The 70,977-nt window shown below is 47.5% G+C and overlaps 3 protein-coding genes across 9 annotated transcripts in view; 2 read left to right on the top strand and 1 right to left on the bottom strand.

The window, feature by feature from the left end:
• LOC124948543 (annulin) overlaps positions 1 to 2,451 on the top strand; it is a 7,481-nt gene extending 5,030 nt beyond the window's left edge. For all 4 annotated transcript variants that reach the window (XM_047492307.1, XM_047492306.1, XM_047492308.1 and 1 more), the window contains 7 exons: positions 1 to 169; positions 349 to 662; positions 772 to 1,041; positions 1,122 to 1,201; positions 1,269 to 1,413; positions 1,503 to 1,809; positions 1,916 to 2,451. The exon at positions 1 to 169 is cut by the window's left edge and continues 61 nt beyond it. In XM_047492307.1, the coding sequence (XP_047348263.1) occupies positions 1 to 169; positions 349 to 662; positions 772 to 1,041; positions 1,122 to 1,201; positions 1,269 to 1,413; positions 1,503 to 1,809; positions 1,916 to 2,224 (1,594 nt within the window). In that variant the 3' untranslated portion in view covers positions 2,225 to 2,451. The remainder of the gene's footprint in view (positions 170 to 348; positions 663 to 771; positions 1,042 to 1,121; positions 1,202 to 1,268; positions 1,414 to 1,502; positions 1,810 to 1,915) is intronic.
• A 10,833-nt stretch (positions 2,452 to 13,284) lies between these two features.
• On the top strand, positions 13,285 to 40,255 carry LOC124948545 (T-box transcription factor TBX20-like). Its single transcript, XM_047492310.1, has 6 exons — positions 13,285 to 13,990; positions 20,059 to 20,485; positions 25,696 to 25,969; positions 30,801 to 30,968; positions 31,061 to 31,137; positions 39,211 to 40,255. Exons 1-6 carry the CDS (start codon positions 13,819 to 13,821, stop codon positions 39,755 to 39,757), a joined length of 1,665 nt encoding a protein of 554 aa, XP_047348266.1. The 5' UTR covers positions 13,285 to 13,818; the 3' UTR covers positions 39,758 to 40,255.
• Positions 40,256 to 64,348: 24,093 nt separating this feature from the next.
• The window catches only part of LOC124948578 (T-box protein H15-like), a 25,153-nt gene continuing 18,524 nt past the window's right edge, over positions 64,349 to 70,977 (bottom strand). For 2 of the 4 annotated variants that reach the window (XM_047492382.1, XM_047492384.1), the window contains 2 exons: positions 66,817 to 66,893; positions 64,349 to 66,734 (listed from right to left, as the gene is read on the bottom strand). In XM_047492382.1, the coding sequence (XP_047348338.1) occupies positions 66,032 to 66,734; positions 66,817 to 66,893 (780 nt within the window). In that variant the 3' untranslated portion in view covers positions 64,349 to 66,031. The remainder of the gene's footprint in view (positions 66,735 to 66,816; positions 66,894 to 70,977) is intronic. The other 2 variants (XM_047492383.1, XM_047492385.1) reach the window with 1 other exon arrangement.

The following is a 70,977-nucleotide window of genomic DNA, read 5'->3' as shown; positions in this document are numbered from 1 at the left end:
TTTGATTTGGCGCGGTAGTTACAATCGTTTGAGACCAACCGTATGGAAATACTCGCAATTCGAACGCGATATATTGGATTGCGCTTTGCATCTTGTGATAAACGTCGGAAAGGTTCGAATTAACGGACGAAACGATCCCGTCGTAATGTCTCGCATTCTATCGGCAGCTGTGAGTATGAACTATCATTAACGTTAATTTTTAATGCCTTCGTACGGGCAGGCACACAAAATTGCCTATATCGCAGGGGGCGATCCTATATTCGTTCGTTAAAAGGATAAAAGCGGTACGCGAGAATAGGAAGGAATTTTATAGGACGATTTTTTCATGCCATCTTATATTGGCCTTAGGTAAATTCGCCGGATGATAACGGAGCCGTGATGGGTAATTGGTCGGACGATTACGAGGGTGGAACGCCACCGACGAAATGGATGGGCTCGCAAAAGATCCTTCAGCAGTATTACAAGACGAAGAAGCCCGTTAAATATGGCCAGTGTTGGGTATTTTCCGGAGTATTAGCCACCGTTTGCCGTACTCTCGGTATACCCTGCCGAGTGGTAACCAATTATTCCAGCGCCCACGACACTCAGAGTAGCTTGACGGTCGATTATTTCGTCGACGCGGAGGGCAAAATTATGGAGGAACTTAACAGCGACTCGATATGGTAATGAGAACGTAAAACGCCATCGCGGCCTATACTTACCACCCAGTCCCCTATAATTAATCTCTCGAGGGATTCGCTGTTAAAAAGTGTGTGACGCCTCCTCGAACAGGAACTTTCACGTCTGGAACGAGGTATGGATGAAGCGTTTGGACTTATCTCCCGATTGCGATGGTTGGCAAGCTATCGACGCGACTCCTCAGGAATTGAGCGAGAACGGTTACCGTTGCGGTCCGGCATCCGTGGCTGCCGTAAAGAACGGCGAGGTCTTACGTCCTTACGACAATGCCTTCTTATTCGCCGAGGTCAATGCCGATAAAATATTTTGGCGATACAACGGTCCGACTCAGCCTTTGAAGTTGATACGAAAGGACATTTATGGGTGAGAGCTTGACCGGCTGAACGAATTTAATCGCATAACGTGGAATTTCTTTTCCTCATCTTATTCATTTGCTCGCATAGAATCGGTCAGCTGATAAGTACGAAGGCGGTTGGTCGGTGGTCCAGGGAAGATATCACGCACACCTACAAATATCCTGAAAGTAAGTCCACGTCTAACCGTTCATTGTTGTCTCCGAGGTATTCGCAACCGTCGATGTTTTTTTGCAGAATCGGACGAAGAACGGGCTGCCATGATCAAGGCGTTGCGCCAGAGCGAATCGCTCTTTAGTCGTTACTATCTCAACGAGGAGTTCAATGACATCATGTTCACTTTCGAACTTCGCGACGATATTATAATAGGACAACCGTTCAGGTAGATAAATAGGATCGATCATTCTATAGGGAGTTTTACAAGATCGTTATATTCGGTTCAAAGTTATTACCCGTATTATACTTTTTCAGCGTCGTTCTTTTGATCAAGAACCGAAGTCCTTACCAACAATACGAGGTGTCGATTTTATTGAGGGTCGAAACGGTACTTTATACCGGTCGCGTTGGTAATCCGGTAAAGAAAGCGCAGATCGAACGTTTGGTCAAACCTGGTGTCCTCGAAGACGTACGCATGGATGTCTCCTGGGAGGAATATGGTCCACGACTTTTGGATCAATGTGCCTTCAATATCGCTTGTCTGGCTACGGTAAAAGATACCAACTTTGAGTATTTTGCTCAGGATGATTTTCGCGTGAGAAAGCCAGACATAAAGATCGAGGTAATTATCAACGCGCACCCTATACCGTAACCGTATAAGTAAATAGCTAGCTATTTTTATACTCGTTGAATATTCGATTGAAAATAATTTTCTTTTAATGAAACAGTTGTTGGACGAACCGATAGTAGGTGAGACGCTCAATGCAACGGCAAGGTTCAAAAATCCATTGCCGATACAGCTGAGAAAGGGAAGATTTTTGATCGAGGGCCCTGGCTTGGAGCAGCAATTAAAAATAAAATTATCCGAGCCTGTAGAAATCGATGCCGATGCGGAATGTTCGTTCTCCATGACGCCAAAGCAGGAAGGAAGGGCAACGATCGCCGCTAAATTCTATTCTAAGGAGCTGGAGGACGTTGATGGATTCGTCAACTTCATGGTAAAGTCTACGAAGGAGCCTCTGGCCAACGACGATTGATGCCACTCGAAATCTTTAGGAAATGTTCTTAGGTCTTTGATTCGATTACGAAATAGTACAACCTATTTTGTGTTCGACATAAAAATACACGGTATATATTTAATTTTACAAGCCAAAATCACATATTTTTGAATACGTATTGATATTTACAAAACATTTATATATCTTCTTTACACGTATATGAAAAACTATATATGTATTATAGAAATATATTTTTGACAAATTTTTACACTTGTACACACAGAAATCACATTGTTGGGATCTAACTCATTCGTCGTTGTCCTCTATAAAAGAAAAAAAAAAAAAAAAACCTTTCGGAAAGTTACCTTTTTCCTCGTTCATCATCTTTCTTCGTTCGCAGAACGCAATGGAGGATCTCCTACCTAGGTAGGTAATAAAAATTTTAATAGGACAAATATATTAGAAAGACGAGTAGACGTGGGTGACTTTCGAGTGGAATGGTATGAATTGATAGTCGTCAATTAGGCTTCATTCACGAATGGAGAGTATAATTATTTGAAAGAGAAAGGAGGCCAAAAAAGGAAGGATGACGATACGCGCGATCCTGATGCAAACGATGTATCATCATCCGAGAAAATTAATGTTGAAATATGGCCGTTTATGAATGATAGGTGATGTAGGAGGCTAAGCGATATATCGGTTAGCTAGAAAGGGAGACGCATATATCAGTGTGCCCGAAGCGGGAAAGGGAAAACGAGTTATTGCGACATATCGATTAATGAATGCCGATGCAAAATCATAAGGTGGCGAAAATAGTGGGGCAAATTGGACAGAGAGTTGAAGGGAAGACTGATGAAAGACATCGAGAAGGGCGTTGTAGGTAGAATCGGAGGAACAAATATACCTCTAGCTTTTCTCTCTTCGAGTACCGATCGAGCGTACGTACGTTCGTTCGTTCGTTCGTTCGTTCGTTCGTTCGTTCGTTCGGCCTAATCTATTATCATCGATAGCAGCAATCCACGTCTCGCATATGCACGCGCTGGACAAACGCTGCTTTCTTTCGAGAGATTTCGTATTTTCATGAAATACCGTCTTATCTTCGGTCAGTATATCCGTCGAACGAATAGAATATCGCTGGGAGATTGGTGTAACGGACGAGAGAAAAAGAAAGAGACAAAGAGAAAGGAAACAGAAGGGCAAACAGTGAGATATGTCTACGAAGGTAAGCGTGACGTGTGATGGACGTGTAGCGGCCCCTGTCTGCGGGGTTCTCGAAGAAGAGGAGCCAATGGAGGAACTCGTGGAGGACCCATACGGGGGGGTTCATTTGGGTTCAACGTGATTCTGGACTCGGCACCATGCTACGCGCCATGCATCAACACCCAAGATCCATCCCATTATGTATATCTCATCAAAATAACAAACACGCCTTCCACTGTTAAACCAACATTCCTTTGTTGCCATCGAAAAGCCGGTATCCATCAGAATTGCCAGGGAAGATGCGTCAGTGACGTATGCCCCTTGGAAGTGAAAAAGAGAGAAAGAGAGACGCAACCCCAGCGGGATGTCGTGCGTGGTAGGGGGCAAGAATTCGAAATTTCTCGTGAAATGTTATTAATGCCAAGGATCAACGACGATACGCGCAATCAAAGAGCGTCCTCCTTTTTTAGATCTTTATCTAGCTCTTCCTTCTCGTCGTAATGAAAAATTGAGCGCAACAGCGACGATTATTCCAAACAATTACACACCTACTTGTTTCCAATAAACATTTTTAATATTATATTAATAAATATTTTATCTCAATGGCTAAAACTTTCGTTCGTTTCGGTAGCTAGTTTTATCGGAGCTCGGTAGATGGCACCGCGATTCCCTCTCGGAGAAGTGTCAGCGCCGTAAGTAAAATAGGGAGACATCATTTTGAAAAAGTTTCAATCGATCGAGGTTTTAATCGATCGATCCCATTTCTCGATTCGTACTTTCAAAGAATTATTATTCGCAAGAAATATTTGTCGAAAATAATTAACACGCTTTCTATGTCGACGCGGTAGACAGATTACCACCTGTCGAGTCAGCTTGCAACGAAGACCACCGAGAAAGACCTAATCGTTTCGACAAAGAAGAAAAAAGGACGAAAAAAAAAAAAAAAAAAAAAAAAAAGAAGAAGAAGAAAAAAAAAAGGAAAAAAACGAAAGAACGTTTAATTTTGCGGTTCGTCGGCGCTTCTTCCACCAATAAAGAAACAAATTACTTCCTTATTAGATGGCATACATTTTATGAAAATTATAGTCGGCACATAATGGTCTTCGTTCCCATAAAAATTGGCCCAATTTGGGTGACAAGCGATTAGGACACGCGAAGTTAAGCTAAAGGTATAGATATACCACGTAAGTAGTAGTTTTGTCTTTCCCTCCCTCCCTCTCCCGGTCGCTCTTTCTTTCTCTCTTTATCCCCTCTTCTTTTTTGGTCACGCCAAACGTTGTTTGTCGGCAATTTTCGAATGTTTATCTCGTCTCTTTCATCGTACCGCGAGAAAAGCGCTCGATCTTTCCTTTTCACCGATGCTTTCACCTTCTCTATTACTTTCTCAGCCAACTGTGGAATAGCGTCATATTTTCTTTTCTTCTCGTCGACTTTTGACGTACCGTTGCGGTTTGAAGCACAGTCGGTGTTCGTAAAAGAGATCACAGCAGCAGTCGAACGAGTACGGTAGCGACCGCGAGAGAGCCCATTGTTTCTCGAAGAAAGAGAGATCGGTTACCCCGGAGCTTTGAGAATATCATTCTTGTCTCGTTACACGAATGTTTGCGCGACAGCCTATTATTTTGACCGATCATAACCATAATCTCGGTCGGAATAATGGGGGAGCCGTTCGAGCAAAGAGGAGGAAGATGGCTGTGACACAATGCCCATAAAAGAGGAAGAGAAAAAAATTGTCGGTCTTTGAAAGTTGGAGCAGGAGATAAACGAGAGCGGAGCACCTTAATCCGTATCTGCTAAAATACGATCGGGTTTTGGTAGGGTACGATTTAGAGAGAGAGAGAGAGAGAGAGAAGGAGAGGTATCTGTCGAAGATCGAAACTTTGTGAAAACTCGAAATTCGATCGGTAGACTTTCGTCGAGGATGTCGATGTCGAAACGGCAGGAGGAAAAGGAAAGTCCATTCGTCCGGCTGTTGGCGCCGCCGCGCCGTAGAGAGGTTCGAGAGCGAACCCCATTACCGAGAAGATTATGGTAAAGCGAGTACCAGTGGCAGCGTCAGGGCAAGAAGGGCAGGGCCGCCGTAATTAGGGCGTCGCAAAGAGGGAGAAACGATGGCTCGCCCGAGGACACGCAAGTAGTAGTAGTAGAGCGATAGTGGTAGTATAGTAGTTGTTGTGGTGGTGGTGGTGGTGGTGGTGGTGGTGGCGGCGACGATGGTGGTGGTGGTAGAAGGAAGAGCGAGTTTACACAAGGGGAAAGAGAGAAAGGATTTTCCACGGGCGCGCCTCGTTCGGCAAGCCGGGAGAAAGCCGATATTTCGACGTGCGTTTGGGTAAACGTTGCTAGTATTACGTATATCTACCTACAACCTTTCATCTACATGCCTAGCCAGCTAACGCCTCTATATACACGAATCCATGGAGATAGGTACCTATAGAAGTATTGGCTACATAATAGAGGCGCATAAGTGGGAAGAAGGGAGGTGTACGCGTAGTCAGTCAGTCAGTCAGACCCTTTTTCGACCGGGGGTGCATGCGTAATGAGGAAGGCGCGCCATTCCAAGCTCCCCTTTTTCGCATATCATCCCTCTTTCTCCTCCTCTCCATCTCGAAATCCCTCCTAGGGAGAACCTTCGTGCACACCCCTCCGAAAAATACCGCTCCCTCTCTCTCTCTCTCTCTTTCTCCCCCCCCCCTTTCTCGCTGGATGGAAAGCTCGAATCGCGCTGTGCTTCTCGCAAACGTCCAACTTCGAGGATTACTCCTACGGAAAGTGCTACGTCTTGCCATCCTCGATTAGGCTCGCCGATAAGGGAGAAGAGGGAGAACTGAACGAATAACGAAAGCTGCCGCTCGTAAGTAGGTATATCGTTTCACTTGGAGGGCAACGATAGTTAAACCCCTCGTTGTTATGCGCCCGACATGCTGCCAAAGTCAATTTCTCGTTCGCTCGTTCGGTGCATCTCCCTTTGTTTGGACAAACTGTCAGCGAGTCGCTACCATCCCCGAGTAAATATAGAAGCGCAAATAACGAACGAAGCGTCGAAGCGGACGACGATCGTGACACGTTCGAAAAAACGATTTTGTTAGCTCGGCTTTTCGAGTTGGAATAACGAACGAGAAAGATTAGGGCCGATCTTTTGGGCCGAGCCTCGCGCTGCCCTCTTCTCTCTCTCTCTCTCTCTCTCTCTCTCTCTCTCTCTCTCTCTGGCACAGAGATAGAGAGGGGGAGCGAGTGAGTTTGTGGCTCACCCGAACAAATACCTAATTATCGATAAGATCTAATAGAGACGTAAGGAAGAGGATTTACAGGTCGGAGGATCGAAGCTCTTCTCTTATCTTTGGAAATTATAGATGAAGATACTTGGTTATTCGAAGTAATATAAAGAAGAATCGGATCGGTCGATGAGAAATAGGTAAGAAGAAAAATCGATCGATCGCGGCCACAAGGTCGGCCTTGTGCAGGTACGTTCGGTCGATAAAACAATTGCCGAGGGGATAATCGGCATTATTTACGCCGGATTCGCTCCGGAGATAGTACGACGGGGGCAGCAGCTGGGTGTTCGCGGCGCACGAAGAGAGAGGGTGGCGCGGATAGAGAAGATTCCTTCTCGGCAGTTATAAGCCTAGGGTGATCTCCTATAGTGGGTCCGTCGGCTTAAGCTTTATCCCATCCATTCTCTCTCTCTCTCTCCCTCGCTATACTCACCCCCTCTAAAGTGGCCTCAATTAGATACGTCAGTGGATTTCGATGTCAAGCAACTAGCCCGGATCTTGATCCCTCCCTTGGGAGAGACCCCTTCCCCCCCCCCCGCCTCCCCCGCGTCCCTTCATCTTTCGTTCGTTCCTTTGTTCTTTCTTACGAAAGCAGTCTCTTAATTAATAGCAACCACTCCTTTTATTATCGCAAGGCGAGTTGCGCGGAAGCACTTTCGAGGTTATTCATTTTTGGTACTACGTTTGATCGTGTTTCACTTTGATCGAGAAGCGAACAGCTTGCCTTCCACGAGCTTAATAGAACGCGCACCCGGTCGTTCTCCTCCCTTCCACTTCTCCGCTAATTATGCTATTACTTAGAAACACTCTCCCTCGTTTCTCGAAGCAATATTTGAGCGCGAATTATGCCGATCTTCTCTTCATCCTCCTCATTATCCCTTCACCTTTCTCCTTGTACATTTTGTCTCTTTCTTTCTCCAACGAATCTATTTAGAGTACGAAATATTCCGTTTACAAGAATTTTTATCAATATCCCGATACGCGCGATGGTTATGCCACGAGCGATCAGGCATAAGAAGAAAAAGGAGAAAAAGTGCGCCGTTATGTCCGCCATTACGACGTACCTTCCCCTTCTAACGACTAAATAAGACTCCACGGTTAAAAAATTAATTTCGACTAGAATCCACATGCGGTTACCCGAGCTAGGGTGTCGACGATCTAGGGTTGGTATAGGAGAAAGAATAGAATTTATTAACTTTGATACGCGTTTGAAAAAGAAAAGGTAGAAACGTAGAGGTATGGGTGGACGTAGAGACAGAGGTAGATGTAAAGAGAGAGAGAGAGAGAGAGAGGCGAACACGAATGGAATTCCAGAAGAAGCGTCGCCGTGCGCGTTACAACGTATTTCACACTTCGGGCAAGTCGCCCACGCCCAAACAAATATATAATGCGGCATTAGAATAACAAATAGTGGTTGAAGCATCCACGCCTGCGAACCGCGGGGCGCCCTGGGGCCCGCAGCACCCACGTAAAATACTAATACGCGCATAAATAATTGCATCTTCCGTGGCAGCGGCAGCTCCGAGATGGTGGCTCGTTTCTCTCGACTCTCGGATTCGTCGCAAAACCTTTCCCCGGATATCTACTTACGTGCTTACCTACCTACTTACTACTTACGTTTCCTCGCTCGGTCGAGGACGTCAACGGCAACGTACATCAAGGAGGAAGACGAGTTCCGTTTACGGAGTCCTTCGTTATCGTTCATAAGAGGAAATGGAAAATTTGTTGATAAAGGACCAAAAGGAGAAAGGGTAGAAGGAGGAAATTCCTTTCGAAGCGGTGGGTCCGTTAAGAAAACTCGTAGACAGAAGCTACAAAGTTTATTAACGTCTACTTCGCGCGCGCGAGATCACCTCTCTCTCTCTCTCTCTCGAGGGTCTCTCGAGAAGAAGAGTAAACGCGTACCTTCCTCTTGGCCGTTCCTAGTAACAACGGAAAAAGCAGCACCATCCGTGTTGTCGATAACGAGGAGACGATGCGAGACGGACGGGCGGACGGACGACTTTCGAGAGAGCGCTCGAGAGGACGACGGCCCGTCGATCGGCCTCTTTCCTCTTCGAAACTCTTTACAAAGAGGAAAGACAAACTTTTAACGCAAAGTCTGTCTATGTTTGCTCTCCTTCTTTATTTCTTTCCTTCTTTTCTTTCGTTCTTTCTTTTTTTTTTTTTTTTTTCTTTTTTTTTCCCACGACTTTTCGACCAGAAGAGTTTTGCTAAATCTTTTTTTTTTTACTCGCTCTCCCTCTCTCTTCTTCGACGAGATTACGGAACGCGAGTTGAGATGCACGAGAGACAGAGAGACAGAGAGAGAGAGAGAGAGAGAGAGAGAGAGAGAGAGAGAGAGGATTGGAAGGAAAAGTAGGCGTGTGCGTGGCGTTAGAACACGTGTAGGGTGTAAGATCGAGGACTACGTGTCCCATGAATAACTCATACGAGGCGCGCACACGCACGATCGTGTTTCCAACGCGAGAAACGCCACCGCGCGTAATCGTTTTAATATATACATTATCGTTAATTATTTTCAAGCACAACGCGAGGTAGATAGCTCTTCGAAAACTCGAAAATTCTTCGATCGTAACGACGTTGAAGACGCGGAGGAACGATGGACGAGAGGAAGCGAAGGAGGATTACCAGGTAGAGATAGGATCGACAGGATGCTCCGCATAGGCTGAAAGAGAAAAGTGCTGAGCCGTCGTCTCTCCTGCATATCCGACGCGTATTTATCGATAGTCCCTGTCTCTCGAATCGTTGACGTTTTTCCAAGCTGCATTTCTATATTTTGTTTTGTGCTCTTGGAACACAGCTCGCCCGTGTCAAAAAGTGTCCTTTTTTTTGGATAATTCGAAATTGATTTATCTCCGTGAACGATAATCGATACGATAGATCCCCTAATTACGTTTCGAGCGCTGAGAAGAAAAAGAAAAAGAAAATCGTAAACGGATTCGTTCGCTCGTGGACTAGGTAAACTAATGCGTCACCAGACACCCTCGCCGCATGTGGTCAGCCATAGAGGAGATTCGCGTAGGTAGGTGGGCGCACAAGAGAGAGAGAGAGAGAGAGAGAGAGAGGTGAGTTAAAAGTGCGTTAAGCGGGATGCGCGTGGATCCCCGGCCCTTTCTCGAGCCTCCGGCTAAACGCGCGCCTCGTATATCCTACACCTACACCCGCTGCCGTCTTGCTACCGCCGCTGTTGCTGCCGTTCTTGCTGTTGCTAACGCGATACCAACGATAGCCGCCATACAAAGCTCTCTTGGTCTTTCTTCGGATTCGTCCCGTAGCCGTTGCCGACGACGACGACGACGACGACGACGACGACGACGCGCGCGCTCATAGGCGCGATGCGACTATACCGCGAAGAATCGGTCCGATATGTCGAGCGATTCGACGATACGAACACGATGATAATAGAATTTCGAAAGTATTTTGGCGATGGTAAATAGCTTCGTTATATACGAATGACGATATAAACGATAGTATCGAATAATTCGATAATAGTTTTTGGAAAAAGTTTTCGAAAAGATTGGAGAAGCGACGCCTATGTCACGATGGCACTCGTCGTCTACCTGTCTTAGGCAACTACATGGGATACTACTCGGTGGTATTAAGCGATACACGATGCTTATCTAGGTCCACACACGACGCGCATCGTTGAACCTATACGCGACTACCTCGCACTTATTACCGCACGTCTCTCTATGCTACTCTCCGCGTGCTACTTCGCTTCGTCGGTAGCCATAATGGACGAGCTAGCCACCTACCTCTCTCTACCTACCGCATTAACATCGTCTTTATAATCTCGGCATTAAGTATGAACTATAGCTCGAATTTGTATTTTTGAAGGTACGCTCGAGATGACACCGTCGAAGCGATACATCGAGAGAGGATTACGCGCGTATATTAATTCTTAACCGGTGACAAGAGGCCGGATCTCCTACAAGATTCGTATACTCATCGGATATAACGTCATTAGCTTTCGATCCCCTTCTCCTGCTCGTTAGTAGACAGATCGATATTTTTCCAAAAGCTCGAAAAGGTTCTCCTCGAGTAGTAGACTCGTCGGGATGCCGTTGCTAGCTCGTCAGCGATCTCGAACGTTCCGCGTGGGTGGCCTACCGCTTCCACCGAGCCTCCTCCGGCTCGTTCCACCAAACTTCCTCCGGCAGCGTTAACCGCTCTCTCTCTCTCTCTCTCTCTCTGTCTGTTCGTTTCGCGCGCGCGCGCGCGCGCGGGTGAGATGACGAACGACTTCGTTTCCTCCCCGCTGCTTCGTCGCATGCGTGCACCTCCTCCGTCGTCCAACTAGGAGGAGGACGGCAGCACGGAGGAGGACCGTCCGGCCTCTTCCTTCTCTTTCTCGATTCCATCTGTTCGCGTCCCTTTTCTCCGTTCCTCCTTTTTTTCTTCCTTTTCTTTTTTCACGGCACAATGGCGCGCAATTTCCATCCGAGCAGCCCCTGTCGATGCCACTGCCGTTGCCGCTGGCAACGCGGATGTATCGCGACTCGACGGAAGAGAGAGAGAGAGAGAGAGAGAATGAGAGTGAGAGAGCGGCTGGGGGGATGGGAAGAAGTGCGCACGCATCCCATCTCTCTATCTTGAAAGGAAACGCGTGCCGGATAATCGAGGTCGTTACGAGCCTCGAAAAGGGAGAGAGAGAGTGAGAGAGAGAGAGAGAGAGAGATGGTAGGAATCCGTTTCGCGTGAGCTCGGTCAAACACGAATTTCGCCTTTGGCAAAGTGGAATTCGAAAAAGCGACGTTGACACGGCGAAGCATCCTCGTTGGGTCTTAAAAGGCGCTCGAATACCAAGCGAAACGGGGGGTCTCGAGGCTTGGCTCGTTTTCTGCGGTCGAAATACTCAACGTGGAACTCGTCTTCCTCTCCTTTCTCTCTCTCTCTCTCTCTCTCTCTCTCTCTCTCTCTCTGTCTTCCTCCCTCTCGGTTACCGTGCTCTTGGCTACCTGAAACGACGCGATAGAGAAGGATCGCAGACGGGGAGGGGTGGGAGAGGAAGCTTCATATTTTCTCTACGAGAGACCCTTTATGCGCTCAACTACGGGGGCACCCAGCGTGTCGAATAGAATTCAGAAGGCCCACGGCTACGCGATAGCTATTTTGACATGCCCGAGAAATTAGTATAATAAAGAGGAAACGCCGAGCGAGAGAGAGAGAGAGAGAGAGAGAGAGAGAGAGAGAGAGGGTATAAGCGCTGCCTTAAGTGCCTAAACACACGCCGTAAATCTTCCTCCTCTCTCCTTCTCTCGCTCTCTCGAACATATATCCAACTTCCCTTGTAAACTAACCTCAAACGTTACGCGTTATCCGACTCCTTATTTTTTTTTTTTTCCTCGGGATCGATCGAGACGCCTAGATAGTAGCTACGTACTTACCTATTTAGAAACGCCGATCGATCACTTTCCTAACGGTCCTTATTTTATTTCCAAACAAACTTTATCGACACTCGAAAATTTCAACGCTCTTCTACGCGTCCCCCTTTGTTCGCTAATATTCGTAAAATTCAAATTGGAACGAAAATCAAAGTGGAAAGAAAATGTATAAATTCGAACTCATTTTATTTCTCTTTGAACGTAAAAAGATCGCGTCGGCTGCTACTCGAATAAAAGAATAATTTCGGTAAAGTCTAAGCAAGAGGATATGAAAGAGTCGTAGATGGTTTTAGTTCGGGTAGAGTCGCGGCTCGATTTTCTCTTCGACAGAAAAAAAGGGTTAAGACGATCGAGCGAGAGAGAGAGAGAGCGTAGCCGTAAGGCCGGGAGCATAGGCAATAGCCACCACGTCACATACTCGGTGACGGATATAATAGCGGATATAAAGGGAGCGAGCGAGTACTCGGGCATGGGAGGAGGAAAGAATAGTAAGGTAACGTCAACGATTCGAGCGTTGCTTTCGAAACGTCGATCCGTCGTCCGCGACGGCAACGTCGACGTGTGCTCCTCACAGTGGGGGAGTAAAAACGGGAGAAAGAGGAGAAGAGGGTAATAGGTAGAGTATAACCAACGCCGGCCATCCAACGAGAGAGGAGGTCGATCGATCTCCCTTTCGTCGTGCGCGCGGCCACCGTCCTCCTCCTCCTCCTCCTCCTCCTCCTCTTCCAGCCTCGGTCCGCATCGTCTCCGCTGCACACGTCTCCCGGTGTGCCGTGTATACCTATACATAGATGGTAAAGGACGCGTTACGTTCCTCGCATCTTTGCGCTGCCCCTCGGGCGAGTGCGCGCGAAGCCAAGGTGTAAGAGTGGTAGTAGCGGCGGGTGCGACACGATGACAAGGAGGAGGAAAGCCAGCTCGGCAATTCCGCCGGAGGTGGTTAGCCCGCGTCAGAGGTAGGCGTGCCATCGTAGAATCGGCTTTGTCGTCCGGCAGGAGGGGTTAGACGGGAGAGCGGTCGAGGCTCCGCCTTCCCTACTCGGTGGCCCGAAAGGCGAATCGGGCTAGTCGCTGGGCAGCGTCGTTCACCGCCACGAGACCGCCTCCTTGGCCAGACGCAGGCCCTCCCTCATGCCGCCGGGCCTCTAGCGAACGAGGACGGCGGGATGGGCGCGCGCGCCGCGGGGAGACCGATGCCGGTGCCTCCGGTGGTGGGGAGAGCCTGCCGCGTGGGAGGAGGAACGCCGAGCCAGTGGAGTCCGGGAAGTCGAGCAGCGCAGACGCGTTGTGTGGCTCTTCGCGCTTTACGTTTTCTTCCGACCATCTTCGTGCTGCGTATCATCTCTCTCGGTGAACCAGCAGAGACGTACATACGTACACACACACACACACACGCGCGCGCGCGCGTATATATATATATATATATATACACATATACGTTTCGGGAGTGAGAAGTAGCCGAGAAAGCAAAATAATTACGGGACAACGACGCGTCTAACCTCCTCTCGCGGTCTACGCTTTCGTCGATCGTTGCCGCGCGAGCGCGCCCGCCCGTCATGTCGTCGAGCAAACGACTCGCGTCTCGTTGAGAGAACGCTTTTCCGAGAGATAAAATAGAACGCGGACGGGAACGAGGACGTAGTGGTGGTGCTGGTGGAGGAGGTGGCGGCAACGGAGGTGGTGGTGTTGGCCGGAGGAGGAAAAAAAGAAGAAGAGAAACGCAAAGACGTTATAGAAAGAAAGGAGCGAGCGAGGTGTCGCGCGAGAAGGGATGCCTGCGAAGGGGGAGAGGGGTAAGGCGACGGACTTTAGTATCGCGGCCATCATGGCGCCCAGGGGTCCGTCCTTCGGGCATTACCACCTGCAGGGCATCGGCAACGCCGCCACCGGCCTCGAGTGTCCTACAGCTAAAGGATTCGTCGCTGGATCGACCCTCGATCATCGTGAGTTTTCCTCGATATTCCCTAATCCGTCGTCGTCGTTCGACGGCCTGCCTCGTGTCGTCCGACGGCTACCGCGTCCGCGATAGGAGTCCCCTTTCGCGTTACGACCGAGCTCCTCTCCTCCGTTCTCCGCGATATCGTTCTCCGATATCCTCTCCGTTTCTTCCATAAAATAATCCATAATTGGAGCTTTACTTACGTTCTCGCTTTTAATCCGATAGTAACTATCAGTAATGGGGCGTAGAATGTGCGTGTGTGTGTGTGCGTGTGCGTGTGCGTGTGCGTGTGCGTGTGTGTGTGTGTGTGTAGTCTCGTCACGGATTCGCTCGCGACGCGTACGAACGGTATCGTCGTGATCTAACCGTTCGTTCTTCCGACGGTAATTCGCTTTTATCTCGCGGGACTACGAGTTCTCTTTAAGAGCTACTAGATGAATATGTAAACGTTTACGGCGTCTCGAATCGCGTAAGTTGTTTCGTGCCTTTCGTGCCTTTGCATTACGTGTTTATTCGGATCTTGCGATAGGAAATAATTAAGTCGAACGTTCTCGGAAGCAAATTGAACGATATTATAATGGCGTCGTTGGGTAAAAGACCGATCGAAAACTGGTTTTTCTTGGTGCCAGCCGACGATCCGCCGTCCCATATCTCTCTATTACGCGTCCCTACCTTTGTCTATTACTACACCACCACCACCACCACCATATACACATGTACGAGTATTGGAAAGAGGGACAGTTTATACTTTTTACCCTTTTCCCTGCTCCCGTTATTCTTCGGTGATGTCCGCGATAGGGGGGACGACATATCGGAAAGTACATGGAACGACGCAAACACCCTCCGTGCTTGTACACGATCGCTGTCGTACGGATATCGATATAACGATTTGCCTATGTTCTCTCTCTCTCTCCCTCTCTCTCTCTCTCTCTCTCTCTCTCTTTCTCTCTCCGTTTCCGTGGAAAAACGTCGCGTAAAATGTCCTCGCGTCTATAATTGATGTATAGGTAGGTAAGAGGTATCGTCGTGCACGCTTCACGATAGAGAGAAGAGTTCGATCGCGAAAAAGTCGTCGACGATAAAATCGACTGGATGGACGTTGCTTGGTAATACATCTACGTCGAGGGGAAAATAGGGGCAGTCGGGGCAGGAAAAGAAAAAGGAAAAAGATATAGGCGGACGTATAATTTTCTGCGAGTCGGCGATATTTTTCCGTTGGCGCGCGGTGTACCACTGGCAAGCGAGCGAGCGAGCGAGCGAGCGAGCAGCAGTAGATCTCGCTCGTGTTTTTGTCCTCGGGAACTTGTCCGCTGCTTTCAGCCAGTAATCACATTAACGCAGTTAACGACGCCATTACGAGCTCTCTCGTAGCAATCTAGAGATTCTTAATCGTTCCGCGGAACGAGTTCTCTCTCCTCGTCTCAGGCCCTTCCCTCTCCCCCTCCCCCTACCCCTCCCGCGTCTTCTCGAGAAGACCGAAGAGATAGGCAAGGAGTGGGCGAGAGGAGTGGAAAACATTAAATACCAACTGCAATTAAATTCATAGGGGTCTCTCTCTCGCAATTACCGCGCTACGTCGCTTCTAATCATTGTCTCGCGAATACATTATTCCATCGGGCTACCGGTTAATAGCCAAGAATCGCATTAATGATCGCAACTGTTGTTCGAGACTGATGAGGTGGACGAGCCTAGGAGGTTGCATTTCGAGCCTAGAACGAAATTAATCCCCTCTCTCACCTCCCGTATTGTCCCGAGACGACGATCGATGCTCGTCGAAAGAACGATATATCGGCGTCGTTCGTATTTCGTAGAAAATAAGACGAGGATAAAAAGATTATAAAAGGTATTTAGGATTATTATTGCCGCAACGATCCCGTGGTTAGGACCGTTCCGGAATACCTGTTGTATTCTTCGGCACGAGTTCGTTAAAGGTACGCTTTAGCGTAGAAAAGCGCGCGAGGTAGGAGAGCTCGTAAATGCGACAGTTTGCCGTTCCTTTTTCGATCCTTTTTTGAGCAACGTTCCTCGAACGTTGCTCGGGTGGTGGTGGTGACAGGATTCTGGGTGGTCGGTTGTGTCGGTGGTGGCAAAAGGAAGCTGACGTCAGTAGCTCGGTCATATTTCTTCTGGCTTTAAGATCGTGGGACCACCTTCTTGGCACACACGATGGACCGTACCGGAAAGATGGAACGAACCGGAGCAACAAAGTGTGCGCGCGCGTCGCGTCCGTGTTTGCGTGGGGAGAGAGAGAGAGAGAGAGAGAGAGAGAGAGAGAGAGAGAGAGAGAGAGAAAGGCAGTTTTAATTCCTACGCGCCCGGAAAGCTTCCGGTTTGAAACGTTGCAGTCTCCTTACAAAGTCCAGACACGCGATTGGACTTTGTCAAAGAAGAAGAAGAAGAAGAAGAAGAAAAAGAAGAAGAGAAGCCGCGGGTCTGGCCTAGAGCAGGATAAAGCTTTTTCCCGCGGGCGAGCGAGAGAGAGAGGGAGGAACGTATAGGTGTATTACTCTTCGTTGACCTCGATTCGCGAGTTTTAGTTGGTTAAACGGGCATGGATAATTGATCGGCACGTCGAAGGTAACCGGTTATCTTTAAGTATAGGCTGGGATCGAGGAAGAAGCGAGCGGGATCGTGGAGGAACGGAAGGAGGCCTGGCGCAGCCCGAGATAATCGCCGAGAGAAAGAATAGAGATTTCGTGTCCGCAACGAATTATCACGTTCTCGGCTCCATGAGTTTTGCGTGCTTGACGGACCTTTCGATGCCCGGCACCTACGTGTTAAGCGCGATGGAGGAAGCGATAAACGAATAGACCATATCAAATCGTCCTATCAATATTCGTCCCTGGCAAAGAGAAGCCAAAGAGAAAAGTGTGTCCGCATCGTTTCGTTCGGTTCGATCGATCGATCGATCGATCGATCGACCGATCGTTTATCCATTGAACGCGTTTTCCATTTTCGACGAGACACGAGAAAGAGTCGTGGATCGCTAGTACGCCTACCAACCACTACCTATATATCTACCTGTAATGGAAGGAAAATGGCGCCGAAGGGATGCGCCGGTAACGTGCACGCGTTCCGCGCATCGCGTGAGCCTTTCGCGCGTTGCGTGCGTTCTCGCATCTGCACGCACGTACGCGCACCAACACACGCGAGAGACTAATAACAACGCGCGCGTCCTTACATCCGCGTTCGAAGAAGACAACAAGCGTTCTCCCCACCCCACCTTCCTCTTTTTCTCCTTATTTCAGTCTCGAATTTGTCCATTTCCTTATTGAGCCATCGAAAATTATTCCTCCTTTCTGAAAGTACGCAGGTACTTTAGGTAGGTACCCGAGTAGAGATACGTATAGATACGTGCGTGCGTCGAAAGAACAGCCGGCGATCGGACGAGAGCAAGTGCGAGACCAGCAAGTACACGAGCAAGAACGAGAGCGGACGTACGTTTGCCTCGCGGACGATCCAGCGTTAAAATTAACACCTCAAACGTCGTTGCGTGAGTTCCCTCTCTCTCTCTCTCTCTCTCTCTCTCTCTCTCTCTCTCTCTCTCTCTCTCTTTTCTCCCCTTTTTCTTCTTTGTCCCATCCTCCTCGTACACCGCGTGTCACGCACTTGCGATCTCGCAAAGCAAGAGTTGCTTTGGCTGGAGCGGCAGCGCCGGTAGGAGCAGTCAGCAGCAGCAGGCTGCTGCTCTTGTAATGAGTCGCTCGAAGAAAGCGAAGAAAAAGAAATAAATAAAGGGACGTTGAAAATTGTTGTTGGCATGTAGGGGTACTTGCGTTCTCCTTTGTGTCGGACTCGTCGAAATTCCTTTAGAAAACAAAACCAAGGAACACGATTCCGCGGAAGAGAACGAAGAAGGTATTGACCCTTTGTCGATGAGACCGAACGGTATAATAATCTAGAGAAATAGAGTTGCTTTTGGCAAGGGGGTAGGGTCTTTTGGTCGGACCGCGGGTATCGTACGACGATCGAGGATAGATAAGATCGTATCTTGAACGAAAGCGCACTCGATACACCGCGTACGCCTGCACGTACGCGGAGAGGAGGGAGAAACAGTCAGAGAGAGAGAGAGAGAGAGAGAGAGAGAGAGAGGTAGAGCGAGTTTCCAAAGAGACGAGAGATAACCATAAGTTAGAGCTCGAAAACGTTACGAAACGGTAGTCGTCTCGAAACGATCGAACTCGAAGATAAAAGGCGTTCTTTGGTGTGTGCCAGTCTCGATCGCTCGAAATTTGACTACAGGAACCGGTTTCCTTTGGCTCATCGTCGTCGGCTGAGCACGCGCGCTTTCAAATATTTCTCGAAACGACGGCCGTGTACCGTGTCGAGGATAAGCGCGAAAAGAAGGATATGGAAGGAAGGAGAGAGAGAGAGAGAGAGAGAGAGAGAGAGAGGAGAGAGAGTGTCCGGGAACGGTAACCGACGTCGAATTATTAATAATAATACCTTTCTCGTTAGAATCGCGGCTCTCGTAGTTGGACGCGTCGCCATTAGACCTCACCGTCGGACTCTTCTTCTCACGCGATAAAAGCGAGTCTCCTGCTTTAACGGTTTCGAATTTTCCACGAGTCCAATGCCACGAGTCAAAATTTCCACGTCATAGAGAAATCTTTTACAAATACAGAGGTGGTGGTTGTTGATCGTGAAAAACGAGAAATAGAATCGAGGGAACTCGGTTTGCGCGTACGAGCGCGAGCACGTTTGACCGGCAGTCAGACGGTCAGCCGGCGGATGTAATCCGGATGTAAGGACTGGTTTCCCTCGGAGCCGAGATTAGATATTATAATACGATTATATATACGCGCGGTCCTCGATTCTCGCGCGTAACTACCAAAGTGTCGTGGCTTTAATCGAGTTTGGCGCACCCAAAGAGAATCTTCCGTCCACATTCGCCCCGCACCTCGCTTTATTCGCGGATTCCTAGCGACCGTAAATCGACTAATAATTCATTATTTTTTATTTTTCTTCCCTTATAAAAAGAAAAAGAAAAGAAAAAAAAAAAAAAAAAGAGAAAAAGAAGAAAAAAAAAAAAACGGGGAGAAGAAGAAAAAAGGAATAAAAGCATTGCGAGTCGGTCGATGACGGGCCAGCTCGTCGCGCTCGAGATACGCGCTCGCGCGTAATTAACGAGCTAATTATTCGACCGGAAATTATAAAGCCACGTTTCTACTCGTTAGTTCTCATACGTTTAGCGAATGATACGAGAAACGATACTAAATCTTCCCGCGTTACGAAGGGTCTATATACGAAGAAAAGTTTATATTTCCGATAGGATCTAACGCATGCGTCAACTCAGGCGGGCCTCATCGAGTAGAGAGAAGTCGTGTGTGTCCTATCTTCTTCTTCTCATCGATAAAGATGAGCAGCCGTTTCTCGGTTGCGCGCGCTTCGGTGGGAAGAAGAAGAAGAGAACGCGTGCGTGGAGTCCGCGTCGACGACGGTCAAAGTCCCGAATAATCCGGTACTCGTTTGATCGTCGACGACGTACGTCGTTACCTATATACCACCGCGCGTCCTCGTTTCTACGGTGGCTTATCGCGCCTGAAATAAATATTCTTAAGCGACGAAGAGGCGGCGTAAGATCGTCCTCGGTGTGCCGTTAAATAATTTCTCAATGTCGGTAGATCGGTAGAACGCCGCCAGAGTGTTTTACCTACAGGCTTCTATCGGTCGCGGATCCAATTTGAGATATCGCGTGGAAGGGAAGACACAGAGAGCGTCCGCGCGAAATAGTACGAATTAACAGATCGGTATCGAGAGACCGAAGCAATTAACGTTTGTGTACACAGTGGGTTCGCGACGGCGTCTCTTTCGCGAGCGCGCGTGCCTTTCTTCAAATCTGACGGTTTAATTAGGCGCCGACTATGCGGCAGATGCGCGCTCGTGTTTCTCGATTAATTATCCCCGACTTTACATATCTTTCGCCTTCATCTTTCTCTCTCTCTCTCTCTCTCTCTCTCTCTCTCTCTCTCTCTCTCTCTCTCTCTCTCTCTCTCACTCTGTGCCCGAATATGGCTGTACTTACGTATACACAGGGAGAGTAATTTTCTCTTGCGTTTGGTTAATTTTCAGGCGCGAGAACATCGCCGGTTAACATCGTAGCGACTGCCACCGTGGTGACCGACGACGAGGCCCTATTGGTCGAGGAGGAGGTCGAGACGTGCGAGGGCGAGAGCGAGGGAACGGAAAAGTCGACCAACGAGGAGGACGAGGAGGTCGACGTGGACGTCGACGTCGAGGAGTGTAGCAGCGTCGAGGACGGACCCGTTCACGGGCTTCCGGACGATCTCAGTACCGGCTCGTCCTCCTCCTCGTCGAGGAAATACGACGGGGCTAATGGAGTGCCCGGGTGCAACGAGCATCACGAGAGAAAGCACAGACTGAGGACGAGCTGCAACTCGGACGAGCTCCGGGACGTTGAGTGTCAGCTCGAGACCAAGGATTTGTGGGATAAGTTCAACGAACTCGGGACGGAGATGATCATCACCAAGACCGGACGGTACGAGAGAGTCGCGATCACTTTACCTTCTTTAAACTTTCGTCTGAGGACAGCAAGTTTCGTTTTCTCCTTAATCAACGCGGGGGAGACCGCGCGTTAATTTCAAACGTTCGAAGAAGAGGAGGAAGCGTGCCTCTTTAATTTCCGAGCGAATTACGTGAGATTACGCGTTGAACAAAAAAATAATACAACGGCGCGCGTCCGTTGTATGGCGCGACGCGTTGCCCGTACCTGAACTAATGGATTTCATTGACTGACGTTTTACGAGATATTTAAAGGGAGTTTTAGATGTAATTTATTGCATCCATTTATGCCGTTCGCTCGCGCACGAGCTCTAGCGGATGGATACACCGCGCGCGCGCGCGCGCGCGCGGCGCACATTTTTATAGGTATGTTAATAAAGTTGAGGCCGCAGCTGGCGGCCCCGGCAGGATGCGTGACCACGTCGGAATTATGAGATATTTGTGCACGGAACGAGAGAGACGCGGATCTTCGTCCACTCGAGCGTAACTCGCGGTATCGTCTCCTTTCCTGCTCTAGAGGTTCTGTCTCGAAATCGACGATAGCGGACGCTTTAGCGTACGGTGGTAGACGCGAGAAAGAATTAAAAAAAAAAAAAAAAAAAAAAAAAAAAAAAAAAAAAAAGAAGAGTGAAGGAGAAACGTTTCCAACTTTTTAGCGAGCCTCGTCGTATCTTAATCCTTAATCGCTAAAATAAAATCTAATTTATAAGCGCGTTCGGTTGCTCGCTTTAACTAGAATATTTTTCTAGTGCGATATAATCACTTTCGGTTAATTAAAACGAAGCGAGAACGCGTAGCTCCTCTCTCGCTCGTGGATTTTCACGGCGATACGTGAGTGTGTCTGGTAACGACGTTAAATACGAAGGAACGAGATAACGGTCGAGATGACGTATAAACGTCCGAGAAAGAAAGGAAGAGCCGCGAACGCTTCTTCTCGTTGTCACGCTAGCTTAGCATCGCTCGGACATTATCTTCTTGGGCAAAAAGAATAATCGAGCGAAAGGCCATCGGCTTTCACGCTTTTTACGAATGCCTTTTGCATACGCTCTCGAATTATCTTGCGAGGATCTTATCCCCGATAGATAGGAGAGACGAGACGCGCGTCCATCGATGCGTTATTAACTGTACGATCGTCGGCGCTATTTATATTTACGAGGGATCGTTTCTAACGACTTTGGCGATCGTAAACGCGCGCATTCATAATTGAGTTTTCCTACGTGGGAAAGGCTTTACGAGTGAGATAAGGAAAAAGAGAGAATGGATTAAAAAAGTTGTCGACTTGACTTAATCGAGTAAGACTCGCCAGACGAAATTGAGAACTATCTTTCTTCGAGACGGGTTTATAAATCCGTCGTGCATCACCTTTCCGGAACTTGTGTGCGATTAATGCGCTCAATTAACGTTCAGATTTTTTGCAAAAACGACCTGACGACGAGCTAAGCGAACGGATCGATATTCGATAGCTCCTACTTTCTTTTTTATTTTTCTTCTTTTTTTTTAATCGTCCTTTTTTTTTTTTTTTTTCTTTTTCGAAAAACGCGCAAGCTATACCTATCGCCGAGCGGTATTTAAAAATGTCAAGATAGCGAGCAAGGGTAAGTTGGCCGAGTCGATCGATATATCAAGTATACCGTGGGCGATACACACGAATAGCGTCGTTAGCACGGCGAAACTTGGCACGAAATCCCAGTCGAACGAAAACGTCAGTCTCTCCTAGAGTGACAATACGAATTCGGACCAATCAGGTGGAATTGTCTGGCCCGACGGGGTGCCAGGACCCTCTCTCTCTCTCTCTCCCCTCTCTCTAAGGTTCGAGCTCTCAAACTTTCTTTTTCCCACGTTGACGCCCTCTGTTTCTCTCTCTCGCGCGCGCGAGAATACACCAACCGTCGAGATGGCAAACAAAAGCTATTCGAGAGAGAGAGAGAGAGAGAGAGAGAGAGACTTTTCTTTGCATAAAATTTGTTTCGATCGAGCACGACGGACGATTATATTTCGACAAGTAGTTATATTGTAATGACGAAAGATCCTTTCCCAAGGATTTACATGGTCGACTCCCGAGAGAAACGAGTCGTCGTAGTTGCGAGCAAAGGAAAAAGCAAATGCGGGTCCTCCTCCTACGTTAAATCGTAGCCTCCGTCGCTCTCGGAGGTAGTATAGTAGGAGGTGTGGACGAGCAGGTCAGGAGGAGAGAGACAGGAGGAGGATAGGAGCGGATATGGAGGGTACTCGTCACGCGAACCCTTCATCAAGGTGCCAGCCAGCCTATATCATAGGCGTTCAACACACGCGTGACGAGTCTCGGCGTACATACACACACACACAGAGAGAGAGAGAGAGAGCGAGAGAGAAAGAGAACGATGTACCGTGCGTTTCTCTCCGTCCGTATTTCCGCGTGTGTAGGAGACGAGGGAAGGCAGAAAAAGAAGGTCGCCGGAAAAGAAAGAGAAATAACGGAAGGTGGATGAGATGCGAAAGGACAGATAAAGGAAGTGTGCGAGAGAAAAAGAGAGAGGTGGGGGCCAAAGCAGAGAGGGCACGATATGGGCCAAAGTATAATTATAATAGCGACACCACCTGGCCAGGGCCAGAGAAGTCGTTAGCACGGCAAACAGCGAAGAGCAAGTCGGATGGCCACTCGGATCGGTATAATATCCAGTGCTTCCGTAATCCATTTGTACGAACCCTACTCCGTATTTCTTCTTCTTCTTTCTTCTCTTCTTTATCTTCTTCTTATTTCGCTCGCCGAGCCCGTTCCAGGCTATATCCTTCTCGACAGTGAATAAGCGACTCTGGCAGCACGCGCGTACGTCCGCGAGAGCGAGCGAGCGACCGAGAGAGAGAGAGAGAGAGAGAGAGAGAGAGAGAGACAGAGAGTTAGAGAGGGAGAGAGGACTGAGAGATGTATGACGGGAGAGAGGGAGAGAGAGAGAGAGAGCGAACTCCGGCAAGGTTTAGGGTGCTTTCCGAACGACTTCGAGGGTCGAGCCGTTCTCGCGATTATGCTCTCGTTAGCCACGGCCTATGGAATCGAGCCTCCTCTTTGCGTCCGCTTAATTTGCCGGGGCTAAACGATGATGAACCGCGAGGATACGTTGCGCTGAGTTCCAAAGAGAAAGACCAATTTTGACGGTTTCGAACGAGTCTGGAAACGGTAAATAGCATATAGGATAGGCTGATAAAGCGATCCGCTAATCGTTTGGGTCGTTACTTCGACGATGATCGTCTCTCGTAGGATCGTTCGAACGAACAAAAAAGAAGGGAAAAAAAAACAAAAAAAAAAAAAAATAAGAAAGAAAAAACAGGAGAAACTTAGCGAACGACGACATTCCTTGGAAATCCGCAAAGCGATCGAGAGCGGCAATCTTTCGAACGTACGCGAACTTGTTCGTCACGCGAGTCGATGCCGTGTTTCTTGGGAAAGGTTTCGCGCTCACGAATCGCAAGAGGATAATCCTTGCGGTCGTTCTCTTTAAAGCGGTTGCGGCCTTTGCGGTTTCTTCAACGTTTTCTCAAACGATTTCTTTTCATCGTGATCGGGGCACGTCCCTCCTCTTTGTGTTTCTCGCCTTTAACGAGGAGGAGCGCCAAAGTATGGCGCTCGAGTAAAACTCCCAACGAGATCAATGAAGAAACCAAAAGATCGATCTCTATTCGGACTTTATGAAATTTTAGAAAGGAATTTACAAAGGAATCGTGCCGATAGTCTTCCAAATAATGAGCGTGGCGAATCCGCAAATTTGGCTCGAAAGGAAAATCTCGTAGAAAGATTGGTGCCAAGCGAGTACGGAGAGGAAGACGTGAATGATCGCGTAAATTAAAAGGGCCAAAAGATAGGCGGTACAGGTTGTCGTTGCTTTTCTCTTCGACTTATTCTCTGAGCAAACTTCGATGCAATTCGATGAATTTTTTAAATAATCCTCTTGATATTGTTCCAACGCCCTAGCTTTTCTTTCGGAATAATTCGAACGTCTTTCGACGTCTTCGATTAATATTTGCGAGAGCGCAACGTTGATGAGCATGACGTTTTCGATCATCGTAATTGTTTCCTCGTCGACTCGAACGATCGATTCGGCCGTTTTAACGTCTACTCCCTTCTCGTCCTCGTCTTTTCTCCTCCCGTTCTTCCTTCCGTCGTCGATGTTATTGCTGTTGTTTTCGTTGTCGTTGTCGTCCTCGTCGTCGTCGTCGTTGTCGCCGCCGTTGTCGTCGCCGTTGTCGTCGTCGTCTTTGGCATCGAACGGCGAACGCGCCCGGCAGCATCGCTTCTCGGTCGTCCTCTCCGCGCGCTTATGTCGTCGATGATTGCACAATCCCGGACAAACTATCGGTCGACCATGACACGTACGCTTTGGCGTACCAATCATTTCATCAAATCCTCCGCTCTTCTTTTCCACTTCTCCGTAGGTAGGTAGTAGTATTCTCTGACTTTGGCCTCCAACCTGCGAGATCGTCAAAAAAGACGATTGGTTATGACGTGGTACGCACGTGGGCCGACCATCGCGCTAATTCCCCTAATCTAGTATTTATCGCGATACGCGTGTTTGCGTATTTTGCTGATGCGTTATGTCCAATTCGTACGCTCGTTAACGTATCTTTAATCGATCGATCAATCAGGATTACCCGGTTCTCCTTTGGCAATGGCGTTACCCGAGAATATCAATCATAGTCCAGCTCCGAACGTAAATTAGTCTTGGCTAGGTCGTGCGACAGGAGAAAACGCTTAACGAAACACGAAGAGAAAGAAAACTCGCGATTGTGTACTTGATGGAGGAATCTCTTGGATTTCTTGGTCCTCGATGATGGTGTCAGGCCGAGAAGAATTCAAGGACGCGTTAAGGAGCGCATCCGACGGTGGCGCGTGCGCGCAGATGTTGGAGGCGTTGAAAAGTTGACTGCATATGACGAGGTTCAAGGGTGGATTATTACTACTACTCCTACCTCGCTTAACGACGCTTAAAAGCTATTACGGGCTTGAAAGCTACTACTTTTGATCGAAGTGTCTTCTGTTCGTGCCAAAACGAGATTTCCGCGATGGTCGAGATGCCGCCGATGCATTACGGCCATAGTTCTTTGACAGAAAGAAAGGAAGAGGTTAACGATCGTTTCTTTGTTTCGTTAAACCCGATCGTTCTTTCTTCGACGCGAGCGATTTAACAAGCAGACGTATTATTTCTCGATTCGCAGCCGGATGTTTCCCACCTGTCGCGTCTCCTTTCGAGGATTGAAAACGGAAGGCCGTTATGCGGTACTGATGGACATAGCACCGGTCGACAATAAGAGATATCGATACGCCTATCACAGAAGCTGTTGGCTCGTGGCCGGGAAGGCCGATCCACCGGCGCCACCTCGTCTCTACGTTCATCCGGATTCACCGTTCACCGGGGATCAACTGGCGAAGCAAGTGGTCTCCTTCGAGAAGGTTAAGCTGACCAACAACGACATGGACAAGCATGGCCAGGTAAGACGGATATTTCCCTTTTCTTTTTTCTCTCCCGCCCCATCCTCTGTCGTACTTCTTTTCTGGACGATTTCAAAGTCCAGATTGAAAAAATCGCCATATACGCGACCGCGGAATTTTAATTCTATCCGCGTTCCAGTTCGCTAGGGGTATCCGCGACGATTTGATCGTAAAACTCTATGGCCGTCGTTACGTATCAGATTTCATATAGGTAACCAACGTGTTTGGTATCACCTCCGTATTCGAATACGTACGAGGGGGTCATTCGATCTTGAGAAGAAGGAGGAGGAAGGCAATCGGTTCGCGGACTGCGTAGAAGAGAGAGAGAGAGAGAGAGGATTCACGAGGGACGTTATCCTTTACTCTCGAACGACAGCGCTGAAACGCAGCGATTCGATCGTTTGCCGAATCGATTCACCGTTCCTCTCCCCTTCGAATAACGTCGCATAATTTTCAGGCGAACGACGTAGCGCGTCTTCATCGACGACGACGACGACGACGACGACGACGACGACGACGACGACGACGCTCAAAGATTACGGGCCGTCTTTCACGATCTCCATCGAATCTGGCGCTTTCGCTTTTCTTCGTCGTCTCGTCGACGACGGGTCGTCGTCGTCGGTCTTTTGCGAGCGCGCGCGCGCGCGCTCGCGCACGTCCCCAAATGGCCTCGTAAAAGAATGAAAAAGAGGGAAAGAGCGTAGGACGCGGTTTATCATCGATTCAAGTTCGATCCTCCTTGTGTCGTTGTTGTTAATCGTGGGCGTCCAACTCCGTTCGGTTCTCGCGAAACGATTTTTCTTTTAGTAACCTCGTTCAAAAGAATTTCACCGAAAAGACGAGTTCTCGTTTCTGTCCAGCTTATTTGTATCCGTTCGAATTAGCCGAACGATCGCGCAAAGTATCGGTAGCTCCTACGATCGTGGTAAGGCTACGCGATATCCGGTTTAAAATTAGAAAGGCGAGGAGTGGAAGTGGAGGATGCTCTTGGATGCGCCTCTATTCTTTGCTTCTTCTCTTGAAATATCACTGACTGAGGAAGGCCAACCGTAAAAAGTGTAACTCTATGGTAGAAGGAAGAATAACGCACGGAGAATGGATACTACTACTTTGGTAGGGTAGGAAAGAGGAGAGGTTCCGTGCGCGGCTCCACGTTCTCGCGGAACAGTCATAATGTTGGTATCATTATAGGCGACCGCGGTGGTGTGGTGTGGTGTCGTAGGTGGTATATAGTGGGTACTACGCCGGCATGCCTATAAGCTAATAAATTGAATGGATGTTTGCCCGGAGCTTTTGTCATGATGATCACGGGTAGCCCACGCCCGGCCCCGTTGAGCACCTTTTGAATCTCCCTCGAGGCCGTGTTCCCTCCCGTTTTGCTCTTTCCACTCTTTCGTGGATCGTCGAGGATGCCCAACCCTCTCTCTCTCTCTCTCTCTCTCTCTCTCTCTCTCTCTCTCTCTCCCTTCATTTCTAGAATTCTAATTTCGACGATAACGATAACCGGAATAGGAGGCTTCTTTTTCTACGGGACAGATAGATTTTCTGATAATCGTCGAGTCACGAGATTGTCCGTCTCTATTGTGAGCACGGAAGAGAGATAGAGGGAGAGAGAGAGAGAGAGAGAAGGAAAAGAGAAAAAAAAGGTAAAGCGGTCGAGCTCGAGGAGAGCCACGCAACGCAACACCCAACCGCCAGTCAAGTCAGAGTCGAGGACTCGAGTGGTAGAGAGAGAGAACATTCCTTCGCTACGGCCGCTATTTCATCGTTTCGTATGACGCGATATTATAAGACCCCCGCCTGCGTGCCGGCTACTACATGGTGGTCCAAAAGCGAGCGTCCACCTGCGCGCGAGAGAACCGGCTCGACTCTCGCGCGCCTATCCTCCTCTCTCTTTCGTCCGTCATTGAGATTTCTATCGCCGTCCACCTAACTTCGCAAACTATTTCTATATTTTTATCGTCCTTCTAAAAGCAGTACAATAATTGAGAATCCTTGCGAGACGTCCGATAACGTACGTTTATTCAACTACTTGGCTCATTGCTACGACCTGAAAAAATAGCGCGATATAATAGAGGAAAGGCTTCGTGTCCCTTTTTTTTTCCTCCCTTTTCTTTCCTTTTCTTTTTTCTTTTTTTTCCCCTATATTAATGTACCCTAATCGCGAGGATTAAAGAGCGATAAACACGTGACTTACGTAGCCACCTCTTGAGTTATTCGATCGAATTAACATGGAGTGTGCCTTTCGAAAGATAGGAATTTGCGCGTAGAGAGGAGATTTATAAATGTTCATAAATCATTTTTAATCTTTTATCGTTCGCACAACACGTTTTTCTATGTACCCACGTCCAATCTACCTTACGTTTTGTCACGCTCCAAAGTCGAAACTTTTTCGTAAAGGAGACACGCGAATTCGTAACTAGAAAAAGTATCGATTCTCACGAATCGAATACGTTTATAAGGTCGAGCATAAGATCGCGAGGATTAAATTTCGCTCGTCTGCCTTTCCTTGCGAGAATACGCGAGAGCGTGGTGGCTGGATAAATCGAAGAAAGACTCCTTTACGTGCAAGATCCCCTTAGGACTTGCGTGGTCGCGCGTGCGATTTCAGCTCGGTTATCCGGGACGACAGAACGAACAGAGTAGAGCAAATTGGACTCCTGACAAGTTACGGTAGGGTGTCCTGCCGTGCCACCACTCGACTCGCGCGCCGAGAAAACGAATAGGGACGCGCCGCGGGATTCCGAAGGACTATAATCGAGAACATAAAACGATTCCTTTTCGTGATATCGCGATCGTGATCGTTCCTCGCGCTCGACCCATCACCGATCGTGGACCTCTTCTGTTTCCGCAAAGAACGCCAATGCTTCTTTCTTTTTTCTCTTTTACCTCGAGTTAGTTTCCACCGCGTAGATGGTCGCAGCATCGTTTTAACGTCGACGTATTCTCTCTCTCTCTCTCTCTCTCTCTCTCTCTCTCTCTCTCTCTCTCTATCTCTATTTCTATCTTGCTTTATTTTAGTCCTTTTTTACCTGGCATACCAGCATTAGGAACTACATTCTAGATCCTTATCGGCGTTTACGTACGAGTCTCGTCTCTTATTATGCGAGAACTTTTTGAAAGATAATCTTGTCCGTTAGTGGAACTCGTGAAAATGCAAACTTCTAGCCACTATGTCGGACCCTCATCTTCCTACTTTGAGAATTACTTTGTAGCGGCCATTACGATCCCCAGTTTGCGGAAGATCGAATTTACGCCTTTTATAATCAATGAAGTTGCAGCGAAAGAGAGAGAGAGAGAGAGAGAGAGAGAGAGAGAGAGAGAGAGAGAGAGAGAGAGAGAGGGAAAAGAACACGCTCGATTACGCCTGTAGGCCGTTTAATTAATACACCTATAATTCGTAGTCTTTGCGTAATTACGCTCTCACATTTTGCCCTGATACGAGCGTGCGGTAGATCCGGATAATCCGTGGAAGCGCTCACCGCGTTGCTCGCACGCACGAACGAGTCCGACGGAGGTGTAAAGAAACTTTCAAGAGCATCCACATTATATGTATGCTATTTCGATCTCCATCTACTTATACGGTCGAACAATTCGTTAGGAAAGATTGGGGAAAATTTAGTCTATCCGATAAAACGTGTCTAGCTAGAGAAAAAGAGAGAGAGAGAGAGAGAGAGAGAGAGAGAGAGAGAGAGGAAAGTCAGTAGCCGGACTTATACATTATCGCTAATATGAAATATAGAGGCGGCTGCGGTGGCGCAACTGTTGAAACTTAACGGCTGCAGGTGGCCCGAAGAGTCTTTGGGCATTGGGTCCCTTCACGCCAGCCCTGACTTTCGAGTCTCGTTCGCACGACGACTGGCATTCGTGGCGCCGTAAAGAAGACAGAGAAAGGAAGAAATAAGGGGAAAGAGAGAGAGAGAGAGAGAGATGACTCACGCACACATCTCAGCCTTTTGCCCTCTCCTTCCTCTTATTCATACCGCTCGGAAGAAAGTGCGGTTATTCGAACGTTTTATTCGATTTTTTATTATCGATCGTTTTAGGAGCAAATACTATTTTTATTGCGCTGACATCAAAAAGTTTGCGATTTTTGCTCTAGTTTCTTTCTTGGAGGGAAAAAAAGACGACGCTATTAAAAGTTAGTTTTTCTTTTTCACAACATTGTATCGGAGAAAGGACAAAGTATCGGAAGAACGGTACGATTACAAAGTCGTGCGTTTCTTTCGAAGAATAAAAAATACAAAGTAACAAAAGTTTATCGTCTTCATTGTAGGTTTGAACGATGCTCGGTTTGATTTAGAATCGATATCATACGAACGTGATATTTAATTTCCCATCGGTCCGGCTATAAATATCTTTGGATGTTTTTATATCGTAGTGATAGACGTGCATGAGCTTAATTAGTAAATCGATTAATAACGCGCGCGTACGTGTATCTATATGTTAATGTGGGTATAGATATACTCGAGGTCGATAGTTTGTAAAAAGGCGTACCTATTCGATTGCGAAGGACTCCGTTCGTTCGCGTTCATTCTCACCCCTGTCTCTATCACCGCGCGTACACGTGCGGACTTTAATAACGGTATTTTGCCGTGGCAAATGTCACGACGTTAAAGTTTCAGCGTAAAAACTCGTCTTCCGCATCCGAGTTTTTCGCCCCTACGTGCGCGTCTACGCGCGCGCTTACGGATACTGGGTAAAAGACCTATGCATTTTCAATCGATTTTCTGTCCGAGACAATGCCGCGAAAAAAGAGACGAGTAGACCGCCGAGTATCTCTAGATTTACTACATACATTTGACTTTACCTTATTTTTCTTTTATCGCAGATCGTATTGAACTCGATGCACAAGTATCAACCCAGAATACATTTGGTGAGATGCAAGCAAACGGACGACAACAATCTCCAGATCAATGATCTTCGAAAAGAAGAACACAAAACGTTTATTTTCCCTGAGGCGATCTTCACCGCGGTCACAGCCTACCAAAATCAGCTGGTGAGAACATTGATCGTCGCAATTGATCGTTCCACGTTTTTCTACTTTGATACTCTTTCCCCGCTAAATTTATTCTCTTTCCTTTCTTGCAGATCACGAAACTAAAGATCGACAGTAATCCGTTCGCGAAGGGTTTCAGAGACTCCTCGAGGTTGACGGATTTCGATCGGTACGTAAAAAACATTTCAATATCAAAATATGATTTTTCCGAGGAATCAACCGAAGCGAGCGATTAGCATACCGGTAATGAATAAATTGTTATCGTGCAAAATTATTGAAAACGGTGTGGTAAGCGAAAAGCTGTCAGGGAAGTGAGCAGCAACGTTACCTCTGAGATCGGGAAATCACGTATCGCGTAAACAGGGTATAATTTATCGCGCAATTGCTTTCTCTCTCTGTACATATTTATATATATATATATATATATATATATATATATATTTATATGTACGTATGTATATATTGCTCTTTTTGTCGAACGCACAATAATCTTTCCCGTATCGCATTTAATCGACTTTTATTATTACCACGATTACGACATAGTCGCTAAATCGAGTTGTAATTAACTTTGGACATTGCGTAAGTATTTTTTTCTATCTTGAATATTTTTTTATAAGAAGTAAAGTAGACTTTTAAGATTCGTCTTATTTAATTTTACGCGCAACTCACGGCGTGTAAAATATGATCGGCCGTGAAAGGAAAGAAAAAGTATCATGTAGAAAAAGTTGTCGCGTAAAAGGTTTGTAATACATCGGAAATGATCGATCGCATCCTAGCTTAAATTACAAAATTTCTACAACGTTAAACGATGCACGATACTTTATTAGATAGATATATCGCGAGTAAGCGTGCACGCGTTCTCTCGACCGATTTCTTATTATCCACGATCATCTATCTGCATGAAAGATGACGCACCTGCTCTGAGTAGCCACGTTCCGTCTCCTCTCGCGATCGTTTCGTATAAACAGGAACGTAGGCTCTTGAAAAAAAGGTTTTACCGTTTATAAATTATCTGCGTATATCGCTTTAACTGGAAATTTAATCGGACAAATTTTCCAACACTTTCTCGCGTTCTCTTCGGAGAGCGGCTATCTTTTCGATCCGATCGATCGATCCCGACGATTCCTTAGGATCGTTAGCTTGACGTTGGCCGAGCTAGGCGATAATCGAGAGCTCTCCCGATCATCTAGAACGCGTTATCCTTATCGTCGTCCTCGATTTTCTCTCGGCGATGATGCGAACTTTGAAAAGGGTTCGCGCGATAATGAGCACGGACACGCGGAGTCCGGTCGAGTCGACGCAAATTGCAAACACGCCCACTAAATTGTTAACGACAGCGCCAGCAGCTCGCTCGAGCGCAATTCAAGGTTTTATGCAAATCGCACAAAGAACGCTACTAACGGCGTGTCCACGAATCGATAACGCTCGCCCGATAAACTTCTCTCCTCCCCTTTTTTACGATCGAAACTCGAATAACGCGACCTCGCGCTTCGAACGTCCCTTCCCCTTCCTTTTTTATTTTTTTCATTTTTTTTCCTTTTTCTTTTTTTCTTTCTTTCTTCTTCTCTTTTCCCTTTTTTTTTTTTTTTTTTTTTTTTTGTTTTTTTTTTTCTTTTCTTTATCGAGTCTCCTCGACGACAACGACAAGGAAGAGAGTCACTACTTGCAACACCTGCGCGCCACGATCGAAGATGGGCGGATCTTAATTAAATTGTTTGTTCGCTCCTAACGATGAAATACTAACTGCGGAGATTTAGATAGGGATTAAGTTACCGTCGCTCCCTTATTACTTCTTCCTCTTCTTATTCGTCGTCGTCGTCGTCGTCGTCGTCGTCGTCGTCGTCGTCGTCGTCGTCGTCGCCGTCGCCGTCGCCGTCGTCGACAAGTCAAGTCGAGGAGGTAGTTGGGCTTCACCAGAAAAATCCTTTAAATCGTTCGACGGACGATCGAGATCCGGTCTTTGCGCTTCAGCCACGAGGAGCCTTCTATCTTAGATATTAATCTAATTATACGATCGATGCGCGCCGTTTCAACGCCTTCGAAGGTTCGAACCGAAAAGTGCACGACCTCTTCCCGGATTGTTGTCGGTTCACCATGACCCTCCCCAAATCAGCACCTGCCTAAACTGGGGCCACTCAAATCTTGCTCCGTCACTCGGATCTTTTACCCGCTGACCCGTTCAATCGACCATCTTTAAAGTGCGAAGACACTCAAAGTCTCTTCTCCGGTCAGAAAAACTATGCCTTCGATATTTATAGGTTGTGGGAATACTATACCAAGCTACTACCTACGTAGGTGGGATCGAATAAGTGCGGAATACGAGGAGGAAGCACTGGATTCGGAACAAAACAGATGTCCGGGCTCCTCTCGATTCCTCCTCCTCCATGGGATCTTCGGTAATGTCGGCGTTCGGAGTTAATGAGAGGCCCGGGACTCTGCTGCGAGAAGCAATACGTTTCGAAATTATGATTCTCGATTTATCCTTTATGGTTTTATTAAAAAATTTACTCGATTCGTCGAACATCCGCCCTTCGATCTCCCCTTCGATTACACTTGGGAAGCCGTGATACGTCCGACTTAATGGGATACTTAAAAAAAAATTGTATCGGCATCGAAGGAGATATCAGCCCTTCTCCGAGTGGACTTTTATGAGATGGAGGATAGTTACAATTAATTAGGAACGTAATATTGAAAATCTTTTATGACCCGATAAAAAGTTCCTTCATCGCTGCTTGCAATGTTGATATCTCCGACGTGCGCGAATAGGTATTTTATGTCGTCGACGAGAGTATAAGCTTTCTCGTCGAAAGCGTTTGTAACATTGCGATCGAGAGAGAAAAGAAGAAATTCCTGGCGGTCTCTCGAACGCGTTTTCTCGAGGCTACCTTTGCTACCTCTCTGCCAGCGCAGCATCCCTCCGCGGTCCTCCCCGGTCCAACGCGGGCTTCGGCGGCGTCCAGAGTTAATGAGAGAGCGGCCGTACGGGGCAATACGGCGCATGCTCCCGCCCACTTCACGCCGGCGCTGATAGATAGACTCTCTCCCTCTTCCTCTCGCGTACGCGTATGCGCTCGGAGGAGTAGAAAGAACGTGCAAGCGAGCTAGCGACCGACCAACCGACCGACCGACCGACCAACCGACCGACCGACCAACCGACCGACCGACCGACCGAACGAACGAACGAACGAACGAACGAACGAACGAACGAACGAACGAACGAACGAACGAACGAACGAACGAACGAACGAACGAACGAACGAACGAACGAACGAACGAACGAACGAACGAACGAACGAACGAACGAACGAACAAGCGAGCGACTGAACGAGCGAACGAGAGAGAGAGAGAGAGAGAGAGGGATGGATCGCGTCCATTTCGCCCTGCATTGCCGCCACCGGGCAGCTTTCGTCGTTCCTCGAGATGCCAGGAGGAAGAGAGAGGAACGAAGATAGAGAGAGAGGGGAGGGGGAGAGAGGAGGAGGAAAGAGAGCGATTCCGTTCTCCCTCGTTCCGCAGGGCAAGGAGGGCAGGGCATTCATCTATATTAGCTTCGAGAGCGGACGGCCTGTCATTACCGCTGCCGCTCCTGGCCCTCTCCCTCTTTTCCTCTCGCTTTCCGCCTCGCCATCCGTCTTTTCGTTCTCTCCCTCTCTGGCGTGCGCGCGCGGCCGTACACGGACGCACATTCTCTCTCTCTCCCCCCCCCCCTCTCTCTCTCTCTTTCGTTTCCATCTCGTCGATCTCTCTCGCGCTCGATGCACGGTGGACCCTTTTTCTCGCTACGCACACGACCAACTTACTCTTCTTCTCCTCTACCGGCGTAGAAGCAGATCTTCGACCGCGGCACCGGCAGCAGCACAGACATCGATACACCAAAGTCTTCTTGGCCCATTAGCGGGCCCCATTACCAAAGTGCCAGCGAGCGAGATGAATAGAGAGCAAAAGAGGCAGCCTTGCCGTAGGAATAAGAGAGATGGAACAGAGGGGACTGCTACGAAGCTAATAACCGCCGTTTAAAACGCAAAAACAAAGGCCCTCGCCGTGCATCATCGAGAGAGAGAGAGAGAGAGAGAGAGAGAGAGAGAGAGCCTTTGAAAGAGAAAAGAAAGGTGAGCAGGTAGTGGTAGCAACGGTGCAACGGTGTGCGCTAGAGTGTCCAGGGATGAGGAAGAGGAGGAGAGCTTGGAAGCACATACCCCGCGTGAGGGGGGGAAGTGGGGAGGCGAGGCGTCAGGGTCATTACCGGATCATTACCTACCATACCTACCGTGCGACGACGATGATGACTCGAGCCGTGAGCAACAGGCTCGCGAGGAACACCTACACGAACGTGTTCGGTCACCCTACTATCGGTCGGCTATATACTATAAACATACATATATACGTACATATATACGTACATAGAAGAGCGTGCATCGCGAGTCCGATCGCGCGGACGTGCGTGTGGGATCGTACGCACATGCACGTGCACACGCGCGCGCGCGCGCGCGCGCTCGGCGGCAGCCGGGGTAAATTACAGGCTCGACCGTATTTTGCGTTGTTTTGTTGTTTTTCAACGCGCCGAAAGGAAATGAGCGAGCAAACGCGTCACGCCACCCCGAACCTGCTAATTTCTATTCATATTTTATGGCTATTAATTTCTTCGCTGTTACACTCGTCCTTCTCCCTTTCTCTTTCTCTCTCTCTCTCTCTCTCTCTCTCTCTCTTTCTCTAGCTATCTATCCATATTGGTATACGCACATGTGCATATATATGTATATATATATATATATATATATCCATTGACCCTCTCAAAAACGAACCTCACTTTCTTCCTTCAAGTCCTTTTAACGTCGTTTCTCTTTGCGCGTTTCTTGATATCGTCCTTGAACGATACAAACATGCTACCTCAAGATTTCTCCGAATAACAAGGTACGATCGAAACAAGTTGTCCTTTCGATTCGTCAATGACACATGTCCGCAATATTTTTGTACGATCCGATGGTCGTCCCGTTCGCGTTGGTAGGAGATATCTACATGCGTGCGTTGTGTGCGCGAACGTAGAAAGCGAAGGGGAGTCGAACCGCACCGTTCGATGGACTACCTTCGGCCATCAGTGGGGTGTAACCTATTATTATCTACCACTTACCTAATGCCCTGTGTCAGCCCCAGGGTAGACGGAGAATAACAGGCTCTCCCCGCTCGATGGAATTCATTCGGCATTAATATCGCGACCCGTGCAAAGCCGACTCTTTCACACTCCGCCTTCTCCACCGCTCCTACATAACGCTTCGAGTTTCAAAAAACGTTCGAAAAAGTCGATTAATTCTTTAAAACGTATTACCTAATGCTTTTAGCAGTAGATGAAAATCAGAACCACTCGAGAGTATGGATTGCTCTCGAAAAAGAAGAAAGGGAAAGAGACGAGAATATACACTCGTCTCTCTCTCTCTCTCTCTCTCTCTCTCTCTCTCTCTCTGGCTCGCTCGCTCTCGAAGGGTGTAGCCGTGCGAACGTCATGGACATTTTAATGGGTAACGGCGGTGGCCTCTAATTAGAACGTTTCGAGCGTAACCGCGCCATTACGGGGAAACGCAGACTCGTCAGATCGATGAGGAATATTTATTGCGGTGTAACAATTACAGGAGCGCCCATAGAGGGAATAGTAATAGGCAGCGGAGGAGCCGGGGGCAGCTCTTTCGTCCTGGCGAAACCACCGTAATTAGGGCTTTTATTGTCCGTACATGAGGAAGCTTTATGAAAACATTAAAGATATAATTCAAGGCCGGAAGGCAGGACGCCGCAATCGCCTGTAGTCCTTTCGGCCGTCTCTTCGTACTTTCGTACCAACAACGTCATTTCCGCTTGGCGAATATACAGGTGCCCTCATCTAACGATCATTAATCGCGAGTCTTGGATTTCCTTCCTATGTCGTATCGATCGTGTATCGTTTGTTTTCAACGACGGGAAAAAGAAGTTATCCGTCAGCTGCCTTTTATCCTCCCGCGTTCAAAGTGTCGACACGATGATGTTATTGGTTTACCAAACGTATCGTCCTGCCGGATCTCCGAGACGATGCTTATCGGACTTGCTCGTCGCGAGTAAAAAGAAAAAAAATGGAAAAGGAATCCTTTGCACCTGGTACTCTAACCGAGGTGAAAGTATAGCTCTTAACTACGTTACAAAACGATCGACATTAAAGATACCGATTGGAAATATGAAATGAATTCGCTTATACGTCTTCGTCGACGAACACGAATTAAGATGTGGCTATCGATAACGGTGTACGGCAGTGTGAACATTATATATATATAAATACATACATACATACATATATATATATATATATATATATATATATATATATATATATATATGTGCACATGTAGCATTAAAACCGAGTCGTCGACTATTTCTCGTGCAATTTTAATGAACGATTTCGGCTCGCGAAAAGCGCGTCTCTCGGTAAGCAAAAGAGGAAGGAGGAAGGAAGAAGATCAAAGTCGGTGTGTGGTCCGGTCGCTCGAAGCGGGTACGATTAACCGCGGGCTCCCTAATCCCTTTCCCTTTTCCCTCGGTGACTGGGCAAAGGGCCGAAAGCTGCTGCGAGGGCCCAGAAATCGCGTGCTTACGTGGCACACCACGTAGGTGCGTGTACCTATGTAGGTCGCGCGCACACGACGCGCCTTTCCTCTCCTCTCCCTCTCATCCCCCGGTTCTACCATGGGTCTCGTGTTACGTGCTAAGAAGCAGTATACGAGCAACGCGTGGTAACCGAGACGCAGGAACTGCACACCGGACCCCATTGTTCCTTGCTTCCTCTTACGAGTTTGCGTCTTACGAGGTCGCTCGATCTTTCGAGTCTTAACGATTTCAAAACTGCTTCATCGGTCCCGTTCGCCGCGATTTTTTCTACGGAAGAAAGGTGCGAAAGGTCACGGCCGTTCGGGCAAAACTCTAAACTTCTTTATTGCCTCCGTCTGCTCTCTCTCTCTCTCTCTCTCTCTCTCTCTCTCTCGTTACCCTCTTTATTTTGACGTCTCGATCGTTCGCGCCTTTTTCGAGCGTTTCAAAGAGTAACCGGAGCCCGTGTCGTTTAACGTTCCCCCCATATACAGAGAGAACGGCCGATTACCGTTTCGCCGAGATATCGAATCGGTTCCAGAAGCGATCCTTCTCTCCTTGCTCTTTCTCAATCTGGCAAAGTCAAAATCGATCGTTATCGATATTTTATCTCCCACCAAGAAAGGGATCCAGTAGCAAAGAGATTTTTATTCCTCCGTACCCTTCCTTCCGAGGCGCAGCATTGGCGTGTTTATCGTTATCGTTTTATACGCTTTGAATTACTTTTCGACCTGGCGCGTACGAGTGTGTGTGTGAGAGAGAGAGAGAGAGAGAGAGAGGAGGGACGCGTACGATTTGAAACCTTGAAATATCAAGCGCCGTTCGTGAAAGACAATCTCCAGACCGGCGAGCAGCATCGCTACGGTGCGTTTCGGGGAACTGGATGATCGATCGGCGGTATCATCGTCGGCCGGTCGGGCTAAAATTATCGTCCAAGCTTCTAGTATCAAGTTTTCATTCGAGCACTCGACTACCGAAAGGCACGAAGAAGCAAAGGCAGGCACTTTTCTTCTTGCTTCGAGAAGGATCGGTTTGCCCGTCTAAAGAAAAATCGAGCCGAGGAAGTCGTCGTCGTCGTCGTCGGCGCCGTCGAGAGAAAAAAAAGGAAACGTTAGGAGAGAGGACGGCTAGGAGATAATTAAGAATCCACCTATCGTCGTAGTAGACGGTCATCGTCGATGCGCGCCAGTCCCGCGTAAATAATCGGCAAAGTAGGAAATGACGCGGACCTTTGGATTTCGCAATAACCATGGCCGAGCATACATTAATTATCATCGAGCAGCGGGGTCGCGACACTTAAAAGCGCACGGCGCTCGCGATCGGCCAATAATCCGCTCGTTAGCATTTCCCCTCGTTCCTCCTCTCGCGACGTAACGAAGCCCGAAGGATTGGCTCGAACGCACAATCGCTCGTAATTAACCCTAATTATGCCTTCGAGGCCGACCGTACGAATTCATCCATCACGTTATTGCGATACGCCGCGTTACCGCGAGAATTCCTACGGACGTCGATTAGAAAAGCTCCCGCTAATTATCCTACGTCCATCTTCCGCTCGAGTTTTCTCCCCTTCGTCTCTAAAGACAATTTTCTAATAAGAACCAACGAGGATGTCCGATTAGCTCTAATGACATGTTTGCAGAGATCCTATGGAGCTGATGGAGCAACAGCTGGTGAGATGCGGAGTACCACCGGTGAGATTGTACGAGCATCTCGCGATATCTTCGCCGGCGGCAGCGGCAGCGGCAGCGGCCGCCGCGGCCGCCGCCGCTGCCGCTGCCCTCGGTGCCCAACAGCAGCAACAGCATCAGCATCAGCAGCATCAGCACCAGCATCAACACCAGCAGCAGGCGCAGGAGAACGGAGGACACGCGACGGCCGCGGCTTTGGCACCGTGGCTGACGGCGGCAGCGGGTGCTTCTACGGCCCTACTTTACGGCGCTGCCGTCGGACAGACGCACCCTGCGAACAGAGCTGCCACCGGCTCACCCTCTCCCTATCATCCCGCGGCGGCCTCGACTTTTCCCTACCCGACTGCCCTAGGCTGGTCGTGGCAACCGCCACCGGTCGCGATCATCTCCCGACGGACCTCGCCACCCTCTGCTACCCTCAGGTACGCGCCCTATCCTCATCCCAGCGGTACGCCACCGCCTACGACCCTACGCGCACGCCCGTCCACCCCCAATTAGCGAGCCATACGCCGTCTCTCTGCTTCTTCTCCGACCTTGCTCCTCGAAGAATAACATTTCCTCTGTTCCCTCGATCCCCCCACCCCCAACCCACCCCTGCGTGTACCTATGTAACATACGATGGCCAAGTTTTTGCGTTAGTGAAAATGGAGACGTTGTAAATTCCTAAAAGTAAATGTTAATGCGTTCTTTTCTTTCCGTTAATCATAGTCTAGTCTCGCGCGAAGAAAATTCGGCGTTGCGTCAATCGGGAAAAATCAAAAAGAAAAAAAGAAAAAGGCAAAAGACATAATGAGGAATAATAATGATATAAAAAAAAAAAAAAAAAAAAAAAAAAAAAAAAAAAAAAAAAAAAAAAAAGGAGAAAAAAGAAAAAAAAAAAGAAAAAAAATAAAAAATAAATAAATAAATAAATAAGAAGAAAGAAAGAAAGAAAGAAAAAAGAAAAACATCCATTCGACTCGTTGTTGTGTTTCGCACGCGGCCAAAGAGAAAGAACGATCTTTCTTATCTTTTACTTTTTTGTTTTCTTTTTTCTTTTCTCTTTTCTTTTTCTTCTTCTCTTCACTCCTCGCGGAACTCCCAACGTCTCCCTATTTATGTAGACGTAATTCCACGTAGGTGTGTCATGTTGTAATCTTATCGATACGGAAGGAAACGAGCGACGAGCAGTTATTAAATTCTAATGCATGAGAGAGTTTTATCCGCCGAAGCCGCTTCGAAGGACGATAATTGTAAAGTAGAAAGTGCAAAGAAGGAAGTAGTCGTTGTTTCGCTTGGAACGATACGAGCTTTCTTCTAAGTTAATTCAACGCGTAAAACTTTTGTATATACAAGAGTATCTATATTGATATGTATGATATATTTCTCGTACGCTTCGAGCGAAGAGCGCGCGTCCGTTTTACGTGTATGTGCGTCTTGCTTGCGTGTGTTGCGTGAACGTCAGAGTACGAAAGAGAGAAAGACTCAATAGTTGTATCATATACCGCGATAGTATTAAATGCGTCTTCCTCGAAGACGACGTAATTTGTACATAAAGAATTTCCGATGGTAGTGCATAGTTTCAACGCCGTATTATTTCTCGATGTAGCAGAAAAAAAAGAAAAAAAAAAAAAAAAAAAAAAAAAAAAAAAAAAAAAAAATAAAATAAAATGAATTTTCATTAACATTTCGCATTCTTAAGGAGAAATGAACGAGCTTAGCGACGGGCTTCATCGTCGCTCGGAGGGTAGGTAAAGAAAACAATTATTTTCTCTTGTTACGCATTTAGAAATGTTTTTAGCCAAACCCACTTTCCACGAAGATTTGTACCTACGTACAATCTACGAAGCAATGGACAACGAGCACGGAAGAACGCGAAAGAAACGAAGATGGCCGAGATTACGTTGGTACGGAGAAAAGGTGGTTAATGGTTTAATCGTTCCTCTCATCTCGCAATTAGTAATTACCTACGCACCATCTCCGCTCTCTCTCTCTCTCTCTCCCCCTTTGTGTGTGTGTGTAGCGTGCGACGAGGTTAATGTATATTCTCGTGGCTGATCGATCAACGAGAGAGATTAAAGCAATCCCACGCGTTTATCTGATCGCGCCGAACGATCGACTAATAAACTTTGTATTTGTAATCGTTCTGGTCGTCTATTGCGATACGAACTTTGTAACTTTAATAAGGCTCTCTTGCTTGAATAAGTATCTTGTCCGATTTGTTGAAAAATAAAGCATCGAATAATGGAAAAAGATTGAGTCTCGGGGCTGAAGAAAGAGAGAAAGGATATAAATCGTCGGCGAAGACGAATGTGGAGCGGAGGATGAGGGGCGTTTTTCAGGTTCAGTCTTCGAAGGCGGCTTTTCTCTACCTTTTAGCTCTTCTCGATTGCGTGGCTCCACCTTTGGCCCCTTTCTTCCATCGGTCGGTTAACGTCGCCAGTGGCCACCGACCGGACTTCATCGCCACCTTTTCAACTGCCGTGTAATTCTGTTACACCAATCTGAAATTAAATAAATTCATTTCACGGCCTGTCAGCGAGCAATTATTTTTAGATGCAGCAGCCACTTTAAAGGGCCGCTTCGTTCCGTCGCGCCTTCGACCAACACGTACGATTCGAGCCGAGTCGTCGGCACGTCCGTGTGCGATTATTATTACGCTCCCCGCTTCCTTTCCACTTTGCCGATATTTTCGACCCTTTTCTCGATTACGTATCCCTTCCTCGTCCTACCCTTCCCCTTTAATCGAAATTAATGCAATTTTTCTCTAAAAATCTAATTATATATTCCTGTACAACAACGTACGTTTCTTTTTTGTTCTCTTTTTTCCTTATCTTTTTCTCTCAAATTTCGCCGACCTTGAAAGAAGAAAATCTCCTAAAAGTCGCATCTCCTATGCGCGCAGGTACTCTCTCGAATGGCAAAGTCCCTTAGAGAGCAGCGAGAGCGGAAAGAGACAAGAAGTGGAATAAGTGTAAGAAAAAGAAAAGGAGTAAGGAGAAGAAAAAGTTTCCTGGACGGATCGGGAACGTTGGCTGCGAGGTAAGACGATATCCTAGGGCTGAGGGAAAGGTAGAGAGGGAGGGAGGAGAAGGCGAGAGAGGCGCGAAGGCGATCGTGTGTTACGTCGCGAGATGGGTGGAGCGAGGTGAGAGAAACAGAGAGGCGGCTCCCGAGCTTGTAATTATGTTGATACGAATGATCTGCGGCTTGCCGCAGACCGACGAGCCAGAAGAAGAAGAAGAAGAAGAAGAAGAAGAAGAAGAAGGAGACGAAGGTATAGGGGAAGAAAAGAGGAGAAGCCCCCAGCGGTGCTCATCGACTTTTTCGCACGTTCCTTCCGTCTCTCTTTTTCGATCTTTCGTTCTTGGACCGAAGCGGCGCGTTCTCCTCCCTCTTTCACTTTCTTTCTCTGTTCCTTCTTTTCTACCTCCCTCCCTCCCTCCCGCCCTCTCGTCCGGCCTTCCTCATACTTTCCGCAGTCCCCGTCTCGAGAGCGGACTTTAGAACCGTGGCGAAACCAGTTTAAGTGGTTAAGTGTAGATGTAATTGATTTCCATTTTACGAGGCCCTCTCGAGAAAGACGCTCCACCCGCCGCCGCTTTCTTCTTTCGCCGCGATACCGCTTGTCCCCTGTCATTCCCCTCTCTCTCTCTCTCTCTCTCTCTCTCTTCCTTTTTCTCATTTTTCTTTTCACTCTCTTGATCCTCCCTTCCTTGTCTTGCCTCGAACGGCTTGTAATACGCTCTATAACGTATCGGCCGCTTAATTTCTCGATGAATTTCGCGCGCGCGCGCGCGCGCGTCTTACGGCCTTTGCCGAGTATAATCGTTTTCACACGCCTCGTTCAGGAGCGAGGTGCCTTCGAAGACACCTCGACGAGTCGAAGGGCAAGGGTGGCTAAAGGCTTTCTCGTCGAAGACGCTTCGAAAAAGAGTAGAGTAGGTATCGCGAGACGAATGTTCGAGACGAATGTCCGAAGGGAACTGGAAGGTAAAGAGAGCAAAATCGTTGGGTAATTTCCACTCGAACGTAGTATTTTACGCTTTATTTTGCATTTAGTGTAATTATAGTGCACGCCGGTGCAAGCGCTTGGTAGCGCTTTATCGTTAAAACTCCGCAGGAAGAAGGAAATTCATGGACGGAATAACGACGAGAACGCGTGTGGTCCGCGCGCGTGGAATCGTGTATATATTCCGTTCGTAGAGAGAGAGAGAGAGAGAGAGAGAGAGAGAGAGAGAGAGAGAGAGAGAGAGAGAGAGAGAGAGAGAGAGGGTATTTTATAGAAATTCGACGAAAGGAAAGTGTAAATACGTGCCGTTTTATTCGCGATCGCTCGAGTCGAGTCTAAATAACGTCGGAATCTGAGGATAAAGGCGATCGTGCACCGACCAAGAAGGAAAAAAGGGAAACGAATCATCGGAAGTAGAAGGCTGTAATTAAGTAATTAATAACGTCCGAAACTAAATCGGTCGTGTCTCGGCGTACCTCCACTGATTTATAATTATATCGAGAAAATGTTAACCGGCGAGTCGCCGACGTGCCGTTTATCCTTTTTACTATTTCATTTTCAGTAAGTAATAATCTTCTTTCCTCATCGCCGATGGGTGCTTTTGATGCATTTCATTAAGAAATACCATCTTATTAGATCCAAACTATTTTCCGTCGTTAGATCGAAGATCCGTCCCGGTTCTAATCGGGCATCTTAAGAGATTACGCCGTTCGCGAATGAATCGGTCGAGCTGAATAATGAATGAAATCACCGAGCGGAATGGAAGCTGAGAAATATTTTAATGAAAGCAACGTTATGGATGCTCGTTGGTTCCAGTCTTTTTGGAGGTTCGTCGGTATACCCTTTACCTTCTTCTCTTCCCTCTTCCATCTTTTAACGCGCGAGAAGAGGGCGAAGGCGCCAAAGTTACGATCGATACCTTAATTGCAATCGAACGAGCTATTTCGAGGTAGAAGTCGGAGGTTAATGTACCATTAAGAAGTACGCCTTACACCGAGAATAAGTCGATCCATTAAATCCTCTCCTCGATTCTGTTTGGCCAAATCGTGCGAACGAAATTTTCCCATCGATATTCGTTTCTTCTTTGTCCTTTGTTTCGTTTTTCGACTTTTCCCTCTCCTTGTGTCGATGCACAATTGTTTCTTGCGAATCCTTTGCTTCGTCGAGATGGACTCTCTCACGAGGTACGTCAAAACGCGTACCTCGTGATCGTTCGCGTATAAGAAAGAGAGGAAAAGAGGGAGACGGAGCAACGACGAAGAAAGGACAGCCACCGCGTGATCCGGCAGAAGAAGGAGAGAGACTCGACGCTGGAGAATATGTAAATTAGAAACTCCGTGTGAATGCGGAGATTTATGGAGGACCGTACACATTTCTGAGCGCAATAAATATCAGTAAGTAGCGGAGAAGAGTGAGAGAGAGAGAGAGAGAGAGAGAGAGAGAGAGAGAGAGAGAGAGGGGGATCTCACGAGCGTACTGCTTTACACGGGTACGACACCGTCCTCCTCGTCGTCAGCGTGTGAGAGATTCTCCACCGAATTCCATGATACAGCCCGCATCGTTTTTTCTTTTTCAAAGGAAAAGCAGGAAAAGGGAAAAAGGATTTTGAGCTACTCGAGATACGATATACGACGACAATACACGAAAAGTTAGCGCGACTTGCTTTGCCTCGCAAAGGTTTAAAAACTTGGACTCGACGGCCTTCGGCGCGACGATTTATTGGCACGGCGTGCGCGCTTCTCCGGAGAGCGTGAAAGATGGATCGATAGGAGAAATGCCGAGGGAAAGAGAGATAACTTTGAAAATAAAAGGAAAAACGATTCGACTAGTACTCGATTGGCAAGGTTACCATGGTAAATTTAAAGTTAAATATATAGAAAGAGTCATTTAGAATTTCACGCCGGCGCGTATTTATCGGCTTTTAATAGCGATATCGTTTAACCGAGTTAGTCCTCTATCTTTGCTAATCGATCGGAGGAAACAATAAAAAAAAAAAAAAAAAAAAAAAAAAAAAAAAAAAAGAACAGAAAGAAAAAAGTAAGCTTACTCGTTACGCAACGCGAATTCTTCTTAACACGAGACTCGTATGCGTGCGCTAATAATGCGATTAAACCGACGGATGGACTCATGCCCCGCTTATGGGATTTAAACTCAACAGGTTTGAGAGCCGCAGGCGCGCTGTTATCACTCGCGCGGGATTCTTCGAGTAGCGCGCGCACCTCGGATCGAAATAAGTTTGGTCAGCTCGTCGACGTCGTTGCTCCACGTTATCGATCGTGGATCGATTTCAAGGAGATTAAGTAGAAACGAGCGGAGCTTCGAACGGGATTACGCGAAGCGTCGTCGCCGTTGGAAAGACCCGAGCAACGTCCAATGGAAGCGGACATCGAATCGCCGCTTAAAGACTAGCTTCCACACGCAAAGTATAAATCCACATAAATTCAAAAATTTATTACATCCGCGATCGTCACTCCTGGAAAGAAGCTGGTTTGGCCGGCTAGAGGAGTGTTACTTGTTCTCTCGCTCTGGCTCGAGATCGAAAGAAGAGCGAGAGAAAAGAAAGAAAGGACAAAAAAAAAAGAAGAAAGAGAAAAAAAAGAAACGAGAGAGAGAGAGAGAGAGAAAACGGAGGAAGAGAGAAGGAAGGGTGGCTTTATTATTTACAGCAGTCCGTAAGGCGTGTCACAAAGGCATTGCGGGTTTCCTCTTGAAAGTTCGACAATGTGAGCAGGATTTATGAGCGAAACTTTCAACAAAAACGTCAATGGCCCACCCTCGCCTACGAGGTATCGTGCTACTACCTAGCATGGGAATGCGCACAAATATTTTCACCATAAATCCTCCTTTTTATCTCCTTGTCCGCTTTATTTACAGTCACTCTGACCTAATCCACTGGCCTTCTCGCTCTTTCTCTCGCACCTATCTCAAGGATATCCTCTCTCTCTCTCTCTCTCTCTCTCTCTCTCTCTCTGCTGTGACCTGCGACTCTTCTTCGGAGATGGCGTTCATCAGTTTCGATTCTTCTTCTCTTTTGTCTACCTCATAACCGACGAGCTCGTCGTTGTTTGCAAGAAAATAATCTGCTACCAGATGAAGAGTGTAATTAGTCGAACAAGATTTACAACGCGATATTTCGTTCTCGTGGGAATTCGATCGCGTTATCTCTAGATCTAGGAAGAAGAGCGCACGCGTAATTTAGATCGATGATTTAGATCGAGTACCTAGATCGGTATCTATTTTTTTTTGCGCTACTCTTCTGCCTCTTCCGTCGTACGGTGGGAAAGATATCGAAGAAACTTGAAACACTTTTGAGCTCTCCATTGTCGCCACTTTTATCGTAACTATGTATTTGATTGCAAAACGTATTTTATGTTTCGCAACGAAATACATAGATACGATATAAAAGGTATGTGATATCTTAAAGACGCCGGCGTTTATGATTATGTTTCTCTGACAAAAAATATTTGTGAAATTCGATCGGTCCGTATAGGTTAGGTCGTGCTAAAGTCGGTTGGAATCGTTGCGGTTTGTTGATTCAACGTCAAAATGGAGGTACATGTCTGTGCGACACCAAGAGAATTTGGCGGTTGGTAGCATTGTTGAAGTCTCGCGAGGACAAGATCGTACGACGAGAGAGCGAAAGTCAACGGGCGCAGAGAAAACCGAAGGTATTGTTTGGATCCTTCGGGATCGTTGGGAAGAGCGCCCGCTGAGCCGAATGTTGACTCTCGGCTGCGGTCAGTGTGACAAAATTCACCCCTCGATTTGACACGCATCCCTGGGTGCTCCATCGACCTCCCCCTGTACTCTCGTCTCGCTTCGTTTCTCGCATCGTCTCCTTCGGCTCTATCCTTACATATAGAGCTATCTTTTTCTCTCTACGCTCGAATTTTTATTTTTAAATTAACGAGCAAAGTAATCGACTAAATTAAACCTCCTCATCTTTTCTTCCAGTATTTTAAATTCCTAGATGATAATTCTTTCGCGTTGTCATCTCTCTCTTTGTAATATACATATATATATATTCTTTTTCTCTCTCTCTCTCTCTCTATCTCCTTTTTTTCGTCGTCTGGGGAGCAGAGTTTTACGATGTCGCTCTCTACGTGACGGTGCCTACAATTTTTCGAACCCAAACGCCATGCTCCCGCTGCTAACAGACCGGCACGATGCCGAGGCCAAACATCTTTTCATCAGCGTATAAAGCCGGAGGTTCTCTTCATTCAGTAACGAACCGTTAACTCGACGTAAATGGGTAGAACAAGCTTGCAACGGGCAGGGGGGCGCATCTCGTTGTCGTTGTTGTCGCGCCACGCACTGGGAGGATCTCTATTTGAGAAGGAGCGAGCGAGAGAGAGATAGAGAGAGAGAGAGAGAGAGAGAGAGAGAGAGAGTTTACATTCATAGAAAGTAGTTCTTTCATAGATAACTTCACGCCGCGTTAAAGATCCTAAAGTTGGTTTCCTCGGCGAAGAAAATACTCGGCAAGCTACGAAAATAGCTATACATACCATTGAAAAACGATTCATCCTGGAATCGGAAAGATTTCCAAGTAGTAGGGAAAACTCGTCGAGTTCTTTGCTACATTTTTTATCGTTGCAATTTTTTCACGAGTTTTCTCGGACTTTCGAAAATGAATGAAAAGATCTTTATTCGAATATAGACGGCAACCCTGAAAATGGGCTTTTTCACGGGAAACTTCATGGCGCGTTAACGAGTCGAGTTGGCACCACACGGCTACCACCTGAACCATTTCTCTTCCCTTTCTTCTTTCAGGTAATCGGGCACGCGTTACGCGAAATTCATTTTCGACTAAAATACTCAATGTGGTATCAAGAAAGTTAAAGGTTGTAAGGTCGGTTAAGGATGGCATTGCACTAGCGATACGCGCCGTTCAAGAATTATTCGACAGGCAGCGCTAGGAAATCTAGAGGGTTGCTTCTCGGGAGTCGACTTTGGTAAGTGGTAAGGAAAGACGGAAGGAAGAGGAAGAGGAGGGGGTTGCAGAGTCGGTTTTGCGGTGGCGAGAACGCAAGCAAGAAGTGTAGTAATGCTTGCCGGCGGGCAGGCGGCAGACTATTACCACTGCATGAATATGAATGAGTCGCGTCGCGAGTAGAAGAGGGACGGCAAGAGGAGGAGGAGAAGAAGGAGGAGGAGGAGGAGAAGGAGGAGGAGGAGGAGGAGGAGGAGGAGGAGGAGGAGGAGGATGGCCGCGGAAAACGGCCGCCAGCGAGCGCAAAGGAGGAAGGGTAAGCTTCGCTGGAGCAGGGAAGGGCGCGTTTGATCGAGCGACCGAGGCTTCGAGAGGGGAGAGAGAGAGGGGCGGGGGAGGGAGGAAGGGAGGGAAGAGAGGGAGAGGAGAGAGAAACAGAAGGAGAAACGGAAGAATGGACGGGCGAGAGGCGACGCCGGCGAGACGCGTCGGGGGAGAGCCCAAGGAAGCGAGAGTGAGAGAAGCGGCATTCAATTAGTCTCCTAGTAATTAGCCGGGAAATCTTCGGCTTTGTCGGCAAGATCCTCTTCTGACCGATACTCGAGACCCGCCCGATCCGCAAGAACCACGATCTACGTGGAAGGAGTTTGTGTGCGTGCCTACATACGCGGTGTCCACTTTCAAACGATACACATTTTCCTTCCTCCTCGTAAACGTTTCAATCTTATTAGATGGAGCGCACAGAAAGAAGATCGGGTATCGATCTTTAGATCCCTATCTTTTATACGTCTTTTTCTTTGTTCCACGCAGCTGTCTACTTTTCGAAAGTAAGATAATGGGACACCCGGTATGCCTGCATATGCAGTTCTCCATTCGCGGCTTGCGTCTCGCGCACACGCGCGTATTCGCACCAATGAGGAGGCTGCACACCTCGCTCGCGTTACGCTTTCTCGCCAGTGTGGACCCGGTCGAAGGGTCCATTTACGCGCGAGACCGAGAGAAAGAGAGAGATGCTCTTGCACTTTTTATGCGGAATTCGAACTCGAGACTGCCATGGAATTAGTCGTGCACCCGTGTATTACGCTCGTAAATTGATTTCCGCGGAGCGAAAGGTGAGGAGGCGTCCCTCAAAGCTCCGCACGCGTTCTCTCTCTCTCTCTTTCACACACACACACACACACACACTGGCTCACTCTTTTTCCTTCTTTCTCTTTTACACGGCGACCATCTTGAGTCGTGACGTCAGCGGCAAGAAGAACGACCGAGAGTAAGAATTTTTATTGCAACGAGAGAAGAAAAAGAGACAAAGAGAGACCGTATTCTTTCTACTCTTATCGTACTTTTTCATGATCGTACGAATCGTATAAGAAACGCATATCCGTCGTTTCTATTTTCCGCGACTCGGCCAATTTCTCTCCTGACTTTGAAGTGAAACGAGATAACGTGCTTGAAAATAGTTCTCTCGAAAGAATCGTAAGAGATAAATCATAGACAGGGAATTGGCTTTAATCGCAGATAAGTACGAGTCGTTACCGGCTGCTTTCCGTGAAATTCTTGTACATACGTATCAGTAAACGATTCCGAAGGGTGGCTTCGTCAAAACGAGGAATAAAATAATCATTAACGTCGTCCCTATTGCTACGAACATGAAGAGTAATAGGGAAGGAGAGAAAATGTGTATCGAAGCGTTATAGACGATCCGTAGAGAGAGGGAGAGAGAGAGAGAGAGAGAGAGAGAGCAGAATCCGAGGGTGGTCTACCCTCCACTATGGGTGGGATCTCCAATCTCATGTATCACGACAAACCTAAATAGGTAACACGCACGCACCCACACACGCATTGCCTCTTTCGTACCCTTCGTGTTACGAACGTATCCGACAAGCTCGCTACACAAGCTCCTCCAAGGGCTCGCCACCCCCGAGTTCTTCGGTGTATACCGTGCTGCCACTAAATCACCGCTAAGGGCTGCTAAATAGGAGTACTCTCTCGCCTGCCTTTCCGACCTCTCCTTCACCACCCCCCACCCCGCCCCGCCTTCCTCTCCGTGTCCCTTGAATAGTCAAGGCGTGTCTCCGGGAGTCTGCGCGACGCGCGCGCGTGTGGTCCCTTCGACCTTTTTTCAAAAAGGACTCAATGTCCATCCCAAAGTCATTTCTTTCTATTCAAAAAGACGACCATGATCCAAATGAAGTGTTTTCCGTCCGTTTGACGACCTTCGAACGAGCTACGAATTGGACTAGGAGAAAAGTTTGAGAGGATTCGTTGGAGACGTGATCGATGGGCACTCGATGGTTAATTAAAAATCAGTCGAAATTGTAGGAGTAAAAGGTCTTTGGGTGGTGCCGATTCGATCGCTTCTCGTGGGAAAGACCAAGTTTCAATTTTTTTTCAGTGATACACTCAAGTGCTGTCAAGAGAGGAAAAGCGAAAAGTCGAAATTAGACAAAAAGCTTTCCCGGCCAATAGGATCCTGTATTCGCGTTAACGAGCGAAACGCGCTGCTACAGATGCGTGATAATTTACAATGATTATCGTCGTCGAGTAACGTTGTCGTTAGTCAGGGTAGGCAAGCGGTAGATCGAGAGGAAAGGTGGAGAGGAGCCCGAGGGGTGGATACGCGGCCGCTTTGAGTTTCCCATGGCTTTGGATTACGGCAGCCGCATGCCCAGCCAATCGAGCGAAGTTTCCCGATTTGTGTGGAACCTGATACCCATGCGAAGGGTCGTGAAATCAAGATATATCGTGCGCGCAACTCGTAGAGAAGGGTCGCGACTTTACCCACCCCCAACGAGTCCTGGGATTCGATCTGTTTCTCTCTCTCTCTCTCTCTCCCTCTCCCTCCCTCCCTCCCTCTTTCTCGTTCTCCCCGTTCTTCTTTCTTTTCCAACAACCGCGATATATCGACTCGCCGATTTTCGGGGTATTAACGAGAATCGATCCATAGGAAGGTACACCTACAGATAGCTATATTTTACGGGCAACTCCGCCTGCTCCTTCCTATATTTATTGTTCCGGAATCAACAAGTTTGGACTATCGTAAAACTTTGAGCTCGTTTCGTTGTTCGAAAATCATGGCTCGGAAGGCTTCCCTTTAAACGTGGCAAAGAGCATGGCGCGGAATAAAATTAAGCAAGAGACTGGACGTCGTAAATCTCTTATCGTTTTCATCTCGAGTATTCCATTGATCGATCGGAACGAGTGTAATATAAAATCGAGAAGGAAGGAGGAGAGTTCGCGGCAGATGTAATCTATAAGGGATAGCAAAGTTTTAACTTTGGAAACGAGCATCGAATCTAAACTCGGCGAGGCTAGATATCGTCGAGTTTGTCCAGGGAGCCTGCCCGGTGTATTGCCGTTCTTTCGAAAGCAACACCAACACCAATAACACGAGAGGTACCAGCACGAAGCTTTGCTATCGTGCGGCTATCACCCTCGGTGTTCGAGCGAAGCTAATAAATATCGGCAGGATACACTTGTGCCCGATTCTCTTCGTCCATCTTTATCCTTCTCTCTCTCCCTGGCGCGCGCGCGCTCTCTCGCCTGGCTCTTCTTCCGTCGGTGCCACGTGCGTCCTATCCCATCCCAGATGACACCGTTTTTATTGGCAGTGATGCCGGCTCGTGTTTAGGGGCAATCATGGGCCAACGAAGCGACCACCGAGCAGCCCTCGGTCACCCTTTACCCCCTCGGGGCCGCTCGACCTTCCGAGATATTGCGAGACTTTCCCGAGGTCCGGCCAATCCGTTTAAATTCGACGAGGCTCGTGCTTCGAACTTTGCCATCCATGCTTTCGCACACGGAGATTGAATTTTTTTTCTCTTCTTCCTCTCTTTCTTTCTTTCTTTCTTTCTTTCTTTCTTTCTTTCTTTCTCAAATCATCTTCCACGAACGTATAGTTCAGCTCAAGGATCAAGGGAAGATAAATTTGTGGTGTAAATAAATAATCGGAAGGGTCTTTTGCCGAAAGAAAAGGAGTTCAACGACATTCTCTCGTGGCCGAAGAAGGGACGACGGGGTCGCACTCGTTAACAGATGCACCGTGGAACAATTAACACGCGATTCTATCTGTTCGCGTCTAACAACGCCTATAATAACGAGAAAGGTTCTTTAACGTGGAACTTCTTTTTGCGATAAAATCGAAATTTGCTTTAGCATTGAATTTTACGACGATCTATGCGTCCGAAAGAAAAATTGATATAAAAGAAAAATGAGATAGATATCTACAAAATATTAAAGTGATCGCTCGTAATCTAAACAGGAAAGAATTTAATTCACCGGTGGACGAGATATTCGTTTGCGAGAGAATAAGTATTATGTTACTTTTACCATTACATTGAATTAAAAGTATATCCTAGCTAATAGGCTCGTTATAAATATATTTTCTACCGTTTCGATTTCCATGTTGTAAGAACTGCCTTATATATCGTTACATGGCCAGATCGTGGGCGGATAATTACAACGTGCTCGCGCTTAACATTATGCAAGATCGCAGCACGTTGTAATATTAATTTCAGATTTGCCGTCGACGGCGGTCGGCTCGGAAAGTTTTCGAGCCGTGACACAGTAACGATGCAGCAAAACACGTATCGTGTTCGCACGTAATTTCTGGCGGAACTTCCGTTCCGTTAAGTAATTACCTTAGCCGTCCTTCCCAAAGAGCGCTGCTTAAATTAAAGTCGATCTTTGGAAAAGGCCGACGGAAAAAAGGTCCGATGAAACGATCGAATTCTATCGGACTTTTCCTATTTCGGGTCGGTCGATTTTCCAAAAAGAGAATGCGTTCTTTCGCAAGAGGGTAGAACGACGACCGGAAACGGACCATTACGAAGGAATAAGTGGCACGATTTCGCAGAAGAATATGTTTCGAGCGTTTCATTGTATTCGACGGGCCGTTCCTCGTTTCGCGAGCTTACCGGACACACTTCCTACGTACGTATAGAGGTAGGTACACCACCCTCTTGTCGCCTGTTTCCCCTCGACGGAGCGACGGGCTTATTATTTCGGCCGTTAAGAAAATAAACAGAAGGCAGGAAAACACGCGAGCGGAGGGCCACCGCCTCCGCGCGCGGCCACCGTTGGAAATTATAGGCGACCCAGCCAAATGGCTTGAAAAATGCTCGACCACAAATCAAGGTACAACCTCTCTCTCTCTCTCTCATCTTTTACTCTACTCCTCCTCCTCCTCCCCCTCATTCTCTCGGTCACGGCGTGGGAGCCATCTGTCGGTTCGTTCGTCGCGGCTTCCACGTCGTCTTCGTTCCTACGCTCCTCTCTCCTTCTTTTTATTTTAAAAGGGCGGTCTTAAAGTCGCCGCCAGAGGCGCTACTTCCTCCCATTTACTTACTCGAACCCCTAATTATCTACCCCGTTGCTTCGTTCTTTCTCTCCTCTTCATCCTCGAGCCTGGGAAGGGGCGAGAAAAAGTCCAAGAGGCCGTGCGGGCGCGCTTTTCTTCGCGAATGTTCTCTTCCTGTCTGCCATAAGACTTCTCGGAGATCCCTACTTTTGTATTCAGAAGCGAAAAAGTCTTAAAAGAGGCAATAAGAATTGCTCTACGTTTTTATTCGCGCGAAGAGCGTAAAGTTTTGCGTTTGTACGGGTACTCTCCGATCGTGCTTTTCGTGTTTTTTGCCTCGGCGTCTTGTACGTCGTAGACGGCGCGTTTGATCTTTTCCCGTTCGTCGATTCGTGGGTTATAAATATCGTGGTGGGGCGGGAGAAAGGAAACGACGATATCTCTCTCGCGAGATCTCTCGTGATCAAAGGTAGCCTTCGTGGATCCTTTGCTGCAATGAGAAATGTCGCTTAGACAATAGGTTCGATTATTTAGCAACCAGCATCGCACTATCTTCTCTCATGATCGTCGTCGTCGTCCGTAAGAGCCACGGAGACGGAGGGCGAGAGAGCGAGAGAGAGAGAGCGAGAGAGCGAGAGAGCGAGAGAGCGAGAGAGCGAGAGAGAGAGAGAAAGAGAAGGAGGGAGGGAGGAACCGCTTGGCGTCACCGTCCACGCACGCGAAATCGTTACGTGCTAATTAACGTTTAGACATGGTACGCCGCGCCGCGTCGAAGCTTCGTTGCCTTCAATCAAGCTAATTATCTACGTAGAATCGTTTTGTTTCTATCGTTCCGTCCTCTCTTCTTCCTTGCAAATAAGTATATCGAAACTCGAAACCAAAAACTCCTTTCGTATCTTTCTTCTTTAGAGTGTTCATTTGCCTGATCATTTCATAAGTGCATCCTAATAAAGAGAAAGAAGATAATTAACATTACAAAGATATGTTTAAAACGAGTTCGCTGAAAACTTGCCAAAGTTAACTTGTTTAAAATATTTCTTCGATATATTAGTGCGGTAACCACTGTGAGGTTTTATCGACGTCGATTATAGCTAATCGAGGATTGACCTTTTTGTTCGTCCCTTAACGATATGGATCGTACGTACTTTGGCTCACTGTATCCTAGTATGATCTAACGAATAGTTGCTCTTCTCGCGATATATAATACGTAGAAGGAAGCACGGTGTACAAGCCTACGTGCCGGTTGCGTCCGGTTACCTCGGCGAATCGACGCTAGAACTAAGACTCTCATTAAGACTAAAAGGCCGACTATTTCGCGCGAATATTACGAGCACGTAATCACGGATCTCTGCACGAGGCGTTCGTTAACAAACAATCCGAACCGATGCGGAAGAATAATTTTAGAACGTATCTCTCTTACCCCACGCGGGAGCGCCGGTACCGTTATAAAATCGATCGAAAGTCGATCTTTACCGCGATAATTTTGCTTTTGGACCTCCGCTATCATACGTTTGCGATCATTTTCCGTGACAATTTCGTTTTCGTCTCATTAACGCGATTTTATTCGTACGCGAATGTTCTTCTCGTTACGGTTCACGTAGATCGTCGCGCACCAATGCAAAGTTCAAAATGCAAATTCGTCGAGATACCGCGCGCGATTTTGAGTATTGCATGCGCACACGTATATATATATATATATGTGTGTGTGTGTATACGTATGTATGATAATAATATATTATATAGGTGTATCGAGTTAAACGATATTCGACCGCCAATAGCCGACATCTGTTCAGCCGTTCCTTCAGTTCTCGAGTTTGTTCTCGGTCTGCAACTCGGCAGCTGGTACTCGCGAAGCATAATCTTCGATTCCCAATGCGATTCTTTTGTCGCGAAAGAGAAATTTACAAAAGTGAGGAGCCATCTATCTCCAGCGAGATTCGATAAAGAAATCGAAAAATCTAATCGAAGATTAGACACCGTAGGCGACAGTTCCAGCAATTAAGGGAATCGTATCGCGGTCCGTGACGAAAGTCGAGGGACGAGCGCTCGCTCCACGCAGTCTCCCCTTAATCTTCTTCCTTCTCTTTATCCATCTCGCGCGTCGAGGGCTTCGAACACGATGATTTAGCTACGATCGGGTCGCTCGCCTCGTCCTCGTGCCACGACCCTACGCGTGCCGCCGTAACGCCGCCCTTAACAATATTAAAACCTTGAACGCTAGTTTTCTCTCTTTTTCTAGACGCGACTCAAATAACAAATTCTCGATATCGCTAATGGTAGGCACATGCCTATATAATTTTATTAAAACGGAGAAGGTGTATACGTATTGCGATATTCTCTTTTCGTGCTCGAATCTTCTCACATTTCCACCCTTCCAATCGACTTTTTCGCATTCTATCTTGAAATAAACCAAAGTCCTTCCTAAGATCGGCGCGTCCCTTTTAGTATTCGTTACATCTATAGATCGAAATTACGCTCTTTCACGCTCGTTGCATCCTGAAAATACGAATCTTCCCCTTGGAGAATTTTCGAGGGTCAGATCGGCTAAAGGAAGAATATAGAGAGATAGATATAAATAGAGATAGAGATAGAGAGAGAGAGAGAGAGAGAGAGAGAGAGAAGGGTGGAAAGCGGACGCGTGTCTCACTCGCGGGACAAATTGTTTGGGCCGAGTCAGTTAGTCGTGCCACAATGGAGTGGCACTTGGCACAAGGAGAGAGCTCACCGACGCTGCCACCGCCTCCCTCGTTACATTACATTACATTTATCTCTCATCCGAAAGCTTTTATCCCTCCGCTCCCCGTTTCTACCGTTCTCGGTTTCGCTCGTAACCATGGAAACTCCGTGGCGAGCCACGTGGCTCGGGTGCCGACGCGCCACCCCTTCTCTTCTCGCCGAGAAGATTCGTGTTTCCCGTGGGGGCGGAGGGTGCGCTCCTCGTGCTTTCATACTGGAAGCCACGCGACAACAAATTCGCAACACCGACGATAGGGAGCTGCTGCTTTTACTACCGTTACATCTCTCCTCCCCTTCGCTCTCTCTCTCTCTCTCTCTCTCTCATCCTCTTTATCCCCCTTGACTCACCAATTATAAGATTTTAATCAAAAGATCGTATCGCTCTTTCGTTTTCTTACAATTATTAATGCCATTCCGATAAAAGCCTAATGACAAAAACGAAAGTAGAAAAATCTAGTTAGAGGAAATAGAAACGAGAAAAGTCCTATCGAATTAAATCTATGGACATCTTTTCGTGTCGAAGCGAAAGCACCTTTAAATGTCAAAGGTCCGAACGTTTCGGGTCATGCTATTTCGAGAAAGCTTGCTTCCCAATGACGTCTCTTTCTACGTGTCACGATTGGATAACGAAATCCGCAATTATTTCATAAGACCGTGTTCTCACCCCCACCCCTACTTCTCTTGAAATCCTTCCTCTCCACCTTCGCTTTTTCCCCTCCTTTTCTTTTTCCATGAATAACGACGGCGCGAGTCTGTAATCCGCGCGGCATTTAAATTGCTCGTGGCCATCGAAAAAACGAAGCGAAAGAAAATAGAGGGAGAGGAGAGAGAGAGAGAGAGAGAGAGAGAGAGATTCGAGCAGGTGCCCCGATTCGATCGCTTCTTCTCGCGTAGCATTATATTGATCGATGTACCGCAGATTACGTTTTTTATTCAAAGCCAGTGTCCGTTTGACGGTAAATTTTAATAAGCCGTAAACGAATTAAGCTCGACACGGCGTGGCCGCGGCGAACGTTTAAATCTCGCAAGACTGTACGATCACCTTTTGACAAAATTACGAGCACCTTTGCTCTTCGCCAAGGTAATCTCGAAATAATAATTGGAATTGAACGTCGTACGAGTTATCGCGTTGATTTTTTCGAAGCCGAACTCGCATCGTTGCTCGCTTTATGGATAGACACGTCAAGCGAAAAGCAGGTGCAACTCGGCATGGTTTTCAGTATTTCGCCGGCACCCGCCTTTAACGACCTCAATTATAGTTCACTTAGGGGTGATCTCCGAGTCGATGATCGTCGGGGACGAGTACGAATTAGGAGCTCGAGTCGAACTCGACCGAAACTCCCCGTGAAAGGACACACCGAACGATCTTCGTCGTTAGCATGTTTCCTGGACGCAATTTGACGATCATTTTCACATCGCCATTTGGTGCACCTTCTCCCTCTCCTCTCTCTCTCTCTCTCTCTCTGTCTGTCTGTCTGTCTGTCTGTGTCTCTTAATGTCTTCATAAAGCCCATACGATTTCAAATTCCTCCTTGTCTCTCGTCGTCTTTTCTTTTTTTGTTCCTTGGAACGTGTGTGGACGATGATACATTAAAAGGATCGTTAAAAATATCACGACATATGGGTGTCTCTGGGTCTCTCGGCTCTTTAGATCTTCCAAACGTCGTTACTTTCCTAGCAAGAACATCGTTCTGGAAACATTAATTCCTTAATTCTGTTGCGGGTAGTATAGCTGACGTGCCACGAAACCAATCGGTTTGTCTTCCCTTTATCCGTTTTGGTCGCAAAACTCGTCGCTCCGGAGCCTAAACTTAACCACGAACATTTCCGTGAGAGATTTCGTTTGGGATATCGAGAGATTCACAACTATAGACACGTTCCGCGGTTTTACAGCTTGCTTGGTTCATTTACAAAGTACCCTTCAGATTCTTATCTGAGAAACGATAAAAGCTCGAGTATCATTAGTCAGAAAGGGCCAAGTTTATTGGCTCGTACAGGTAAGGACCATTTGGATTCCAAACACTTGTAGATGCGGTAAGCGATTGTGTCAGGTAGGCCGATAAGTCGACTAATTATCGAGACGTCCGTGCTTCCACGAGTTGGAGCAACGGCAGCAACAACGTTCGGAGACTTTGGAATTTCTCAGGATACGATCAACCGGTATTCTCGATTTATTAGCTGCTAGAGAGAATCCTTTTCTTTTCGTTCTCCTTTTTTTTCCTGTTCCCCCTCCCCCCTCCCCTTCCGGCCCCTCGCCCTTCCCTTCCCTCGTTCCCGCTCTGTCTTTCCGAAGGATTAACCAGCAACATCTCGGAACCAGTTGGTAGATCCACGAGCGATAAGCATCGATCCGTCCTGATCCGACAAACTTGTCGCAGTCCTCGCCTTTCAACGCCTCCTCCGATCCGACCTAATTTTCCGATCGGATTTCGAAAAAGGTTCGATCGGCATGCAAGCTGATGGCTACCTACATATATACTAAACGGTCGAGTCTCCCCGAAACTTTCTTCCTAAAAAGAAAGAAGCATGTTTTGCATTCATCGTTTAATAGTCGTGTAGAAAAATAAAAAAGTCTCCTCGAAAGTATTGCTTTCGAAAAGAAAATGTTATTTCATGCGCGCATCGATAGAACACGGAACGATTAACGCTCGTAGCTGCACAGGATACGGATTGGATCGGTTTGCATCGATTTGCATCGGTTCGTTGGGTGGACGTGGCCCGTTGCAACGTCGTGTTCCACTATCGGCTAGAATCAACGCGCATCACGCAACGCTAATTTGTCTTCGATTGCCCGGCTCGCTCTGGCCGTTTCTGGCGTGGGAGATTCCACCACCTCCTCCTCCTCCTCCTCCTCATCGAGCCGTCTCTTTCTTTCCTTGGCACGTATCTTGTCATCCCTTTCCATTCTCCCTCCTCTCTTAGCGCAGCCTTTAACTTTCTACAGTTTCCTCGTCGACCTTCGTCCTTTTTCATCTTCCTTTCTTTCTCTCTCTCTCTCTCTCTCTCCCTCTCTCTCTCTCATCTTCATTCTCGTACACGGACGAGAGATCGCAAACAGCGGGCAAACGAATATCGCGGGTCATCACCAGGTTCGCGTTTCGTAATGACCGCGTCATAAATAACGTTTGTTTCAATGTTAATCTGCGGCTCGGATCAAATCTAATAAAAGTACAGAGGCGACGCGGAGCAATGCCGATGGCGATTGGCTCCTCTTCTCTTTTCTCTCGTCTCCTCTCGTCCGTTCTCGTCGGCGCGGCGAGAAGCTCCGCGGCGAGAAGCTTCTCCGCGGAGCAAGAAGGAGAGAAGAACAGGCAGAGTCGAGATGAGCGAAAGAAAGAGACGAAGGAGAGAAGGGCTCCTCGGCATTGTTCGCGGCCGCTCGCTCGTGACTCGTGACTCTTGCGACCCGGATGACCCCTAGCCTCAATTACCTCAGACACATCCGCCCGCTTACCCCTTTCCTCTCTTTATCCTCCTCCTCCTCCTCCTCCTCCTCCTCCTCCTTAACTTCTCCCTCCTTCGATCCCCTCCATTTCTTTTCTCGTACCTTCACCGTCCATCCGTGTCTCGTCTTCTTCCTCTCCTTCACGAACACATGCATCCTTTTTAAGCAGAGCCTTCTCTCCTTCGATACTCCTTCGAGCGAAGCGAACCTTCCGAAGGGCCATCGTGACCGCAACGATCGCCCCGATACTAAGCCAACTTAAGCTTCCTTCGCTTTTATCGTTGACCAGCACCGACGTCGATCGCATTTTTAATCCTTTCCTCGCGTTCCTCCTTAACTTCGAGGGACAAGTTCGGGGGAACGGAATAAAGGTTAGAAACGCGGAGGAGAGAATTGGAACCGCCCTTCCGAGTTAATTATTACCAACGACGAGACGATTCGAACATTGATCGGGGCATCTCGTTAATCGTATACCTTTACCTTGTAATTTACCTATCAAATCCGAATGCGTACAGATTATTCCTCCGATCGATCAATTGACTTACCTCGGATAAGATGAAATAAACGAATTGACTTACGTATCTCGACGAAATGACTTATCTTATAAGATATGCCATTTTGTCATTTCAAAGTCGATTCGCGTCGAGTCTTCCCGCGGCTCGGTTCCGTGGTAAGATGCACGAAGAGCGAGTCGCACGATAGCGCACGACTCGAGTCTGATTTTTAGCAACGTAGCCTCTCTCTACGTCCGTTCGATCGCGTGGATCGTGAATTATCGGGTTCCTGTTAGTTGCGTGCCGAGTCTTTACTCACACACCCTGCTCGAACGACTCTTCTCTTCACGACAGGACAATTGGCTTCGTTTCCTGATATAGTTTGCGCCTTTCCAAGTGTAACGAACGAAGGAATCGTCTACGAGTTGCTCTTTCGCGATAGCTTTTCTTCCAAAATTTCATTCAAAATCGAATCGCTTGCGTAATCATTCCGACAAGAAGAACGCTCGCAAAATTCTTCTAACTCGCGTTTTAAGAAAAACAAAGAAAACAAAAAAGAGAAAAAAAGAAAAGAGAATAGAATTCGATCGGCACAAGTTGACAACTTCCTTCCTCCCAATACCGATCGATAAGCTTCGAGGTTCGATTTAAATCTTTCGAAAGAGATTCAGCGGTCGGTTGATTCGGTCACGCTTCTCGTCCGGTCTTGCTCTCTCTCTCTCTTTCTCTCTCTCTCTCTCTCTCTCTCTCTCTCTCTCTCTCTCTCTCGCTCGCTCGCTCCATCCCTCCCTCTCCCTCTGGCCCTTCTTCTTCGCTCGTTCATTCCGACCAAATAAATACAGAGGTAGGAGCAGCAGCTCGGCATGCTCACGGTTTATCCCTTGTACTCGTTTCATCCACCCGCATACTCGAGTCTATCAGAAATACACGTACCTACCATATACGTATGTCGCGGAAAGGAGATAGTAGCCAGAAGCGGTAGGAGAGAGTCGGACGGGATGGCTACGCGGGAAGAGGAAGCGAGAGAGAGAGAGAGAGAGAGAGAGAGAGAGAGAAAGAGAGAGGGAAGTCGAGTTGCTCGCTTCATAGCCGGCACACAATGGGATCAATATCCCGCTGGGGGATAAACCCCATAATCCCCTGGCATTTGTAGGCCACCTGCAGTCGAGCGTTTCGTCACGGACTCGCCGCACGTTTTCCTCGGTGTCACCCAACCGTCCGGATCGTTCCAAATATTTAGACAACGCGATCGGTCCGCGACTCCCATTGTCCAGAGATCCTCTACTTTTCGCGCGAATTCCCCCATAGTTATTTTTCCTTCAATAGCCCTGAGACTACTCTTATTTGGTTTGAAACGAATTCAATGTAGTCTTCCTCTATCCTCGTTGATTCTCGTCTCTCTCGATTCACGTCATCCGGGCTAGATATTAAGAGAAACGGGGTGGAGTCGTCTCACTCAATTCCTTGTTGGAACCCGAAAGTCAAGGTCGAACAGACAGATTTGTGGTAAACGAGGGACGATAGCCTGAATTGTCAAGCTTTGATCGACGAGCCATTCTCTCTTCTGAGATTTTGGAGACAGGGCGGAGATGCCGAGAGACAAGAATCTCGATCGATCACGAAGCCCGCTCGAAAGACGAGACAGCCTCTAGAACGTGGGATTACGTGGAAAGTCGAGGGTCAACGAGGTCTTTTCTCTCTGTTCGTAACGCGTTCTCGTAACGCAGCACGAGTACCGCCACATTGGCTTGTAATCTTTTTCTATACGTGACAATGCCGATTCTTCGAGAGAGATTCAAATGATAGGACCAAACTTTGAAAATTTGACGTCTCGAATCCTTCGCGAAAATGCTCTTTTCCAAAATTTTTCTTACATGGGCATAAAGCGGCGTTAGCTCTTTGAGTTTTTTCCCTTCTCGAGAATGGTATCCTTTGTACGGAGGATAGAAAAAGAAGTCATCGACGACTATTTGGTCGGCAAAACCGTCGCAAATCTTAAACGAGTCAAACACGCGTAAATCACGCGGTAACCGTACGCGAGTGCCCTTACGCTCCTTCGGTAGACGCAACCCTTACACGTCTCTCTCTTTCTCTTACACACACACACACACACACACTTTCTCTCTCTCTCTCTCTCTCTCTCTCTCTCTCTGTCTCTCTCAATTAAAATTAATAAACGTTTTCGTTGGAACGATATCGCACAAGGATTAGAGAGATATAGAGAGTATTCTATTCGCCGCGATTCCCGGCAGCTTCGGAGCGGCCGTTAGAGAGCGCGTTCGCAAATTAATTCAATCAATTAATACATGCTTAAACGCGGAGGCGGCTGCGAATATCGGCGAATAATTCGATGCATCCGCACGGGTGCCATCGAAACGAGCCACGCAAAGCGTCGCCTGCGGTTCGGCACCCTCCTCTTCGCAGGAGTAACCTGCTGCTACGTATATATATGCATACGTAGGTAGCTACACACATGCGTACGTAGAAATTCTGCTGCCTGCTGTCTACTGCCTGCTGCCGCATTTCGAGACTCAATCGATACCGGTGCCATTGCCGGACCGCCATTTTATTTCACGACCAAACTACCCTCTCTCTCGCTTCATCCCTCTTTCTCCCTTTTCGTCGGAGGACGGATACCAGAGTGCTCGAATAATGCGTTCTTCGATATTTCTCCAGCTACTATACTCGACGAATTACGTCGTCGACGTGGACCGAAAAAGCTCCAACGAATTTTATCTCTCGTTTGATAGATCGCACTCTCTCTCTCTCTCTCTCTCTCTCTCTCTCTTTTTCTCTGTGTGTGTGTCTTTTTCTCGTAAGCTTAATTAACGATTTAACGGACACATCGGATGACCGTCGGTTAATCGAGTTGTTATTAGACTGCTGTGCTGTATCATGGACTAGAAGAAAAAGTGGCAAGGAAAAAAGGAAGAATTGGCATTGGGTACCGAGATAAAGAGAGGAAAAAAAAGGGGGCGCAGAAGAAAAGGTGCCGGCGAGGGGGAAGGCAACCTGGACTGATTGTGAGAAGAGCAGAGAAGGAGAAAGAAAGGAGCGAAGCCGTTAATGTTTTGTGTATTCGAATAAAGAGCCGCGATGCGCGCGTTCGCACGCAAGCGGCCGTACGCTCAGGGCCGACTAATGGCTTTATAATGCCTTCATTTCGTATTAAAAGGCCGACGCGATTCGAGCTTCCAACTCGCGCCACAACGACTTTGTTGAAAGTCGAAACGCGAACGAGTCCGGGATCGCGTATTTTCGAGAAGAAAAAAGGATCGGTCTTCTTCTTCGTCTTTCCTTTTTTAACGCGTAAAAATAACCATGCGCGGGAGCTCTCAGCGTCGATGTAAAGCTTCTCAGCTTTACGACGATTGCCTGAGAGCTGTGCGCTCTTACTCTCACCGCCCCTCGCTCCGATATTTATGCCGACTTTTATGTTAATTCTTTTCATTGTAATGCCCTCCCTGCCATTTTCCTCTGCCGGCCGACGCCGAATGAGTGCCATTGGTCTTTCGCGTCAAACGCGAGAGTAATTTACGGCAAAAGGATCGACTGCTTGGAGAGCTACCAGACTCGAGAAACAGCCGTTCGTCGCTCGTCCGAGTTCCCCATCCCCCCGACCAAAGGATGGAACGGGAGGATCACTCTCTCTCTCTCTCTCTCTCTCTCTCTCTCTCTCTCTCTCTCTCTCTCTCTCTCTCTCTCTCTCTCTCTCTTTTCGGTTCTCATTCCTAAAGAAAAATAGTTGCTTTGGATTATTTCCCGAGATCCCTCTTACCGCTATCCGACGTAATTAGATTCGAGAGGAGGATACTCATCCCCCCCCCCTTCCACAACTTTTTACCTACCAATTACGCGGTCGATTCGAGGATCGCGTGATGATTCCCTTAAACGCGCGCGCGCTATCTCTGCCGCGCCATGGGTTAACCGAACTGATCTCCGCCAACATTTGCTCGAATGCACTCACGCCAGAGTGCAAGGCAAATCACTGTGTACGCAAGATAATGGCTTCTTACCCGAAAGGATTTACCTACCAACGGACGTTGGCTCGCGTTCTACGCCCCGTTACGATTCGACTTACCGTTAAATGGGTCCGATTTAATCAAGAGGTACCTCTCGAAAGTAAACCGAATTCTCTCTAGATTAACTTTCGAATTTGTTTTCAACTGCAAATCAATTGCCACTTGCGCCCGGTACAAGAATTTATTGGAATTTATTTACAAGGATGTAGCTTGCACAGCAATGGATATGCATTTTCACAACACAAGCATTAACGATATCAACGCTCTACGCTAGTAATAATCGTCAAAGGCGATAATAGTCGTTTGAACGACGGTGGAAAATTCTTAAAACGACGTTCTTGCGTACGCCTTTAGAACTTGGTACACGAATCACCGATCGTCTACGAATGAACGACAATCTTTTGTACTCTTAAATAGAAGCGCTTTTCTTTATTTTCTTTCTTTTCTTTTTTTGTTACCAATTATAAGCGTATCACGAGATCCGAAATATTTTAAATTTTTTCCACGCGCAGTATACGGAACCGAAACATAAATAACAATAACGATAAATTGTGAGATGAAATATACAGCTTATTTTACAGGAATGGAGGGCAATAATACCGACAGGTCGCAAATAATCGTACCTACGTTACGCGATAATAGCGATGTAGATCATAGCGCACGTTGTAGTAGGTGTATAATTTTGTACGCATACAATTTGCGACCTAAGAGTATTATAACAACATACCTATGATACAGCTATACTTTCCTATAGCTATTCATATGTACATTTTTATATATACTATATATATATACATATATGTGTATATATATACGCGTGTGTGTTTGGCTGTGTGTGTGTGTGTGTGTGTGTGCGCGCGTGTGTGTGTGCGTGTGTATGTAACGTTGTATATACATGTGTGTCGCATATATGCGGATGTACAACGTATCCTTTATGAATATACCTACGCATTATTTTGGCTTATATCGTTATTTTAAAATTATAAGGAATACATATTTACAATGTAATAAATTGTTCCGTGCGTGATTAATACGATATCGTCGTCCTTTCGTCCTTTCACCCCATTCTGTCTCACATCTCTTTTTATCAAAGAAAGTTGAAGAAAGATAAAATTATTAATAAAATTCATGGATGGACGAACGCATTCCTGTGTCGAGTGCGTTTCGAACAAGTTGCTATTTATATATCCGTCAAACGAAACGATAAAGATAGTAAGGTTCTTTCAAAAGAGAAGACCACGTTCCTTTCAGCGTTTCGTCGTTAGAAAAGATAAAGGCGTTTCAGCAGTGACCGAGGAGATCGATGATATGAAAAAGGTTGATACGTAGACAGAACGTTAAGTAAAAAGTCGACGCGTGAGAGAAACGGAAAACGACTAGTCATTCGACGAGAATCAAGAAAGAAATCCTCCACGGTTGCCAGCATTCTTAGAATAGGTCATGGGTCGCGAGAGAAGACTTCATTCTCTCTCTCTCTCTCTCTCTCTCTCTCTCTCTCTCTCTCCCTCCCTCCCTCCCTCCTCCCTGCCCCTCTCTTCCGGCTCTTTCGTTCGGCGAACTCGAAGTCGCGCACGTCTCGCGTGGTCCCAATGGGACCTTTGCCACCACAATTACCATACTGCCATTCGCGTTGTTGCCTCGAATCGGGCGTCCATCGTCTTTCCAAACATGACGACCTTTCAGCGTCTCTCGCGGGCGCACAAATGATTACTCGTCCGAGCAATTTAACACGCACTTTTAAACTTTCTTCCTCTCTTTGCACCTGCGTCAGCGTCTTGTTCGAAAAAGAGACAAAGATTAGAAAAGGAACGGCACAGCGCACGACGCACGGATAAACGTTCGGATGAGGTTCCGACTACGAGGGCGAAAGATCCTGTGCCTCTCTGCTTAGACTGTCCGTTGGCGAGGGTGTGGCCCTTCGGGAGGGCGAGGGCGAGGGCGAGGGCGCTGCCGGCGTCGCCGATTTCGGTGTGCTCGCCGTGTGATAAGGTGAGAATCGATGATGCGCCAGCGCCAACGCCGACGGATAAAGAGGTCTAGGTGCGGCTGGACCACCGACCGAACCCTGCTGAGAGCTCGAGGCAGCTAGCTGCTGCTGTTGGTGATGATGAGCCGCCGCGAAGAGCGTAGGTCCTATCGAAGACGCCCACCATAGATGGCCGAGCTGTTGTTGCTGTTGTTGCTGTTGCTGCTGCTGCTGCTGCTGCTGCTGCTGCTGTTGCTGTTGCTGCTGATGATGCTGTTGCTGCTGTTGCTGTTGCTGCTGTTGTTGCTGTTGATGATGGTGACTCGTGCCGGCTGTGGTAGCGGCCGAAGCACCGGTCGCACCGGGATACACCAGAGACGGGCTCACGAGCTGAGCGTAAGGACTGACCGCCACCGCGGCGGCGGCTCTGAGCAACATTTGCGAACGTGCGGCCCACAATGCCTTTTCCTCGAGACTGAGATTGCTAACGGCACCGGCCTGTAATTGGTCCATCTCGAAAGGCAATCGATGCGGAAACCTCAACGATTGCTGCTCCGCCAACATCGACTCCATCGTTTCCCTGAAAGGGAAGCTGCTCGATTATGCATTTAATCTTCTAACGTTGTCAACATCTTTCTTAATACGTGGAAGGAATGATGGATTTGCAAGCTCACCTCTCAAAGTCGGTCAAACGAGACGAGTCCCGGAATCCTTTGGCGAAGGGATTACTGTCGATCTTCAATTTGGTAATCTGGAAAAAAAAAACATAAGAAAAGAAGTCGCGATTTATCGGTCAAAGTCGAAGGCTCGCGTTGGCAGATGGCAACGACGCGTGGAGGAAAACGGCCGGCTGTTTCGTAACGCTTCGTTTCGCCGATCGGGAGTCAACGGTTCGTAAAATTAGAAGAAGGCGGCAAAACGATGTCCTCGATACAGCGGAAAGGGAGAATAGCGGGTTCGCTCGCGATTCCTTCGAACTATTTCCTTCTCGTACTACTTCGTCAGAATCGATCCGATCGTTTGCTCGTCTACGTAACGCTATCGTAATGACCGAGGGGAAGCGAGTCGTAGGATGGCCTTTTCGAAATCCAAGATTATAAATTACGAGAACCTAACGAGGAGGGACCGGCCCGGGGGAGGACGGGGGTAGGTGGAAAGAGAGAGAGAGAGAGAGAGAGAGAGAGAGAGAGAGAGAGAGAGAGAGAAGCCGTTCGACTCGTACGATCAAACGACGCCTTCTTCGATTCGTACGAGTTCACATAAATGGTCTCTTTATGCCGGAGTCGAGTACAGCTCTCGAGACTATCGAGAGAGCGAATCGAAATTTAGAAAAATTATCGCTCTTGAATTCTAGCAGAAACGCGTGCTATTCGATTCACATCGTTAAACGATCCCGTAGTCCTCGACTCTCTACGTTCGAACAAAGAGCTCCTCTATCCGCAGGAACCGCACTCCAATTTGGGTGCTCGTCATCGTAATATGAGAAAGTTTTTTCTAGGTGTTGGAACACAGATTGTCACGTTTGTAAAAGCCACTTTGGCTCGTCGAGGCGGAGTGGGATGAAAAGAGACGAGAACACCCCTAACGGAAATCCACCCTAAGTCGTCTCGCCCTGGCAAGTTAGGAGTTTCGCGTTACCCAAAGGGCCACCCACGGCGTTGGTACGGATACACAGGTGGCCTCGGTCACTCCGTGTCTCTTTTCTTTAACCGGAGGCTTCCTTCTTGCCTCGCCTTTCCGCAAAACTTTCAAAGAGTCTTTATCTCCGGCTTCCATTCTCCCGGGAACGAACTAACTCGCCGTACATTTTCCGTGTATTTAAGCACAAATAGAAGCCGGTCTTTGTCGCATTATTCGAAGGTGTCAACATCTTTGTTGGTCCACAAGTAACGTTTATAACGAGAGAATAAAGTTTTGCCTTTCGTTCCTTAACAATTACTTTCGAAGGATCTCGCGAAGAAAGTGGCTGGATCGCGAAAGATGGACAAACCAAAGATACAAACAGTCAAATTCAGTTTGACTTTTGTCGGCCCGTCGAAACACGGGACAGCTTGTTCTTCCGGAGTCCTCGGCCGTCCCCTTTTATGTTTTCCTCTTATCCGACACGTTCCTTCTGTCCTCCCTCGGCCTTCCGACAGAAAGAGACCTCTTGTTTCCGAAGGTCGCGTACGAGTGAGTTTATTTGTTTGGTAAAAAGAGACTGTGACGGCTGGTCGAATCGACAAAGCTCGGGAAGAGAGAGAAAGAGAGACCATCTCGTGGCAACTATCGCAAAGTAAGAGAAAGGAGGAAGAAAGAGACAAGGAGAGTGAAGTGGGTGGTCCAATTACCCTACGGTTTCGCGCTCACGAGGAGCACGTGCAACCGGTAATAAGACTCTTTCCTTCAAAGCTAAGACTAAGCCGAACTAAGCTCGAAGTGGCTCGGTTTTAGTTACGATCCCGCTGACATCATTAGCCAAACATCTGGCCCGGCACCACCGTCGACGTCGTCGCTTCCACCTCCACCTAGTATTATACCATGTCTCTTCTATTTCTTTCTTTCTTTCTTTCTTTCTTTCTTTCTTTCTTTCTTTCCTTCTCTCTTTTCCTTTTGCCTCCTTCCTCTTCTCTCCATCCCTCTCATGTGACTCTTCACGCTCATTCATTTCTTACAAGCCCACCACCGTCTCTGCTATCTATCTCCTTCTCTCGTCGATTCTTTAACCGCCTTTAGACTTTACGATCGCAAAAGAAATGATTTTCGAGTAGGTCGCGGCTTTGATATTTTCTTCTCTCCTCGTTCCGTCGTGTCGATGCGCGATTCTACGCTCGAAAGGTCGTTGATCTCTCTTTCTCTCTTTCTCTCGGTCGAACAAAATCAAACTCCGCCGATGGTCCTAACGCTCCATCGGAAATGTTCGAATCCGTGCAAATCTACGAAAGGTAGGTGCTCTTTTCTTACGTAACGTGTAATCCCGATGGCAACGACGGTACTCGAAGGACAGGTAGCCAATTAAGTCCAGCTGCGGAGCAGCGTCAATGAAAATTGAGAGAGAATTTGCGAACACGATGGGCGGTACTGCCTTCGAATTCGCTCCCGGCGACGAGGACGTCGATGACGACGGTAAAGAAAATTTCGCGATCGTGAAGCGCACTTTGCGTGCAAGAAGGGAACAACCAGGAAGTATACCACCAAACTACCACTCGCGCTCTTCCCTTTCTGTCCGAAAGGGAAAGAGGATCGTTTATCGATCAAGGAAGAGCACGTCTCACGCGAGGGATCGAGAGTACATGACCTTTGTTCTTTCTCAAAACGTTATTGCCCGATCGCTATTATTACGTGACAGTATTTATCCAAAGGAAGCACTAATCCTTCTCTCGCGACTAATACAAATGTTCCTCGTCGAAATCTCCAACGAAGATTCGAATTTCCCGCGTCGACTAAGTAAAAATCTATTTGCCATCCGTTCTTTCTCGCTTCAAGCAACGATTCAAGCCGGGCCGGCGGACCGGGCCAACCGCGGTGTGCGAAGCATCGCAAAATGAAGCTGTAGGTAATTGACAGGGACGCTTTCACACCCGGCCCTGCCTCTAATAATAGATTTAATAGAGACACGCTCATTGAGGAAGGGGTCGCGTTTCGCTTGCGAGTACCGCCACACACACTTTAGTGCCGCTTATGCGCCTCCGCCACGCTACCTCTCTCTCTCTCTCTCTCTCTCTCTCTCTCTCTCTCTCTCTCTCTTTCGTTAAATTCCTTTTCTTTATTTGCTAGCCAACAACCCTCGCTACCGACTAATTTGAATTACGCGCCCGTTTTCGCTCGATCAAAGTACATCAATCCATCGTCGTTTGGACGAAAGATAAACAACAACGAATGCTTGAATTTTTTCAAGAAAATCCTCAAGGTAGTCGCCGACGAGTTTACTCTTGTTTCTCGTTATCCTTCTTCCAAAGTATCGTCCACTGAAACGAGAAGACAGAGAGAGAGAGAGAGAGAGAGAGAGAGAGAGGAAGGGGGGAGGGCAGGGGAAAGGAAAGAGCATTCGAAAGCATGGCCGTCGGCTCGCGAGCACCGTGTGTGGCTTTGAGAGAGCTACCTCCACCTCCTTCTTCATCTTCATCTTCATCTTCTTCTTCATCTTCCTCTTCTTCCTCGTCTTCCGTCCTTTCTCCCATTTGAACGCGATTATTTATGTTTTCTTTCGTTCCTCTCTCGCGAAAGCCGACGCCCGCAGCCACTAAAATCACCATCGACTCCTCCTTCAATTCCGATCGCTTCTTCTCTAGATCCTTTTCTCTCTCTCTCTCTCTCTCTCTCTCTCTCTCTCTCTCTCTCTCTCTCCTCCCGTCGCAAATCCGATATACACAGGCTCGCACGGATGCGTTTCTACCGCTCGTCGCTTGAAAACCTCCCCGTTAACCGCCCTATGATCTTTCTCTTCTCTTTCTTTATTCCTCGGGCTTCTCTCTTATTTCCTCTCGTAATCGTGGTGCTCTTCGTCTCTCGGTGGCAAGTGTCTAAATTATCGTCGGACGCATATGGCGATTAGTTTTGTACTTAGAAGGACGATTCTTAGACCGTTAGGGAAATGAATTATTTTGCGTGTATAAGTTTGCCCGTTTGCCCGCATCTCTCGATCGTGGGGCTTCGATTCCCCCATCCTTCCCATCGAACGATTAATCGAAACCGATCTTTCTCTGAGAAGGGTCAAGACGTACGGACGTAGGTACATACTAATTACACGTTCGCTTTTCCACTCTTCTCGACTCGATACGCGTTCGAACGGCGATTCGATGATAGAACGATTACGATACTTGCTTCGAGGCGAATATATTCGCGTCGCAAAAGAA

The sequence above is a fragment of the Vespa velutina genome, chromosome 4 (assembly GCF_912470025.1).
Source record: "Vespa velutina chromosome 4, iVesVel2.1, whole genome shotgun sequence".
NCBI classification, from domain to species: Eukaryota; Metazoa; Arthropoda; class Insecta; order Hymenoptera; family Vespidae; genus Vespa; species Vespa velutina.
Note: the sequence above shows the minus strand (reverse complement) of the source record. Positions and strands in the feature narration are given on the sequence as shown.

Bases quoted from the DNA above. Each gene is read 5' to 3' on its own strand.
- LOC124948545 (XM_047492310.1), top strand. From the start codon at position 13,819: ATGCCTGCGAAGGGGGAGAGGGGTAAGGCGACGGACTTTAGTATCGCG. The intron at 30,969-31,060 runs GTGAGAACATTG...CCTTTCTTGCAG, and splicing joins CAGCCTACCAAAATCAGCTG to ATCACGAAACTAAAGATCGA. The intron at 31,138-39,210 runs GTACGTAAAAAA...ACATGTTTGCAG, and splicing joins AGGTTGACGGATTTCGATCG to AGATCCTATGGAGCTGATGG.